At 45.3% G+C, this 60,948-nt stretch overlaps 2 protein-coding genes across 7 annotated transcripts in view; one reads left to right on the top strand and one right to left on the bottom strand.

Moving 5' to 3' along the window:
• The first annotated feature begins 612 nt into the window (after nucleotides 1-612).
• nde1 (nudE neurodevelopment protein 1) lies at nucleotides 613-43,878 on the top strand. Of its 4 annotated transcripts, XM_038820086.1 has the most exons (10): nucleotides 626-648; nucleotides 729-826; nucleotides 6,617-6,725; nucleotides 8,546-8,699; nucleotides 15,642-15,790; nucleotides 18,021-18,157; nucleotides 18,260-18,433; nucleotides 21,826-21,908; nucleotides 38,264-38,418; nucleotides 40,846-43,878. In XM_038820086.1, the coding sequence occupies exons 2-10, from the start codon at nucleotides 820-822 to the stop codon at nucleotides 40,937-40,939; spliced, it is 1,062 nt and encodes a 353-aa protein (XP_038676014.1). In that variant the 5' UTR covers nucleotides 626-648; nucleotides 729-819; the 3' UTR covers nucleotides 40,940-43,878. The 4 variants fall into 4 exon arrangements, with proteins under 4 accessions (XP_038676011.1, XP_038676012.1, XP_038676014.1 ...); XM_038820083.1 differs by having other exon boundaries at nucleotides 613-826; XM_038820084.1 differs by having other exon boundaries at nucleotides 613-826; nucleotides 40,677-43,878.
• Nucleotides 43,879-50,862: 6,984 nt separating this feature from the next.
• Nucleotides 50,863-60,948, bottom strand: part of myh11b (myosin, heavy chain 11b, smooth muscle) — a 165,522-nt gene continuing 155,436 nt past the window's right edge. For 2 of the 3 annotated variants that reach the window (XM_038819567.1, XM_038819568.1), the window contains 3 exons: nucleotides 58,629-58,737; nucleotides 56,342-56,514; nucleotides 50,863-51,668 (listed from right to left, as the gene is read on the bottom strand). In XM_038819567.1, coding sequence (XP_038675495.1) covers nucleotides 51,521-51,668; nucleotides 56,342-56,514; nucleotides 58,629-58,737 — 430 coding nt within the window. In that variant the 3' untranslated portion in view covers nucleotides 50,863-51,520. Of the gene's footprint in view, nucleotides 51,669-53,997; nucleotides 54,031-56,341; nucleotides 56,515-58,628; nucleotides 58,738-60,948 lie in introns of all 3 variants that reach the window. The other variant, XM_038819570.1, reaches the window with a different exon arrangement.

Here is a 60,948-nt window from a genome sequence, read left to right as displayed (position 1 = left end):
GAGGGTGAGAGGAGTGAGTGAGGGTTGTGGTGGTGATAGTGAGGGTGAGAGGAGTGAGTGAGGGTTGTGGGGGTGATAGTGAGGGTGAGAGGAGTGAGGAGGGGGATAGTGAGAAGAGGGTGAGGGTTGTGGGGGTGATAGTGAGGGTGAGAGGAGTGAGTGAGGGTTGTGGTGGTGATAGTGAGGGTGAGAGGAGTGAGTGAGGGTTGTGGTGGTGATAGTGAGGGTGAGAGGAGTGAGTGAGGGTTGTGGGGGTGATAGTGAGGGTGAGAGGAGTGAGTGAGGGTTGTGGGGGTGATAGTGAGGGTGAGAGGAGTGAGGAGGGGGATAGTGAGGAGAGGGTGAGGGTTGTGGGGGTGATAGTGAGGGTGAGAGGAGTGAGTGAGGGTTGTGGGGGTGATAGTGAGGGTGAGAGGAGTGAGGAGGGGGATAGTGAGAAGAGGGTGAGGGTTGAGTGCTGGGGAACCTGGTGACTGCGTGACGTAATCGGGGTGCTGTGATAGGCTGTTGCCGGGCCAATGGGAGCAGCTGTTTGTGAGGCGCCGACCAATGGGGGCGGAGAGTTTCGGGGCTGTGATGGTTTGGATTTAAAGAGCAGCCGGAGGCCGCGAGAGAGACAGAGGGAGGGAGGGAGAGTGTATACCCAGGGCCCGGACACTGCACCCGGAGCCACAGCCTGTACCCAGGGCCCGGACACTGCGTACCCACAGCCTGTACCCGGCACCGAGACCCGGACACTGCACCCGGAGCCACAGCCTGTACCCGGCACCGAGACCCGGAGCCACAGCCTGTATACCCGGCACCGAGACCCGACCCGCCATGACAGGTGAGCCTCCCCCTGACACACACCCGGACAGCGACCCGGACCCGGACACACCCAAAGGCCCAGCCGGCCAGCGCCCCCCCCCCCCCCCCCCGCCCGTCCCCGCGGCTGAGGTACCCCCCTACCCCGCCCACCTGCCGGCCAGCGGCACCTCCCCCCCCCCCCCCCCCGTCCGCCCCCGCGGCTGCAGCAACCCCCCCCCCCTCCCCGGGCCCCCGGTAGTTCCCGGATCCCCGCGCTGTCGTTGCCGGGTTTGCCGGCCTGAGGGTTTGCTCCCTGGATTCCGGCCCCGGAAGCTGCCACGTGTCACTCCCGGCCCCTCACTGCCGGCATCTGCAGGCCCTCCCTGCGTAGGGTACAGGCTGGGGCCGAGGGGCCGCCTCCTGGGGACTGCACCCTATCCCTAACCCACCTCCTGTGGGTGGGGGGGGGGGCTGCTCCCTATCCCTAACCCACCTCCTGTGGGGGGTGGGGGGGGGGGGGGGGTGGGTGGGGGGGGGGGGGGCTGCTCCCTATCCCTATCCCTAACCCCCCATCCCTAACCCCCCCATCCTGAGGGCGGCTGCCCCCTATCCCTAATCCCTCTCCCCCCCCCCCCCCCCATCCTGAGGGCGGCTGCCCCTATCCCTGACTCACCTCCTTGGGGGGGGGGGGGGCTGCTCCCTATCCCTAACCCCCCCCCCCCCCCACCCATCCTGAGGGCGGCTGCCCCTATCCCTGACTCACCTCCTTTGGGGGGGGGGGGGCTGCTCTCTATCCCTAACCCACCCCATCCAGAGGGCGGCTGCCCCCTATCCCTAACCCCCCCCCCCCCCCCATCCTGAGGGCGGCTGCCCCCTATCCCTAACCCACCTCCTTTGGGGGGGGGGGGGCTGCTCCCTATCCCTAACTCCCCCCCCCCCCCCCCCCCCCCCCCCCATCCTGAGGGCGGCTGCCCCCTATCCCTAACCACCACCCCCCCCCCATCCTGAGGGTGGCTGCCCCCTATCCCTAACCCACCTCCTGGGGGGGGGGGCTGCTCCCTATCCCTAACCCCCCCCCCCATCCTGAGGGCGGCTGCCCCTATCCCTACCCCCCCCCCCCCCATCCTGGGGGGGGCTGCCCCCTATCCCTAACCCACCCCCTTGGGGGGGGGGGGGGGCTGCTCTCTATCCCTATCCCTAACCCCCCCCCCCCCATCCTGAGGGCGGCTGCCCCTACCCCCCCCCCCCCAATCCTGAGGGTGGCTGCCCCTACCCCCCCCCCCCCCATCCTGAGGGCGGCTGCCCCTACCCCCCCCCCCCATCCTGAGGGTGGCTGCCCCTACCCCCCCCCCCCCCATCCTGAGGGTGGCTGCCCCTACCCCCCCCCCCCCATCCTGAGGGTGGCTGCCCCTACCCCCCCCCCCATCCTGAGGGTGGCTGCCCCTACCCCCCCCCCCCCATCCTGAGGGTGGCTGCCCCTACCCCCCCCCCCATCCTGAGGGTGGCTGCCCCTACCCCCCCCCCCCATCCTGAGGGTGGCTGCCCCTACCCCCCCCCCCCCATCCTGAGGGTGGCTGCCCCTACCCCCCCCCCCCATCCTGAGGGTGGCTGCCCCTACCCCCCCCCCCCCCCATCCTGAGGGTGGCTGCCCCTACCCCCCCCCCCCCATCCTGAGGGTGGCTGCCCCTAACCCCCCCCCCCATCCTGAGGGGGGCTGCCCCCTATCCCCCCCTCCTGAGGGGGGCTGCCCCCTATCCCTAACCCCCCTCCTGAGGGGGGCTGCCCCCTATCCCTAACCCCCCTCCTGGGGGAAACCACACCAAGGGATGAAATTTAATAATGAGCAAGTTTTCCATTTGGCCAGAGAGGAGGATTGTCTTTCCCTGTTGGGGATGGTTAGACTGAAATCCCTCCGTGAGGGAGTAGTGGAAGCTGCTTCATTGAATGTCTTCCAAGGCTGAGCCTTGACTGGGGTGGGTCATGGGAAGATGCAGGAACACTGTTGTAACGTGGCTGGTCAGTGGGATGGATTTGGAAAAACATGTAGTAATGGCTTGATGGGCTGAATGGCCCACTTACGATCAGTGTTTGGAGGTGTCCATTGCAGTGAAATTCATAAATATTATGTGCTCGTCTTGGAAATGCCTTTAGCTTGAAATTTTCGATTTGAAAGGCCACATCATTATGCTGGTTATTTGTTGTGCCCATGCAGTTTCATATGGATAATTTGAAGGGTTGTTTACCATCACCTTTAGCTTGAGGCACAAAGTTATTTTTGCATTAAGTAGCTTGTTTATTTGAATTAAGTGAAAGCACTTTTATTCCGCAAAATACATTCCAGCAGCGATGTGGTCAAATTGTTGAAGGTTTTGAGTTTTCTTTTTAAAATTTTGTGTACCCAATTATTTTTTTTAATTAAGGGGCAATTTAGAGTGGCCATTCTACCTAACCAGCACATCTTTTGGGTTGTGGGGGTGAAACCCACGCAGACACAGGGAGAATGTGCAAACTCCATATGAACAATGACCCAGAGCCGGGATTGAACCTGGGATCTCGGTGCCATGACAGTTAAGATTGTATTGACTGGAGTTCAGAATAATGAAGGGGAGAATCTCATAGAGACCTTTAAAATTCTAATAGGACTAGACAGGGTAGATGGAGGAAGGACGTTTTGATGGTGCTTAACCAAACCATGGAATCCTGGTTAGATTCGCCACTTAATGCACCGTTATCAAGATTTCTACCCCTAACATCATGGCTGCTTGAAACCATTATACATACTGAAGTTACATCTGGGGTAACTCCTTCCAAAATTCTCCTATCTTCACAAACCCCAATTTATTCAAAACCAATTTCTTGCATTTTCTGCTTGCTCATCACTGTTATTTTTACTTCCCTATTTTGACCTCATAGAATCACTACAGCGCAAAAGGAGGCAATTTGGCCCATCAGGTCTGCACCGACCCTCTGAAAGAGCACCCTACCTAGGCCAACGCCCCAACCCACCTATGTTTTTTTGAACAAAGGGGTAACTTAGCATGGCTAATTCACCTAACTGCACATCTTTGGACTATGGTATTCATTTAGACCATAAGATGTCAGAGCACACGTAGGCCATTCGGCCCATTGAGTCTACTCCATCATTCAATGAGATCATGACTGATTTGTTATGATGACCTGAACTCCACTTTCCCACCCTTAAACTGTTATCTTGGCCATGAACATACTTAATGACCCAGTCTCTGCAGCTCTCTGTGGTAAAGAATTCCACACGTTCACTACACTGCGAAGAAATTCTTCCTCTGCTCTGTCCTAAATGAGTGACCCCTTACTCTTGAGGTTATGCCCTCTGCTTCCCCTACAAGGGGAAACAACCTCTCAGCATCTACCCTGTCGAGACCCCTGAGAATCCTTTATGTCTCAATGAGGTTACCTCTCATTCTTCTAAATTCCAATTGAGTACAGACCCAACTGACTCAACCTCCCTCATAAGAAAATCCCTCCATACTCAGGATCAACTTGTGACCTTTTTCTGGATGGCCTCCAATACAGTATGACCTTTGAGAGTCGTCACGGCACAGAAGTCCATTCGGCCCATTAAGTCTATGACAGCTCTCTGCAGAACAATCCATTCGCTCACCCTTTTTTGTTGACTAACAGTCTTGTTTCCTCTTCAGCATTCTTTGTCCTCCTTGTGTGTTTTATTCCTAATCTCAGGTTTTGCCAAGAACTGTCAGCTGCTATTTTCAGTTTATGTTTAGTTCTATTTTTAATGAACTATTGAACCATGAATAGAGTGTTCCTTTATCCCCCTTTGTCTCTATTTAATTCTGTTTTTTTTTACTTTTTCCATCTTCCCCTCTTTATCTTCCCCTCTTTATCTCTTCTCTCCTTCTGACCCCCCCCCCCCCCACCTCACCATGAAAAAATAAGGGTACTTTTCCGGAGTTAAGGTGTTACAGAAAATCTTTGTTTTCACATCCTCAATGTTTTTAAAAAAAAAAAATAATAATAATTTGGATGTCTTCATTCTAACAGATGGTCCCATCAGCATCTCTGTACCTTTTAGAAAAATGGTGTTAGATTCGCCATCATTGCAGCCCCCCCCTTGAATATGATGTCATTCCCATGCTGACCTTGTGATGAGCAGCATTGAGTTTTGTCAGCTGTTGACTCACCAGCTCAGTCATCGGTCAAACAGCTTCCTCAATTCCGGGAACTTTCAACCAGAAATTTGAGATTTATTTTCAAGAACTAATTCATGACTTTTAAAGTGTACACCCTGAGAGTCTCGCAAAGCTTTTTAATGTGTACAAAGTGCAGAATTGAGCCTAAAGGACGCAATGCACCAGATGTGATTCCTTGTCTGTACTCTGTTGATCTTGGTGAGTGTGCTACATTGATGTAAGAGCTCCTTGTTGCTCATGATTGCGAATGAGTGATCTTGCTGGAGGGTGGCCGAGACCTGGCTTGGGCTTGACCCTGCCCGCTTGTTTGAATAGCTGGATGTCATTTACAGTTCAGTTTCGCATGATTCCGCACTTGGCTGCGGTATTTTAGGAACCCATACCCAAATAAGCATCTGAACAGAAGACAAAAAGTGACTTTGTATCGTAAATTATCGTCTACTTGGAGATGAGAAGAGCATGTTTCTAATTTAAGGAGAGCACTTAATGCACTGATACACTTGTGTTCCATTTACTTGATTGTCTATTTGTCGTTGTTGGTCAATACAATGTTTAAGGCAGTTGGTCTATTTTTGGCACACTGCTCACCTTTGCTCTGCCATTAGCATGTTCTGATCTCTTAATGTGCCACTATCAGTGTCCTCTCGTGCTCTCGCTCCAACCACCCCCACCCCTGCACAACAGTACAAATCTGACCTTGTTTTCAGTTCTCTCCAGCTTTGGTAAAGAGTAATCCAGACTCGAAATGTTAACTCCCTTCTACTTCCACAGATGCTTCCACAGATGCTATCAGACCTGCTGCCATAGTCCAGTATTTTCTGTTTTTATTTAAGATTCTAGTGTCCGCAGTCATTTAAAAAAAAAAAAAATATTGTGGTCTAGTTCTGAACGACAGAATAACAGTTGGAGGATAAATCCTGTCCCTAACTACCGATTCAGTTCTATCTTTATAAAAGTTGCGCACTTTATATTTAAAAAAAATCTAACTGTAAACTAACAATCCTGTCTGTTGTCCCAATTCCCCACACAAAAAGTTAATTATGTTTGAAGATTGATTGTCCTGCAATTTAACCAATTCAACCTGCCATTTGCCTTTGAACTAACAGCTTTGGGTACAGTGATGTGATGGTGCCCCTTAAATATTTCTCATTGTGCCACAGACTACTTTGGAAATGCACATTGTGCCTCAAAATGATAGTCTGGTGGATAGGTTTGAGATTTTCTACTTGTGCTTTCAAAGGATGCAAGGTGTTTTAAAAAAATATTCCAGTGCATGATTATAAAGATGACTTCAGGCATTACTTCAACTATGCTTATAGCTTAAGATATCACCTGATCGCTTCATGCATTGTGCCTTTTTAACACTCTATAGTAATGAGCATAAAGGAGAAAAATCTTGGGAGAACTTGTTAGAGATCAAATTACTGCAATTGTGCTCCGTCTTAGACCTTCCCAAGTATCGAACGTATGTGGAGCTGTTTTGTGTTTATTCCTTCCTTCTGTTTGGTCAAATGAATATAGGAATGAAGGGCTCCAAGCTAGGCTTGATGAGAACTGGAAAATATATTGGCTCCTTGCATGACTGCTTGTGTTTTACAGGCAAATACTTCTGTAATTATACACTCATTTCTCTTTGAACATAGATGCCAAATTTGGAATTGTTGCAATGGATGATTTGGAAACACTGACTTTCAATTCTATCGAAGAAGAAATTTCTTATTGGAAAGAACTTGCTGTAAAATACCAACATTGGTAGGTACTGAACAAGGATATACTTGTTAGAATAGGATGTTTTTGTGAATATTTGTAAATAGAAAACTATAATTATGCAAAGCTACAAGCTGGACCCCAAATGTATTGGGTGGACTTCTCATTTCAGAGACTAAATGCTGATGCCGGGACTGAATCATGAGAGTTAGAACATAGAACAGTACAGCATAGAACAGGCCCTTCGGCCCTCGATGTTGTGCCGAGCAATGATCACCCTACTCAAGTCAACGTATCCACCCTATACCAGTAACCCAACAACCCCCCCCCCCCCCCCCCCCCCCCCCCCCCCCCCCCCCCCCCCCCCCCCCCAATTAACCTTATTTTTTAGGACACTAAGGGCAATTTAGCATAGCCAATCCACCAAACCTGCACATCTTTGGACTGTGGGAGGAAACCGGAGCACCCGGAGGAAACCCACGCACACATGGGGAGGACGTGCAGACTCCACACAGACAGTGACCCAAGCCGGAATCGAACCTGGGACCCTGGAGCTGTGAAGCATTTATGCTAACCAGCATGCTACTGTGCTGCCGCATACATAAAAGTATTCCGCTCGCTTTCTCTCCCAAATGCGGTACCAGTCCTGGAGTGATTCAGGGCATCCTAATGGGCTAGCACCAGTGCCAAATAGAGCTGGTGCGATTCCAACGAATGTTCACTGTGATTTGCTGAGGTCTGGATTGGCACTCGAGAGCCTGTCAAGCTGAAGCCGCAATACTAGTAATAATACTAGTAGTAAAAGGGGCTGTTTAGCACAGGGCTAAATCGCTGGTTTTGAAAGCAGATCAAGGCAGGCCAGCAGCACGGTTCGATTCCTGTAACAGCCTCCCCGAACAGGTGCCGGAATGTGGCGACTAGGGGCTTTTCACAGTAACTTAATTTGAAGCCTACTCGTGACAAGTGATTTTCATTTCATTTTTTTGTCATAGTAGTAATACTAGTAGTAATAATGATGCCCGGAGGAAACCCCACGCAGAAACAGAGAATGTGCAGACTCCACACGGACAGTAACTCAAGCCGGGAATTGAACCCGGGACCCTGGCGCTGTGAAGCAACAATGCTAACCACTGTGCTACTGTGCTGCCGCATACATAAAAGTATTCCGCTCGCTCTCTCGTGCCCATTAATGATCTGCCAACAGCCTTTACTGTTCAGTTTGATGCCCATGCTGGTGTGTAACACATTGATGCCGCTGGTCAGGCACTGGAGCAAGGCGTTCCTTGGGTGCCTGGTGCCAGCCTGTACTTTCGGCTGATAACGCTATTCTCCGTTCAATTGCAATTCGCAATTCCGTGTCGCTGGACGAAGGATCCAGCCCATAAAACTTGAGGTCTGTGAATGTCCTGGGTCACATTAGCACAGAGGTAATGTCCTTCACCATTTATTTTCTGCAACCAAAAGACATTTTCAATTTATTGTATAAATGCAAATTAGTTATTTTTGCATGCGTTTTACAGTACCCAATTCTTTTTTTTCTCCAATTAAGGGCCAATTCCCCTCCCCTGCACATCTCTTTGGATTGTGGGGATGAGACACACACAGACATAGGGGGAATGTGCAAACTCCACATGGACAGTGACCTGGGAGAATGTGCAAACTCCACATGGACAGTGACCTGGGAGAATGTGCAAACTCCACATGGACAGTGACCTGGGGCTGGGATTGAACCTGGGCCTTCAGTGCTAACCACTGTGCCACCCCCTAATTTTAAAGCTATCTGTGTAATTTGTCTCCGTTTCTCCATGTGGCAGCCAATTCAGAATATTTTTCCAAATTTTTTTTTTTCAACTTCATTCATTTAGTGCACACAACACTCGGGAAGAGTTGATTGAGTTCCAGGAAGGAAGTCGAGAACTCGAAGCGGAACTGGAGACTCAGCTTGAGCATGCTGAAAATCGAAATAGAGACCTGCTGTCAGACAACAATCGTCTCCGGATGGAACTTGATTTGTTTAAGGTAAGTTACTGAGAAATGCTATGTAAATACTGCAGTGTCTTGTTGGAAGTTCCTGCTCTTTTTAAAAAAAAAAAAAATTAAAACCATGCAGTTAGGGTACTTATTGTAAAGTACTGGTAAACAGAACACCTTGGGCGGCTTACTGTCTGTAAGGTTTTTAAAGTTAAGGTATAACTTGGCCAGAAGTTGAGTAAAGTTTACTCCAATGTAAGCCATTGTCCCATAGGTCCTTCTACTACGCTTATGGTGGAGGCAGTGCATGGTGATTTGCCATGTCTGTACCAAGTTGCAACATAACTCCATCGTGGAAGGGGAATTGCATCATTGTAAACGAAAGCAGCATCTCACAGTTAATATTGTTATTTGCTTCCGATCGGAGTGAAACGGTTTATTGCTTTTGGAAGATGCCAATATTCCTGTTTGTTTTAATGTGGGGGATAATTACCTAGGCAATAGGCTCTTCTATGTTTGCACAATTCAAGATGTTAAATCAATAGAATTTTCCATACTGGTCGTCCTTGAGTTTAATCTTTTAAAATGTGCACAGTGATGGTATTGTGTGGACAGGGGAAAGAGATCACGGCATCAGACATGCCTGCTAGGATTATAGTCAGTTTATATGGGCAGGTTGCCCAATCAACGCTGGCACACAATCCACCTCTGGTGGGCTTATTTGATGGTGGTGCTAATTTGGCACGAGTTCAGACCGTTAATGGTGGCAAAAGGAGGACAGATTTGTGAATGAATCTGTCACTACAGATAGGTATTAGATTTCTTCAGTTAACTCTTTTGACTTGGGAGTTTTTTTTTTCAAATTAACTATGATTTCAAAATGTTAACTGCTTTTGTCTTGTCAATGGTAATAGTTATTGCTGAACATTCACTCAGAATTTCAAATATACATATTTGTCCAGTGTTTTTTTTTCTCTGAGGTGTTCTCCTCAAATTCTGTTTCTGCTGAAAGGCACTTTGCAGTAAACTTTAATTAATTAATCAGCTTAAAGGGTATCCTTTTCTAAAGCTAGGACATGGAGGCTTTCATTCTTTCCAGAGACTGAGTGTAAACAAGTGATTGAAGAAACAGGGAATCCATTGTTAGAATCTCCTGTGCAGTCAGCTGGGAGCACGTTTGTGCTCTTCACAGCGGGGGTGAGGTTCCTAAAGTGGGTGTAATTGGGAAGAATTTAATACTTGGAAGAGAATTTAATACTTTGTCTGCAAAAAGAGTTAATTTGCTTTAGACATCTTCAAAAAAAAAAAATCCAATGCTGTAACTGTTGTAACTAGGAACGTAGCAGTGTACTGAGGGGTGTACAATGTTTTCATGTGTTTGCTTGAACAATGGAAAGCACATTGTAATGTTATATGTAGGACGTCTCTTTGCCTTGTATCTGGGGAGGCTATTTTGAGCTACGTTAACTCATCAGTACCAATTTGTGAGATGCTAATGGGAACAGCGTGAATGATGAAACGGGAGAGGATTACTCGCAGCATTCCTAGCACAATACTTGGTGTTATGTTACATGTGCTTAGTGATGGTGCTCCCATTTGAATGATCAATAAATGAAGGAGAGTGGGGATGTCCAAATAACAATGAAGAGATTAATGCAGGCTATTGTGGAAGAAGGTACTGGAGCAGCATTTCTGATTAGAATGTACAGTACCTGATGTGAAGTTCAGTTTTTGAGTTTAACTGAAATGTTAAATTGGTGCACAGTGGTTAGCACGGTTGCCTCACAGCACCAGGGACCCGCTTTCAATTCCAGCCTTGGGTCACCGGTTTCCTCCCACGTCCAAAGTCACGTAGGTTAGATGGAGTTACAGGGATAGGGTGGGGGCGTAGGCCCAGGTAGGGTGCCCTTTCAGAGGATTCAGACTTGATGGGCCGAATGGCCTCCTTCTGCACTGTAAGGATTCTATGGATTAACTATGGTTGTGAATGTACTTTTAATCTGAATCATTAAAGCATTTTTTTTGTGTGGGTGTGCTTGGAATGGGTCGGTGCATCATCTGATATGACGAGGAAAGATGCAAATTTGAGTTCTCTCTTGTGCTGAGTTAGTTAGTTTTGGCCAAGGATGATATAATTGCTGTGGCAATTATTTATTTGGACTACAATAAACAAAGTGGGGAAGGAAAACTTAATTCCAGATCCCTTTTTTTGGCTTGGTGTATGTATGAAGAATAACAGTCAGAACAAGACTCAACATGCACTTGTTGACTTCTTTCCGAATGGTTGTTGGTACTGTGTTCTGAATGCTTGTTACTCAGGGACTGACTGTCTGACACCACCCATGGTGGTTACCCAGCTTGAGTTGCTGCCTTCAGGAAATGGAGATTTAAATTTTAAAAAAAGCAATAGACAAAGAGCTAACTTGGAGGCAAATGTTGGTCCTGCAAATATTTCTGCATAAGGCACATCTTGTAAACCGGCACCTGATCTAAGTCTGTCTGCCATTGTAGGGTGGTTTGGTGGGGGGGGGGGGTGATAGAAATTATCCAGCAGATATATAGAATCCTGACCTCTTTTTGACATTGATTATCAAGTTGTGTGTATGGGGTGTGTCTGTTATTAAATGAAATATAAACTGCAGGAGTTCACCAGTGTTCCAAACACACCTTAAAAAGTTAATTCCAGTATAATGGGTCACTTTTTTTAAACCAAGACTGCTGTGAAGTGGTCCTCTTATTGGCTGCTCCTGGTCCTAGTGTTGAAATTTGTAGTAAGATTGTAGAGTCGCTGTAATGACGACAAGACAATGGTGCCTGTGATTTGCAACAATTTACTTCTGTGCTACTACATTCCCCAATGGCTGGGAAAAATGCATATGGACCAGCTGTATTAAAATGAGTTTGTTGCTTGTGTAAAAGGCTGTCGGGAACATTTCGCTACTCAGCATGCCAACATTCGACTCTGACGTGCTATTTCGAGTTTACACTGCATTTGAGAGGTGAGCTTGATAAATCACCTGCCCTGATGCCTCCTTGTGTAACGCTGACATTTTGTTTGATCATTCTTGTGGAGCACCTTGAGAAGTTTGACTACATTAAAGATGCTGTGTAAATTCAAGACATGTACTGGTGTTTTTCCCCCCCCCCCCCCCAACCACCTCCCACTTTCGTAGCAGCATTCTATTAACATTTAGAGTCTTGCTGTTGGGAGCAGACTTCTGATACGTGGGACACGATACACAGGCTTGAATGTCTGTTAAACCCAACACAGATGCATTCTGACCTTGTGAACATGGATTTAATTCTTGTCCTGTGATTTGAAAATTAATTTCTGTACCATCTTGGAATGAAAATGTTGGTTTTAGGGGATTGACGTTGCACACAATGTTAATGAGGTGTCTGATATTGCACTGAAGATGTAGTGGAAGCAGGCAGGCACCAACTCAAGCTGTCACAATGGGAGTGGGGCTGGCCATGGTGGGGAAATCCTTCCAAGTGCTTCAGCCACTGGAATGTGAATGCTTTCTATAATCTGATACAATCGTGTGGGACAGAAGAATTTGGGGTAAGGTTTCATAGAACAGAATCTCTACAGTGCAGAAGGAGGCCATTCGGCCCATTGCGTCTCATTGACACTGTCCCAGTAACCACGTCTTACCTTTTTGGACACTAAGGGGCAATTTAGCATGACCAATCCATTTAACCTGCACAGGTTTGGACTGTAGGAGGAAACCGGAGCACCCGGAGGAAACCCACGCAGTCACGGGGAGAAAGTGCAAACTCCACACCCGAGTCGGGAATTGAACCTGGGTCCGCTGTGCTGTGAGGCAGCAGTGCTAACACTGTGCCACCGTGCCGTGATCATGTCTGGTAAATCCTCCCAGGATATACAGACCAGTGTCAATAACTGACAATAGGCCTTATTGGCAAGTAAAGAAAAGCTTTGTAAAGTAGAATTGTAGATTTGTGATACTTGTCTATGAATAATGTAGTAATTAATCATATCTCATGTTCTGTCACTTTAGTAAAGGACATAATGACATGTCTCCATTCCTGCCTCTGTCCATCCACTATTCAGAATACTGACCACCGATGTAGGTTTGAAAGTGGCAGTGAGTAACCTGTAGCGGGTCCAATACAATGTGACTGATCTGATGTATTTAGGATTATTGGGTACAAGCTGTTATATTTGAAAATGTGGGAAGCAGGTTCAGTGCATAGGAATCCTAACTTAATTGGACATGTTCGAATAGTAATTATTGTGGCATACAAAGAGTATAGAACTCTGTATCGCTGGAAAAGACACATCAAAGCTTTTTGTCTTGCATCAGAACATTCATTAGCATACCACATGTAAAGGGAACAACAATTTATACTGCATGAGATAAGGGAACTGATTAGGTGGCAGTTGGGACTCTGGATCCTGAAGGATCTTGAGAGGGTGGATGTTACTAAGGGGTCACCATTTAAAATTAGGACAGTTGAGATCTCCTGAGGGTTGTGAGTATTTGGAGCTCTCTTCCTCCAAAAAGGCAATAGAGGGGAGTCTTTGAATAAGTGGATAAGATTTTTGATAAGCAAGGGAGTAAAGGATTATCTGGGTGGGTGGGGGGGGGGGGGGGATATATAGAGTAGAGGTTACAATCCGATGAGCCATGATGTTTTTGAATGGCAGTGCATGCTTGAGGGGATGAATGGTCTACTCTTAGTTCATATGGTAGAGGTGTTGCCATGGTGAATGCATCAGTTAACTGATGACTGACAGTTAACTGCCAAGCTTTGTTTAAATTCAAACCCAGGCAGGTTGAAAAGCTTGGCAGTTAACTGTCAGTTATCAGTTAACTGATGCATTCACCATGGCAACACCTCCACCACTCGACACTTGCGAATGTCCAAATGTTTATTGGTTTTCTTGTGCAATGTTGCTCCAGTGCTGCCAGAACAAGTGCTTTTGTCTGATCAGTTGTCTAGAAAGGACCTGACGCAAGATCATATCACATCAGATTAGATGAACCTCTTTTCTCAATATCCATTTTCAGAGGGGTCTCTAATTTGTTGTTTGAAATATAAATGTGTTTAACATTGGTGATTGAAGACGTAACTTCTGTATTCTCCTGCCTCTGTGCTGCAGAGTTCCAGACTTTAGTTGAAGTGCTGGAAGGAAGCTGGGATGGGCAGCTACACAATTCCATTGATGTGGTGGCTTGTTGCCGTCTCCTGGGATTTTGTGCACTATGCAGGAGTCAGCTGCAGAAGAGAATTGTGAAGATCTGGTAATGGTGGGAATGCAGCTGGTGGTGGAATGGGATACAGCAGAGGAAACCTTTTTGAAAGAGAGGCCAAGTAACTTGTGTGTTATAATCTCTAACAATATGTTTGAAGGACACTTGAAATTTAAAGCAGTCTTTTTCTGAGCAGTCTTTTTCTGAGCAATTGATGTGCAGCATGGTAGCTTTGGTGGTTGGGGGGGGGGGGGGGAAAGAATCTCTTGTTGGAGAAGTTAATGAATTGAAGTTTAGTTTTCAGCAACAATATGCTTTTGTTATGCAAAATGAACTAGAGAACCATAGGCCAGGGTTTATCAACCCCTGGGTCGCACATGGGTGTCAGGAGGGTCACTGATCGATCGTGGCATTCCCAATTGCGGAGAAGTGCCGAATGGCCATGTCCGGCTTTTCGGGGTGGAGAATGCCAGCTGTCCCGGCCACGTGTGCCCCCTCTGGCAGATCTGGCAGTCCACAGGCCAGGAACCAGTGAGGCAGACTGCCTTCTCCTGGTGTTAGTGCACTGCCCCTGGACCAAATTTATTTTTCAACGGCATAGTCTTCCCACCAGAAGCGGCAGCAGAGGGTAGATCACTCGCCCGGTACATACACTGATGTCACGCGGTCCATGCTTTGGCCACGGAATCACGGAGAGATTCCTCCATTTTGTAGCTACCAGCAAGCAAAGCAACAGGACTGTGTGAAGAACTGAAGATGGATCATTTTGTAATAATGAAAAAAGGGGCAGAGACACGAGCAGACCAGGATCTCTAGTTGTTGGAGAGAGCTGGTCAGGAGAATCCATGGCAGGACAAAGCAGTGACGGTGTGAGCTCCAGGGACTCTGATGAACAATCCATTAAGAAGTTGAAATAAGGAACAAAGCTGCATTTAAAAAAAAAAAAAAAATCTAAGTTTAGAGTACCCAATTCAATTTTTTCCAATAAGGGGCAATTTAGCGTGGTCAATCCACCTAGCCTGCACATCTTTGGGCTGTGGGGGCGAAACACAGGGAGAATGTGCAAACTCCACACGGACAGTGACCCAGAGCCGGGATCGAACCTGGAACCTCGGCGCCGTGAGGCAGCAGTGCTAACCACTGCACCACCATGCTGTCCATCAAACCATATAAAGTTGATGTCCTGAGGAATATGGCTTTATTAATTGTGCCAATGCAAATATGGATGTAAAGCCCATTTGTGTAGGTGCCGGGAAGTTCTAGCAAATGACAGTTTAAAACTTGAAAGGCATTTGAAGAATGGAGAGTTCGAGGACAAACCTCTTGATTCTGTTTGCCCCCCTTTTTGAATGAATGAGAGAGAGAGATGGCGCGAGCGGTGATCTAACCTGAGGATTACCACACCTTGGGCAGGGGACCAGATTGATAATGCGGGGCCTTCCTGGTAAACGCAGCCTGTGCAGGAATTTAAGATGCTCTGTTGGCATTGGGGACCAGCCATCTAGCCAACTGAGCTGACCAACCTCCCATGCTACATTTCTACAGTAATAAACTTGAATTGGGATATGTGCCGATAGCGTTTGGATAATAGGTTTTTTGTTCTACATTCTGCGCTTGCAGGTTATGGATCGGTTTTTAAAGTTCACGGTTAATCTAGACGGACAAGACCATTTTGTTCAGGAACGACCTGTCTGTGCAAATAGATTTGAAATTATATTGTAAACACTGAAGCAGGAGCCCAGTCTGATTGTAACATTTTAATTTTCAGGATAAATTAGAAGAGCATCACTCTGAGAATTATAAACGGATTACTATGCTACAGGACGAGCTCGCTGAGACCACAGCAATTAAAGACCAGCTGCAGAAATACATCCGAGAACTAGAACAAGCCAATGATGACTTGGAACGGGCTAAAAGGTAAGCGTAGCTTTCCTTTTCAATGTACAGTCATACTTGATATTACAATCTCAATGGTACAATACAATCAGCAACAGCACCCAAAAGTATAAAAATGTGCCAGAGCACATATTACTAGAGTAGGGTGGCATAGTGGTTAGCACTGCTGCCTCTCAGTACCAGGGACCCGGATTCAATTCCAGCCTTGGCTGACTGCCTGTGGAGTTTGCACTTTCTCCCCGCGTCTGTGTGGATTTCCTCCGGGTGCTCTGATTTCTTCCCACAGTCCAAAGTTGTGCAGGTTGGGTGAATTGCCCTTTAGTGTTCAGAGATGTGCAGGTTGGGTTACGAGGGTAGGGTGCTGTTTCAGAAGGTCGGTACAGACTTGATAGGCCTCCTGCAATGTAGGGATTCTGTTCAGCCCATGGAGCCTGCTCTTCCAGTTGATAACTTTCCTACCTTGACTATGGTTTCCCATGGTGCATATAAAGTTTTTTTTTTATTTGTATAAAAAATTCCTTTATGTGAAATGTAATATAAAAAGAATGGACATTTAACCAAAAGAGTGCATGTGCAAATTGTCATGTCGAATAAATGAGTTAAAAGCACAAATTATACAAACATACGAATGAGGAGTAGGAGACTCAGCCCCTCGAGCCTGCTCCACCATTCAGTCGGATCATGGCTCATCTGATTGTAACCGTAACCCCACATTCCTGCCTACCCCTGATAACCTTTCACCCCCACCCACTTGTTAATCCAGAATCTCTCCACCTCTGCCTTAAAAATATTCAGAGTCTGCTTCCATTGCCTTTTTTTGACGAAAAAGTTCCAAAAACTCATGACCCTCTGAAATAATTTCTCCTCATCTCCATCTTAAATGAGCGAGCAACTCCTTATTTTTAAACAGTGACCCCTATTTCTAGGTTTTCCAATAAGAGGAAACATCCTCTCCCCATCTATCCTGTCAATACCCCTCAGGATCTTGCAGATTTTGATCAAGTCGCTTCTTACTCTTCTGAACATTAGTGGTTACAAACCTTTCCTCCCAAGACAACCCGCCCATTCCTGGTGTAAGTCTAGTAAATTTTCTCTGAACCGCTTCTAACACATTTAGATCTTTCCTTGAATAAGAAAATCAATACTGTACACACAACTCCAGGTCTGATCTCACCAATGCCCTGTACAACTGGAGCATAACTTCCCTACTTTTGTAATCCATTCTCCTCACAATAAACAGTAACTTTCCTAATTACTTGCTGCACCTGTATACTAGCCTTTTGTGATTCCTGAACTAGGACACCCAGATCCCTCTGCATCTCTGAGCTCTGCAATCACTCGCCAAATAGATTTTTTTTAATTTGGAGGACCCAATTCTTTTTGCAATTTAGCATAACCAATTCACTTACCCTGCACATCTTTGAGTTGTGGGGGTGAGACCCACGTAGACACTGGGAGAATGTACAAAGTCCACATGGACAGTGACCCAGGATCCAAACCAGGTCCTTTGGCACCCTGAGGCAACAGTGCTAACCACTGTGCCACCATGCTGCCCCTCACTCGCCATTTAGATAATAAGCTTTTTAAATTCTTTCTTGCAAAATAGACAATTTACCATTTAGCCCGCATTATATTCCCATTTGCAAGATTTGTGCCCACACTCAACCCATTTGTGTCCCATTGTAGTCTTGAGTCCTTTTCACAATTCCTACCTATTTTATATCATCGGCAAATTTAGCAACCATACCATACAGTTCCTTTAGCCAAGTTATTTATATAAATTGTAAGAAGTTGAGGCCCCAGCACTGATCCTCTAGCACATCACTTGTTACATCCTGCCAACCAGTCCAGTGGTCATGTTTTTAGGGTACTTTAAAAATGATGGTGCGTTGTAAAGCTTAGTGATTAAATATTGACAGTTGCTTACAAATGCATTTTAAATGGGTTTACATTTGATGCTGAAGGGTGTCTGAACAGTATTGCATTGTCGTTTTGTCATTTTTAGATGCTAATTTGATCCTTTATAAAAGAAACACTACAGTTTTAATATTTTTTTAGACCATTTTTTAAAAGTATAAGTAGTTCCAAGCATCTTGGTAAAGACCAGCGCAGGATCTGTTATCAGAATGCTGTGATATTGAATCCCATTATATATGGAGTCCCATTATACACTATGGTAAAAGTCTCTTATTCTTGCCGTGATGTGTGTCTTTTTTTAAAATTCCATTCCCTGTCTTTTTATTTTGCACAGAGCTACAATAATGTCCCTGGAGGATTTTGAACAGCGGCTGAACCAGGCAATTGAGAGGAATGCCTTCTTAGAGAGCGAGCTAGATGAGAAAGAAAATCTTCTGGTTTCTGTGCAAAGACTGAAAGATGAAGCGAGAGGTTAGCATTGCTTTCATTTGAATTGTATTTTGGATGTACAGTTAAATATTTAGTTTGACTTTTGCCTTTGATTTAAAAAAAAATGGAAAATTTTGCTTCCAGATCTGAGACAAGAATTGGCAGTCCAGCAGAAGCCAGAGTCCATCAGGAAACCCACAAATGCCATGTTGGATTCTGAGAATGTGATGCCTCCAGCCTCTACAACAATGCCTTTGACCCCACTGATATGTAAAAGACCCAACAGTGTGTTCCCCACACCTGCCACGTTTACAAAAGGTAGCACTCTATATTATTGAATAGTTGAATACTTTGGAATGATTCAAGGGTTTTTTTTTTGTTGACCATTGTTGATGTTGTCCGATTTTCGTCAATTCAAAATATGTCTGAAAGAAACCTGGCTGACTCTAGCAACGGGTGTGAATTCATTCTAAGGCAGCTGATTTGCTATCGCCGGAGGATTGTTGATTAAGAAAATGGCTATGGTGAAATGCCCACAATGGTTTTGGACTGCAGCGGTTCAAGAAGGCAGCTCACCACTGTCCTGAGAGCAATGAATGATGGCCCAGTCAGCAACGCCCACATCCTTTAGATTCATAAAGAACAGGCTGGATAGCAAAGTCATTGGACGCCTCCTTTGTGCTGAGTTCCAAGCCAGCCCATGTTGATCAGTCATTGCCAACTGGATCCGATGTGAAATGAGGATTTGGGCAGTCTATTCAGAGCTTGGTATGTTTGGGCTAACATTAGAAATTTCCACAAATATGGTAGCGATAGGTAATCATTCGGAGGGACACAGGATGGTTGTGAGGATAGGCCGAGCAATTGCAGACCTCTGTTTAACTTTGGTGGTGGGGAAGTTTCTAGAAACAATTATTTGGGATAGAATTAATAGTCGTGGGCAAAATGTGCATTGCTTGGGAAAAGCCAGCATGGTTTCTTAAGAGTAGGTGTTTAACTGGAGTTCTTTGAAGGGCTAACAGAAGGGTTGATGAATGGAATGCTGTTGATGTGGTGTACACAGACTTTCAAAAGGTATTTGATACAGTGCCACGCGAAAGACTTGAGAACTTCTACCTCGTGCTGGGGGGGGGGGGGGGGGGGGGGGGTGCTGCTGAGGGTCGGTGCAGTTTCGATAGGCCGAATTAACACTTTTTCTGCACTGGAGGGGTTCTGATGCTCATTGGAGAGCTGGTGCCGTCACAATGGGCCACATGGCCACCTACTGTATTGTAACAATTCTGTGATTCTGAGGATGAATATGGCGGGGAAGGGGGGGCTTGGAATTTCTTTGCAGATTGGGGCATGGGCATATTGGCAGAGTCAAAGCAGATGTACACTGAAACCATCCACTTGATGCTGCACCTTCCCTTTTTGAGCACAAAAGTTTGCCTTGATGAATAAGCAGAAGTGCAGAGGTGTTCAAGGATAGTAGAAATGGCATATCCACCCTGGACCACGGAAGGATGGCTCATGGAGGATTTGATATGTGCAAATTATTATTGTAATGATGAGTGACCTCGATCAACCCAATGGGGGTTGCCCGAACTGAGGCAACAGCATGAGTACTCGTGCCCATGGAGCAAGGTTACCTTTTTGGTTCTTGTTCAGTGTGCGGTGTTTAGATGGAATTCTCAAAGACCTAGTTACTTGACCCTCAATATATTATGATGGAATCTTAAAACACCAAAAGATTATAATGACATGGAATTAGGAACCGGACAGAAATGGACTTTAAATCTGAATTTCTGTGGCATGACAAATTAAGGGGATTTTGTTTATCAATTTAGGATAGCAATTAAAAATGTACTTGGACCCCCTAGGGGGGAAGGAGGGGAGGGTAGAGTCTCTGATATTTATAAGGTGCTCATGAAGGAGGAAGGGTCCCCGAGGTGTTGACGATACTTGGGGAGTTTGGGGATTTTTCGGGCTATAAGCTCAACGTGGGGAAGAGTGAGCTGTTTGTGCTGCACCTGGGGGACAAGGAGATAGGAGAGCTCCCGTTGAAGAGGGCAGAGAGGAGCTTTAGATATCTTGGGGTCCAGATAGCTAGGAGCTGGGGGGCCCTACATAGGCTAAACTTTTCGAGGCTGGTGGAACAGATGGAGGAGGAGTTTAGGAGGTGGGAGGCGCTGCCACTCTCTTTGGCGGGTAGGGCCCAGTCAGTTAAGATGACGGTGCTCCTGAGGTTTTTGTTTCTTTTCCAGTGCCTCCCCATATTGATTCCAAAGGCTTTTTTTAAGAAGGTTAATAAGAGTATTCTGGGGTTCGTGTGGGCGCGGAAGACCCCGAGAGTGAGGAGGGTTTTCCTGGAGTGAGGAAGGGAGGTAGGCGGCTTGGTATTGCCCAACTTGTGTGGGTATTACTGGGCTGCGAATGTGGCAATGATTCGTAGGTGGGTGATGGAGGGGGAGGGTGCTGCATGAAAGAGGCTAGAGGTGGCGTCCTGTGTGGGTACGAATTTGGAGGCATTGGTGACAGCCCCACTCCCCCCGGCAAGGTACTCTACGAGTCCGGTAGTGGTGGCCTCCCTCAAAATGTGGGGGCAGTGGAGGTGGCATAGGGGGGAAGTGAAGGCCTCAGTTTGGACCCCGATACGGGGCAATCACCGGTTTGCACCAGGGAGAATAGATGGTGGGTTTTTGAGTTGGCATAGGCAGGCATCAGGCGGATGGGGGACCTTTTCCTCGACGGGAAGTTTGCGACTTTAGAGGAGTTGGAGGGGAAGTGGGGCCTCCCCCCTGGGAATGCTTTCAGGTATATGCAGATTAGGGCATTTCTTAAGCGGCAGGTGGCGGAGTTCCCGCTGCTGCTGCCTAGGGGGGTACAGGATAGGGTGATCTCGGGGACGTGGGTCGATGAGGGAGGATCTCGGCAATTTATCAGGTAATGCAGGAGGAGGCCTCTGTGGAAGAGCTGAAAGCGAAGTGGGAGGAGGAGCTAGGGGAGGAGATCGATGATGGGACGTGGGTGGACGCCCTGGGGAGGGTGAACTCGTCCTCTTGTGCACGGCTCCGCTTAATTCAGCTGAAGGTGCTGCATAGTTCGCACATGATGGGGCCAGGATGAGCCGGTTCTTTGGGGCAGAGGACAGGTGTGGGAGGTGCTCGGGAGGCCCGGCGAACCACACCGACATGTTCTGGGTGTGTCCGGCGTTGGGAGGGGCTCTGGAAGGGGGTGGTGGGGACTTTGTCCAGGGTGGAGCCAGGCTGGAGGCTCGTGATCTTTGGGGTAGCATCGGAGCTGGGAGTGCAGGAGGTGAGAGAAGCCGGTACCCTGGCCTTTGCGTCTCTAGTAGCCCGGCGTAGGATTCTCTTACAGTGGAGGGACGCAAAGCCCCCGAGCCCGGAGGCCTGGATCAATGACATGGCCGGGTTCATCAGGCTGGAGAAGCCCAAGTTTGCCCTGAGGGGGTCGGTGCCAGGGTTCTTCCGGCGATATCAGCCTTTTCTCGATTGTCTGGCGGAGGGTTAGAGGGTGGTCAATCTCTCTAAATGGGAACATTTTGGGGGTCTATGAAATGTTGATCTACCCCATAAATACTTCCCCTGTGAACATTGGCCTGTTTCCTAGCCTCCCTCCAAGGCTTGCTCAAGCATATTATTTTACTTGGACATGAGTGTTAACCAATTTATGTGTGTTTTACTTTACTTATTTAAAATCTTTTTCAGATGGTTACACTGGCAGCCCTCTGACTCCATCAGCCAGGATTTCTGCACTAAATATAGTGGGAGACCTGCTTAGGAAAGTTGGGGTAAGGATTGCAACATTTTTAAGTGCAGTGTTTTGTGACTTTCTCAGTTCGCTGGGCCTCATTCCTGGCCTCAATAAGTTTTATAATTGAATTGTGCGGAGGTCAGATGTTGAGCAAAGCTGACCATTCTGTGCCAAATAAAATCAGACCCTCGGTATTTAATTGTTCCTGAAATGTGAAATGCTGATGTCTTTTTATCCCATTTTGTATTCTCATTGGAACTTGCCAGAGGACAGCCTTTCTGACCCACCTGGGCCTAAACATCTATGTTGCTGGTTTCACACCATAATCTTAATCACCTGAATTCTATGTTTTCTTGCGGTACCTTTTTTTTGCTGTAGGGTCCATTATTTATTTGTATTTCACTGATTTCTGTCTCTTATCGTGTGGTTAATGACCAAGCCAGTCTAACTTGACCAAACTGAATTAGCCGGAAACCTTTTCTGCTGTCGTCTTGTGAGAATTGGCTGACCCCATTCAGTAAACTTGGTAGTGACAAAACTTGATGCTTGATTTTTGTTCCTTTTTTATGTGTTCAACCTTCAGGAGGCATGTCATACTTTCTTGGCATGTAAAATTGTTTCTCTTTCGTGGATAATTTTATGTCAAACTGTTTGGCAGCCAGTTATGAATCCAGGTTATTGTAAAGTTTTGTTGGAGCTGTTCTTTTTTGGGAACCTTTAGTAGCTGTTTGTGCATACTCTGCTTTTTTTAAAAAAAAAAAATTGTTGTCTTATTTCACTCTGGTCCATACACTTTTGTGTAAAGTTTTCAGCCGTCTGTATGGGACAACAGTACTAATGGGATAGGGCTGAGCAAGAACACATATTGGGTCTTGTCTGTTAGAATTTTCTGTAGATTCCATTTGGGCTTTTAATGTTATTAGCAATTTTTCTTTTGAAGAATGTAATTCCCATTTGCTAGTGTAAATATCTTGTCCACAAAATTAGTTAGTGGTATTTCTATTGGCACATAAATGTGCCCCGATGACTATATATTGTCACAATGTCTTAACCCGTGAAAATTATTTTTTTCTCCTCCCTTTGCACGCCAATTTCAAGGGGGACAAATTGTGTTCTGATATTTAAATGGGAGGTCACCAGGGATGATTAGTTCAGACAGAGGGGGATCTTCCTTTTCTATAGGTGTAAATGATCAGGTTGGAAAGTTGCTGTTTAATTCAAACACCAGATGCTGATGGGAGTACTCGGCTGATGAGAAATGTCCCATGTGCTTTTGATATCATGTTGGACTTATTTTGATTGCAATATCTTTGTTTGGAAAAAAAAATCCTAAACAATCTTCAATATTTTATATTGACTGAAAGGGAGTTCATTTATACTTCAACCATTATTCATGATGCTGCAGCTCAAAAAAACAGTATCTTTGTTTCCCTATTAATTTTGTTTGTAGGTGGGACTTTTTTGCATTCTGCTTTGTGAACCTTTTTTTTTTAATGTTTTTGGCTATTATGTCAATTATGGAAGCTGTGTATGGAATATTTTTAAAATTAAATAAATTGTATTATACAACTCTTCTCCCAATCTTCTGTGACAATTTGCTATTGTTCTGTCATTCCACAAACATTGATGTTTTAAGCTCCTATTTCCGTGCTTCAAATGTCACTGGCTGGTATCTCATTACAGCTGACCTTAAAGGCACATAACTATATACTATCTATATACTATATACAGCTGACCTTAAAGGCACATAACTATATACTATCCGACAATGTGGATTCTGATTACAAGTGAATATACCAGAGAATGCAACATAAGTATTTGCTGGTCCACTATTTTGATCTTTTTTTTCCCCCAGTCAGTGCTTCCTTGTTCTTTTTGGCTTTGCTGACTTTATAATTGGCCCCCTGTTTGTTAGGTTCTTTGCCAATGATCTTAAATTTGCATCCTCTGGTTAATTGCCCTTCTATCACTGGAAACTATTTCTTTCAGGATAACAGCTGGACCCAATCCACAAATCCCTGACCGAACCCAAACCTACCTAAAACGTCCCATAAGTACTTCCATCCCACCCGGTCAAAAGCCTTCTCCGTGTCCATGGCTACTACCATCTCAGCATCGTGCCCCTCCGCTGGCATCATTATAACATTTTTAAGAAGCCGTCTAATATTGGATATCAGGTGCCTTCCCTTCACAAACCCTGTCTGATCTTACCAGATTACCTCTGGGGCACAATCCTCAGCGGCCAAGATCTTTGTCAGCAATTTACCATCAGTGTTCAACAAGGAAATTGGCCTGTACGATCCACAGTCCTCCGGGTCCTTATCTCGCTTCAGGATGAGAGAAATTGATGCCTGTGATAGCGTTGCGGGGAGTACTCGCAGCTCCCGAGACTCGTTAAAAGCCTTAACCGGAAGCGACCCCAGTAACCCAGAGATCTTTTTATAAAATTCCACTGGTAATCCGTCGGGTCCCGGGGCCTTACCCGATTGCATCACGCCTCGACCCATCTATCACCTCCCTGAGCCAAATTGGGCCCCCCAGGACTTCCACCAGCTTCTCATCTACCTTCAGGAACTCTAGCCTCTCTAGGAATTGATTCATACCCTCCTCCACGGCTAGCGGTTCCGACTCATATAATCGCCTATAAAATTCACAGACCATGACATTAACCGCTCCCCGGGTCTATCACTACCTTCCCTCCCATATCCTTTATTTTCCCTATTTCTCTCGCTGCCTCCTGCTTCCTCAGTTGATGTGCCAGTTTTCTCCTCATGTTCTTATATTGCCCCTTTTGCCGCCCTCAGCTGACCCTCCGCCTTACCTGTGGAAAGGAGCCCAAATTCCATTTGGAGTCTCTGACGCTCTCTCAGGTGCTCCTCGTTCGGAGACCCCGCATATCTCCTGTAAGATTTCTCCTACCCAATCTGTCCAGCTCCGTTTTCTCCCTATGGGCTCGAATCAAAATAAATTCCCCTCTGATAACTGCCTTCAACGCCTCCCAGTCTCGCCCGTATCATTGTTTTTATATACCCCCGGATGGTCTCCCTCACTCGCTCACTTATGTTATCGTCCGCTAGCAGCCTGGCACCTAATCTCCACTGTGTGGGCACTGGGACATTCCCGTGTCTGCCTGTAGGTCTACCCAATGTGGCGCATGGTCTGACACCACAATTGCTGAGTACTCCGTGTCCTCCACCCCCGCTAACAGTGTTTTATCCAGTACAAATAAATCTATCCTCGAGTATACCTTGTGCACATGGGAGTAAAATGAATATTCCCTGCTCCTTGGCCTCCCAAATCTCTGCGGATCCACCCCTCCCATGTGCTCCATGAATCCCGCAATTCCTTCGTCATTGCTGATACTTTCTCTGACCTAGAACTTGACCGGTCCAGTCTTGGATCCAGGACAGTGTTGAAGTTACCCCTCCCCGGGTCTGCCTCTATCCTCCCCACCTCAAATGCCACCCTCTTGTTAATCAGGATGGCCATCCCCTCCCTTGTTTTAAAGTCCAGCCCCGAATGAAACACATGCCCGACCCATCCCTTCTTCAGTCTGAATTGGTCTCCCAGCTTCAAGTGGTCTCCTGTAGCATGGCCACATCTGCTTTTAACAGCCTCGTGTGTGAACACATGGGCCCTTTTGACCACTAACATTCCACCTAACCAGTCTGGTGCCCCCAGCCATGATCTTTCCTAAGCCAGCCCTTGGCCCATACCCTGCACCTCCCTTGGTCCGCCCCTCGGCAGCTACTGCCCTCTGTCCTCCATCTCCAATCCCCTGAAAGTCCCTTACTTGTCAGCAGTTACCTCCCATCCTGCTGTCCCTTCACTTTGCTCCTGTTAACTAGCTATCCAGCTAGCCTAGCAGCTCTGGCCCCGGTGCCTAGCATTCTACCACATGCCGGATCTCCACCATTCCCCTTCTTAACGCAAGTTCTCAACACAATAACATCAAATGCAGAAAACAAACAATCACCCAAGACCCAGGTGCAGAGGATCAACCCCCTCCCTTAAACAAAATCTTATCTATCCCATCACCTTCAAACAGAACCAAAACAATACAGGAGAAATCAAACTGGGTAGGGAAAAATGATGCATGCAGAAACTCGACCACCTTTTTTCAAACAGAAGAGAAAAAACATCGCAGCTCAACCTTTTTCACTGCAATTCAGCACATACAACAACAAATCAAATCAAACAGAAAAAGCCCTTTTTCCGAAAGTCACAACTTAACTTGCAGAACTGAAAGGTTAAGATTTTTCCAGACCCCCCCCCTTATTAAAAAAAAAACTCAGTCCACCACAGTTTACGTTTTAAAGTCCTCGTGCATCCACCAGGTTCTTGTCCTTCATAAAGACCTCCACCTCTTCTGGCGAGCCAAAGCATAGCTCCCGGTTCTCATAGGTCACCCAAAGACGGGCTAGGTAGAGCTGTCCAAATTTTGTGTCTTTCACATACAGGGCGGCCTTGACTTTATTAAAACTCGCCCTCTCCCCAATCCTAATACACCCGGATCTCCTCTTCTCGGGTGCACCGTTACGTCTGGGGGGCTCACGACCCTGGGGTTTACGCATAGAGCCCTATGGGCCCGGACCACCTCCAACAACTTGGGAAATGAACCTTTCCCCACCAGCTTCTCCAGCATCTTCCTTGCATACGCCCCGGCATCTGATCCTTCCTTTCCCTCTGGCAAATCGACAATCCGGATATTCTGCCTGGGAGAACAATTCTCCAGGTCTTCCACCTTCTCCAACAGCCGCTCCTGTAGAATACCAATTTCCATTGCCAACGCTGTGGGACTCCTCCTCTTGTTTGGTCGCCTGATCCTGCAGCTTTTTTTGAATCTCCTGTCCCTGAATCTTCACTTTCTCCTCCACCCGTCGACCACCGCCTGATTCAGGTCCTCAGCACACTCCTTGCGATGCTGGGCGAACTTCCCATCCAAGTATTCAACCAACTGGTCAATCGTCCATTGGGAAGACGCGGCCGAACTTTGCCTCGTTGCCGTTGAACCCGCTGCTTTCAGAGTTTTTGTTTCCATCTGTCTTTTGATTTCTTCCTTTCCGACTATTCTTTGGGCGTGGTTCCATAAATTGGGGGTCACCTCCTTCTCCTCCTCGCTTTTTTATCAACTAGTGTTGAGAAATTCCTGTGACAACCAGCTTAAAATCTGTTAAAAGGCCACTAGAGGCAACACCTGTTGAAGGTGTCACCATTCACTCCATGGCTGTAGGGGCTGTTTAGCTCGCAGGGCTAATCGCTGGCTTTGAAAGCAGACCAAGGCAAGCCAGCAGCACGGTTCGATTCCCGTAACAGCCTCCCCGAACAGGCGCCGGAATGTGGCGACTAGGGGCTTTTCACAGTAACTTCATTTGAAGCCTACTCGTGACAGTAAGTGATTTTCATTTCATGGCTGCCACTGGAAGTCAGGAGGGGTTTTTACATTGAGGCAAAAAACTGTTCCTGATTTTCTTTTAGTGTCAAGATGGAGGAAAGGTCACAGTCTAAAGCTGAACTCAATGTTGAGGCCTCAAGGCTGTAACTTGCTTAATCCTAAAACGAGGTGCGGCGCTCCAGTTTGCGTTGGGCTTCACTGGAGCATTGCATCAGGCAAGGACATGTAGGCATGAGAGCTAGCTGGTGAGTTGAAATGGCATGGGCTAGGAAGATCAGAATAATGCTTTCAGACTGAGCGAAGGTGTTTCATAAAGCGGTCACCCAGTTTTGTGTTTAGTTTCCCAGTGTACAGGTGACTGCATTGGGAGCAGCAAATACAGTTGACCAAATTGAAGGCGATGCAAGTGAAATGTTGCTTCACCTTCGTGTTTGGGGTCTTGAATGATGAGAAGCAAGGAGATAAAGTATTGCAAAATTCCATGTTCTAAGTTGAACAGTCCCAGTTTCCCTCGTCTCCACAGGTTTGCACAGCATGAACCTTCTGGCTGTCCCAGGCCACCTGTAATGAACTTGTGTATCAAAACACACACATGCCCAGTTGACAAGTGGTAGCTACTTTACAACTTCTCTGGTCAGAAGGCATTGGGCTGTTAACAGTTGGGCAAGGAGTTCTCCAATGGAGCACTGTGTGGTCCTATCAATCCAGTGAACACTCAGAACAGAAAGGATTGCATCCAGAGGTATTATCTGGCCACATGTATCATTTATAAGAAGCTGTGATGCACTCATTGTGTTACTTCGAAGTTCTCATTTATACCCAATTCATTTTTTTCGAATTAAGGAACAATTTAATGTGGCCAATCCACCCACCCTGCACATCTTTGGGGAGAATGTTCAAACTCGACAGGGACAGTGACCCAGGGCTGGGAACGAACCTGGGTCCTCGGTGTCATGAGGCAGCAGTGCTAACCACTGCACTACCGTGCTGCCCCTCATTTATTTTTACTGTAGCGAACACGAGGGTCATTGGAGGAGCAGCCCTGGATGTAGAGGATAGTCTCTCTCTCTGGGAAATCCTTCAATTTGACCTGGGCAATTGATAATTTTTTGTTCTGTTGCTGCATCCACCTTGCCAAGAAAGTGTGTACCTTTTGTACCCAATGAGAGTTGTGCATTCTAAGTTGCATTTCCAATTTGTTCATGGCACCGAGCACCTGGGTTCAATCCCAGTCCCAGGTTACTGTCCGTGTAGAATTTGCACATTCTCCCCGTGTCTGCATGGGTTTCACCCCCTCAACCCAAAGATGTGCAGGGTAGGTGATTGGCCACGCTAAATTGCCCCTTAATTGGGGGGAAAAAAAGAATTGGGTAATCTAAATATAAACTTATTTCCAATTTGTTTGTACTAGACTTTAGAAAACTCCAAGAAAAAAACAAAATTGAGCTATTGATTTTCCTGAGGGGTTGCTAAAGACTATGGATCAAATACATTGTCACGTGGAAGCCCATTAACATTTGGGGTTTTAAAAATGAATGCTTAGTTTTTTTGTACATGATACTGATTCCGTTGTGTTCAGTTCTGGATGTTCAGTTATGCGCAGCCAGTCTTGCTGGGGACAGCCGTGCCCCACACTGAGATGCAAGCGTATATCCTGGAGGGACTGTGTAGTGCAACAAATGGGCGGTGCATGCAAAGGGAAATCGGAGAATGTTGTGAAATCACAAGGACGATTGCAAAACTACAAGTTGTGAATTCTTTCCACTTGAATAAAGGAAACTGAGAGCAGTTTCAGTAGATGTAGTTAAGAGTTTTTAGAAAAAAAAATTGTGTACCCAATTAACTCTTTCCAATTGAGGGGCAATTTAGCGCATCTTTTGGGTTGTGGGGGTGAGACCCACACAAACACGGGGAGAATGTGCAAACTCCACAGTGACCCAGAGCCGGGATCGAACCTGGGACCTCGGTGCCGTGAGGCAGCAATGCTAGCCACTGAGCCATTGTACTGCCCTATGTAGTTAGTTTTGATGGGATAAATGGAGGAACAGCTGTCTACTCTAGGGAACTGGTTAGACGGTCATCAATTCAAAAGGGGTCAGGAGCTATTTCTTCATGCAAGGTTCTTGGAACAGAAAATGTTTCGTATCAAGTAGTGGAGCAGGGGCCATTGCAATTTTAGGGGAATGAGTGAATAATGATTGAAATAAAGGAAGTTGAATGTTTATTGGAGAAGTGGGATTAGCTTTGGGTCGCTAAAAATGTAGCTCCTGCATTGATCCTATGGGCCAGCTGCATGGGGCATGATTGTTTTGCCCAGTTGACTATTTCCCTCATTGCTAGCTTTGGTAACAGAGCATGTGCAAAGCTTTTTGTTTTGCCCCGAGTAGCCTGCTTTCCTTTTTGATGCAAAGGACCTGCAACATTCTGTGTCACCAGTAGGCGTTTGTGTCACGGGGCTGGCAACATATTTCTGCACCTTTAGTCCATGCTGGTCAACTCTTGCTGCCCCCACAGTTTTAAAAAAGCTCTGGCTAGGGCAGCACGGTGGCGCAGTGGTTAGCCCTGTAGCCTCACGGCACCGAGGTCCCGGGCTCGATCTCGGCTGAGTTACTGTCCGTGTGGAGTTTGCACATTCCCCCCATGTTTGCGTGGGTTTCGCCCCCACAACCCAAAGATTTGAAGGCGATGTGGGTTGGCTGAGCTAAAATTGCCCCTTAATTGGAAAAAATTAATTGGGTACACTAAATTTATTTTTTAAAAAGCTGCAGCTTACCTGGGTTTTCCATTGTTCAGCCAAGCAAATTGCCGGTCAAGCTCCAATACGTTTTTAGATGCCTGTAGCCTGTTCAATTAAGTGGATTGCGAATCCTTTGAGAGGAGATTCCTTCTCTCTTGGGACATCTTTAATTAGCTTTCTAAATATCCACTTATCATTGTGGGATCCTTCTTCGTAAGTCATTTACTTTGGAAGATTTAAAAAACAATTGGATCAGCTTTAGGTCTCGGTGTTTGAGGAACTACCCTGAATGTTCCAGACTGTACCGAAATTAGAGGAATCCCTAATTTATGCCTGTGTGCCATCTAAATAGGGCTGGTTTAGCACAGTGGGCTAAACAGCTGGTCTGTAATACGGAACAGGGCCAGCAGCGCAGGTTCAATTCCCGTGCTGACCTCTCCGAACAAGCGACTAGGTGCTTTTCACAGTAACTTCATTTGAAGCCTACTTGGGACAATAAGTGGTTGTTGTCATCATCATCATCATGTCTCTCCTCTTTTCCCCCCCCCCCCTTGCCAAAAATCTAAATTGTTGAGGCAAGATAGCTTTATTATCCAAGGGGGGCAGGCACAATACATGAACATCGTGGATGTTTACAGCATCTCGCCCAGTTTCTATCCCTAAACTAGTCCCACTTGCCCACAATTGGCCCATATCCTGCCCATGTAACTAACTGCTGATGGAACAGATGCCCGTCTGCATTGGCTAATAACGTAGAAGGAGAAAGAGAAACAAAATGCCGAAATACTCAGCAGGTCGGCAGCATCTATGGGGAGGGAAGCAGTTACTATTTTGAGTTGAATGTCTCTTCAGAATATAGGAAGAAAAAAAATAGATGAGCACAAATTATAAATGCTTTTTAAATAAAGAAGGAATAAAATGCATAGAGGAAGGAAATCAAATTGACCACTTGAGAAGGAGCGATAAAAGAACAAGGTATTATCTTTTTGGCAAAAGGCTTCAGGGGAAGGGAGTGGTTCTGTAGGAAGGAAAGGTTGTGATGCTTGGTGTTGGAAATAAACTTGGGGGAATTAGATATAATGTTATGGAGATCTGGATTTTAATGGCAGGAACAAATGTGCTTGTGGGCCGGAGTGGAAAATAAATATTAGGTTATAGTATTTTTTAGGAGTACAGAAGTCCATTGGTAAGGGAGAGAAAGAATGTTTTGGAGAGAACAGGCTGACTCTTGTGTTTCACCATCAAAGGGAGATTCGCTTTCGTGAGTTGTACCACGGCCCCCCCCCCCCCCACCACAAATGGCGCGCGCGCACACAGCGGTTGTGCTATCAAATGTGCAGCGAGTAATTTGAGAGACAACTCGGTGAGAGAAGCATGCTAGGGCGAGCAGGTGACTTTGGACTGTGGCTTGTTAAAGCTTTGAACTGGGGTTTCCTTCCTGCCTGAGTCTGTTGATGCTTCAGCACAAAATTGGTGCAAATGTTCAGGTTTTGTGTCTACCAGGTTGGTAGAAGAATCACTAAATGAACTATGTTTGCCTTTTGTCTAACAGTTGGAGGAGATGGGGAAGGTGCGTTACATTTTGTTCCAATACCAGCTGACCTCTTTCCCCATTCAGAGTGTGTTGCACGTTCTGGTGAGTGTGCTTTACACTCAATTGGCTCTGTTTTATTCCTTAGCTCTCGAGTAGCCAGGTATCTTTATGATACCACCACGAGCTTCAAGTTCAGATCAATGACTCAATACACCAATTAGTAAGGTTCAAAATAAGACGCGTTTACTAATACACAGTTATTCGCTACTCATGCATATAATACTAAAATACTAAACTATTCCTACCACTAATAGGCCAATACTTATCTGGATAAGTGAACCCGCCGGATCAGGGAACAATGGCCTCTTGCTCTGTACTGTATCTGCAGGCTTCCAGCTGGTATGGACTAAGGGGTCAGGAGTGTCTATCTCGTAGCGTGCATTGTATGACACTTACTTGGTGGTACAGCAATTGGCCAGGCCTCTCCTCCTTGCGGTCAAGTTCGTTGAGAGCTGCTGAGGTGTTCTGCTGGGAGGGCCAGCTAAGAGAGCGAACTGGACTTGGGACCTGACTTTTATAGGTCCCAGGGCTTTGCGCCCTTTTGGGGCACATGTGGGGGGGGGTTTCCAAAAGTAACCGTGTCTGGAACCTGCTTTCGCCAGTGCGTCTGCTTCACGTTCCTGGATGGGGAAGAACGGTGGTGACTTCTAACTTTTATTATCCCAAAGGTCCTGTCCTTTGCCTTCGCCGTATGTCTGAGTAATGGGGCTGATGGGAGGGGCTTACCGTCTGCGGAAACAAAACCTCTTGTCTTCCACAGGGGTAGAAACTCCGTTAAACTGTTGCAGACATATAGTCTATCCGAATATATATCTGCCGGGCTGGGGAACGAATCTAGGTGGTCCACTAAATATGCGATTGCAGCTAGTTCTGCTGCCTGCGCGCCTAAATGACCTGGAAGTTGCAATGCTGTCTCCCAAGAGCGCGGCCCTGCGCACCCTCCACCTGTATACCGCGTCCAGTAATACGTTTGCCATCTAAAACGGTGGATGAACCATCCACATAAATCCTCAGAGGTGCGCACGTGTCTGTGTGTTGGGGGCACTGGGGTGAACTTCCTATCTTCCTGGGGGGGGGGCATTTTTGCGATAAAGGGTCCTGTATTGTGAAGTGGGGATATTATATCTCACTCATGGGGTGTTCCTGGGTACTGGAGGTTACCTGCCAAAAAAGCGTCTTTTTGTCCGTTTCACAGTGATGTCCCGTCCCTGCAAAAGAAGGGTCCATCTCGCTGCTCTGATTTGACTAACTGAACCGTCCTTCAGTCGTCTGTCTAATAGAAGGTGTGTGTTCGGTCAGAATCGTGATGGGGTTCAGTCCGGTAATGTAAGAGAAATACTGCACTGCCCAGAATACTGCGAGCAGGTGCCTTTCGCAGGCTGAAAATCCTTGCTCTACTGGACCTAAGATTCTGGAGGCATAAGCCACTGGTCTTAGCTGCTCGTGCCGTTCCTGAAGGAGCACGGCCGAGAGGGTCAGATCTGTGCTTTCTACCTCCATTGCATAGGGGGAAAGTGGGTCTGGAACTTGGAGTGCGGGGGCTGCGATAAGGGCTCTTTTTAAATCGTCCACAGCATCTGTATGCTGCGGAAGCCATTCCCAAGGGGCTCCTTTCTTGAGTAGGTCTGAAAGGGGGGCTGCCTTTGTCGTGAAATCGTCAATATGGTTCCGACAGTACTCAACCAGTCCTAAAAACGACCGGAGGGCTGAAACATTTTGGGGAAGGGGCAATTTGACGATAGTCAATTCTTTTGTACTCTATCTCGCGTTTGCCGTGCGTGATGATCGTACCCAAATACATCACTTTACTCTCCAATATTTGGGCCTTTTGGGGTTCACTTTACATCCAATTGTTTGTAGTAGTTCCAGGAGTTCAGACAGAAGCTTGATGTGCTCTGCCTTGGTGTCTGTCTGCAGTAATAGGTCGTCCACATACTGGACCAGACATTCGGGTCGGGAAAATTTTGATAATCCGTTTGCCAGCTGTTGGTGGAAAATGGAGGGGGGAGTTGTGGAAGGCATGTCCACGTGTACTGCTGTCCTTTAAAAGTGAATGCGAATTTTTACTGGCACGCCTTCGCCAATGGGATGGACCAGAAGCCGTTGCTAATGTCCAAAACCATAAAGAATCGTGAATTGAGTCCCTGCTTGAGCATGGTCTCGGGACTTGTTGCTACCGTGGGGGCTACTGCGGGGGTGACTTTATTGAGTTCCCAATAATCGATGGTCAGACGCCATGATCCATCGGGCTTCCTCACTGGCCAAATCGGGGCATTATTAGTTGAGGCTACTGATCGGAGTACGCCCTGCTCTAATAAGATGTCTATAACTTTCGTGATTTCTCCCTCTGCCTCTTGGGGAAATCCGTATTGCCGTTGGGGTCTAGGGTCAGGTCCTGTAATTTGAACAAATCCAGTCACTCTGCCGCAGTCGTGCCTGTGACTGGCAAATGCTGATCTGTTGGTTTTCAAAACTGCCCTAACCTGTTTGTCCGTGCTGAGCATGGTCGGATCAAAACCATACTCTCCGACTGCGCTAATCCTGTTTTCGTACTCTCCTACTGTGAGCGTTGCGGGGGCTCTTTCTGATCTTGCCATTCGCCAGACACACTGATTGACTGGGTCGAACGACAGGCTGTGTGCATTCATAAAATCAATGCCTAGTATGTGTTCTGCTGTATGGGGCAAATCTACTATAACAATGGGGTGTCAGTTGGTAATGGTCCCTAGCTGAATGGGTACAGGGGCTGTAATGTGTCCCTGCTGTGAGTGGCCTGTAAAGCCGCTGAGTGTTATTGTGGTTGTAGTGGGCCACGTGTCTGCCTGTGGTGTAGTGGAGGAATTTATGGTCGTGCGGGACCCTCCTGTGTCCCAGAGTAATTCTATCGGCTTTCCCCGTATTTTTGCTGTGACTACCGGTCGTCCGGACCTGTCCCAAAGGGTGTCACAGACCCAAGTGGGGGAGCCTGAAAACAGTCAGTCTGTTCCGTCCACATTTGTCTGTCCTGAATGAGTCCCTATACTGTGAATGGGCTTTGCTCTATTTCTGTTCAGAGTGCCTGTCTGTTGGCCTCTGAGATTTCTGCGGGGTGTAGCATTTTTTTGCAAAATGTCCTAAATGACCACAGTTAAAACATTCCTGTGGCTTCTGTGGGGGGTTGTTCTTTCCTTCATTCACCCAGGCGGGGTTTTGGTGCGCTCACTCCCTGAATATCTGCCTCTGTCTGCTGATCTTCGGGTTTCCTAACTGTGGGTTTACTCTGTACAATTTGCTCCCAAGAGCGGGACAACCTTTTTAGTACCCATTTCTCATGTGCGTCTTCCGATGGGTCATAATCCGTGCACTGGTTCTGTCCTCCCTCTGTGGCATGGGAGATAAGGGTGCGGGTCCATTTAGCCATGTTGTCTGGGGTTAGATGGGTGCGATCTAAGTGCCCAAATACTGCCGTGAAATGTATCCACAGCCTTCCTGCAAATGCTGTGGGGTGCTCGGTCTTTTGTCTACACTTGTTCAGGCCTTCTACGGGGTCACCTCTGTTATATCCTATCGCATCGAGGAACGATGTATGCATCTCTTCTAGGCTGCCTCCTCCAACGTTCTGTGGGTCTAAAAGGGCTGCTACCACTGAGGGGGTCTACACTTCAAACAGTGAGCTTTACATGCTTGCGCTCATCCAGGTCGTACATGGTCGCCTGTTGCTTTACTCTCGCGAAGAATTGGTGGGGGTCTGAGGTGGGGAGGAACGGTGTGATTTTGGCACATGCGTCCCGTAATTGGGTCACGGTTAAGGGGGTGGTATAAGTGAAATCTGGTGCGCCGTCTGCGGATGCTTTGCGTTGGGTGGTGACTGGATTCATGGGTGCTGGTACTATCTGTTCTGTGGGGGGTTGGGGTGCTTTCCTCTTCTGCTGCGTTTCTAGCGCACATGTTCCCTGAACATATCGCTGTGCTGTCTCATTCAATTCCTGCCAATCTGGGCCATTTTTTTCAACTAATTGTGTCCCAAATGTGATTTGGAACCCATTTTGAACAGAGAGCAGAGATTGTAGTTCCGCAATCTGCTTTCGGCATTTAGCGTGGTCCTCTGAGCTTTGCCTTTGCTCAGTGGTGGCAGCATGGAGTGCTCTTAAAGCTGCCTTCAGGTCGCTGCATTGCTTCTGCAATGCCTCTACCTGCGTCTTGGTTTCCTCTCTTATCAAGACTGCGCGCTGCATATCCTGATAGGCCTTTTCATATTGTGTTTGGGAGCTGTTTAAGTGCGCCAGACAAGACTGATGTGCCCTCTTGGCATCATCCACCTCTATGTCTTTTGCTGCAAGCCTCCGTCTCAACTCTCTATTCTCTCTCTACACCACTGACGTCCACTTTACTCATCCTATTTCTCTCTTCTAAATCTGCGCGGAGCGTCCTGACGACCTCCTCTGCCTCGCAATTGTGCCAAACAGGACGCAATTGCCATTGGCTTACGTGCTTTACTCTAACTCTTTTTATGTATCTCGCACAGGTTCTCCCACCAATTATGTCCTATACTGCCGGGACCTGTTTCCTCATTCGAACAGAATTCGCTCCAAAGGGGCCATCCTTTCCCTTTGAGGTATTTTCTGATCTCCAGTTCCCAAACGGGACACTGTCCTACTCTGCTGCTGGTCGCTGAGAGCTGCTGAGGTGTTCTGCTGGGAGGGCCAGCTAAGAGAACGAACTGGAGTTGGGACCTGACTTTTATAGGTCCCAGGGGCTTTGCGCCCTTTTTGGGCGAACCCCGAGCTTACTGTTAATCGATTGGATCTCATACCAATCGATTGGTATGAATCCCCCCCCCCCAATACTGAGGCTGTCCCTCGATCGCAGGGAGTTCTTCCTGGCTTGTTTGTCTCCTTTGTTTCAGACTCCCGTTGGCGCCGGGAAGTCTGACCTGCTATAGAATGTCCCAAATGTAGCTAATCGTTGTATCCATTGTTCCTGGGGCTCGCTTCATTAATATGCAAACTGCTGGTTTCGGTGCTGTCTGCTTTCTTTGCAGACAGAATACACAGGAAGATTCTGCAACCTGCTTGTCTTTCTTAAAGTGTCCAGTTTTCCCTGCGTGCTTTGTAAATCGCCATTTTGAGTCGGGAAGTGGCCAACTTCGGCGGCTACAAGTGATCTCGGTGAATAATTTCCCTCTATATACATCTGTATATACTTCATACTTTGATGGTCCTAATATTTGGATAGAGTAGTTTTATTTTTATTCTTGGCACCTGGTTGATACAAGGAAGTTTGAATTGCTTTATTGCATATCTGTAGTTGCTTTGAAAGTGGTGGTGGATTGCAACTACAGCTTTCAGCCCAAATTTAATCTCTCTAGTAATTTTGCTGCTGTTCCCCATTAAAGCAATCGCTTAATTTGGGCATAAAAATCCATGTGGTTCACTAATGTCCTTTTAGGGAAGGAAATCTATTGCCCCTATCTGGCATGGCCTACATGTGACTCCAGACCCACAACCCCCTCAAGAGCAATTGGGAATGGGCAATAAATACTGGCACAACTGGCTAAGCCCACATCCCATGAATGAATAAAAAGTAAAAAATCTCCCTGACAACGTACTCTGTCCGTAAAGCAACAATTTGTGTAGAAGATGATCCAAAGTTCTGACGTGTTCCATTGATAAAACTAAGGATCTGAATAATTTTGATGGGGGGGAAAAAAAAATCACAAGATAATTTCAAATTTGGGTAATCCCTCTTTCCGACGGTATTGGACAACCTGTGATGTTTTTGACCAGGTAACACATGATGGGGTAATGTGGGAATTAACAGCACAAACCGATTCTATGGCCCAGGCGTTGCAGCGAGCAGCAAAGGATGAGGGCTGCCTGTTGTCGCAATGCTGGCAATTGTCTTTTCAGCAATAACGTTTGTGTCTGATGCAGCACAGCATTCTCTTCCTCTCCTCCTCTCCTCCTCGCTCCTCTCCTCTACTCTCTCTCTCCTCAGGGATGTGGGGTATATGTGAGTAGTGCCACCAACAGCATGGTGCTTCAACCAATCAGATCAAAAAATCTTCCAAGCGTATAATTCGGATTTAAATCGAATAAAACAGAGGAAAAAGAAAAACACGATTGAGACACGGGAATTTTCTTAATCAGCACATTAACCTCTGAAAGAACGAGATGCCACACTTAAAGTGCATTTTCTGTTCCAGAACCTGTTTGACAGTAATTATGACTTTGTTAAGGATTGACTTATTCCTGAATGCAATGACCCTATCTTCTGCCTTTAGTGGATGAGTATGGACTTTATTCTGTTAGATGAATTTCAATGCTGTGTTTATTGGCAAGGCACTCGTTTCAGAGTCTGTCTAGTGCCAGTTTACTCCAATGTGACACAGGGTTGGTCAAATCATATATTTTGAGACTTGTCTATTTTGAGATGCAGTTGCCATCCGTGCACAGCGTGTGGAGGAGCAAGTTAGCTCAGACCACAAACTTCTGATTTCAGTGCATGTGCAGCTAAACGTACCCAAATTGGTAGGGGAATGTAGTTGACTTCATTTATCCTCAATGCATTTGTAAGATATGTATAGGGAAAGGGAGTACTTTGCTAATTGTTGCTTAAATGACCATTTGTCGTGCTGAAGTATTAAGGGATAAACATTTGCAAATACATTTTATTTTATTTTTCCAGGCGCTGGAGTCCAAGCTTGCATCCTGTAGGAATTTTGTCTGGGTTCAATCTCCAAACCGAGCGACTTTGCCATCCACTCCGAATGGAAACTGCACAATAAAAGACAGCAATGATAACCGGGTGACCAATACCAATTTACCCCAATATGACAAAGGGTTGGTAAAATCATGTTTTTATCAGACTTGTATTTTGAGATGCAGTTGTTACAAGTGCACAACACTGTACAGCAGATGTGAATGACTAAATAGTTGAATATATGGTACCTTGGAAGCTGTGTTAGATCAGTGCCCATTCCTGAATTTAAAAAAAACATTTATACAAGCTCATATTCGCAATCCATCAATAGAGGGGGAAATAACTCTCATTGACTGATAGTGTCTTGAATGTAATAAGTGTTCTAAGTTGCTTTAGCGGTAGAGCGAAAAGATGGACATGAAAGAGGAGGAAACCCAAAGTTTGGTCAGAAATGGGTTTTAAGCAAGTGTTTTGAGAGAAGTCCAGGGTATGTTCATGGTTCTGAAAGTTGGATATGAACAATATAGGACAGGTTAGCAATAGGGAGTAGCTAATATTTGGAGAGACCAGGATACATTTAAGGACCTGAATGCATGTAAATTGGTGAGGGCAGGTGATGGGTGAGCAAGGCTTAGTGCAGTGTAGGATTCAGCAGTAGAGTTCGGAATAAGTTGAAGTTTATTCACTGAAGCATGGGAGGCTGACCAGCAGAACACCAGTAACTGATGCAAAGGTGAGTTTTAATGGCTGATGAATTGAGATGGAGGCAGGGGGAACTAGGTGACCTTTGTGATGGGAGGCAAGATGGTTCTGGAAGCGTGACACTGGGTAGAGTGAGACTTTTCTAGTACTGTATATGTGTCTGCATCAAATACGATCTGGACAACATTAAATTATAGACAACAAAACTATCCCAAGTTTCAGGCAATGACTATCTCCCCATAACCACTCAATGACTCTTGCATCCTTGAGACACCCACCAACATCCTTTGGGTTACCATTGTCTGTGGGTTACTATTGTCTGTAAGATGAACTGGACTGGCCATCTGAATACTGGATCTACAAGGGCACATCTGAGGCTTTGAATTCTGTGGTGAATAACTCTCTTGCTGACTCCCCAAAAGCTACTGAAGTGCAGGGTGACAGTGGGAGGATGTGAAGTTGCTGGCAGAGCCTGAGTGTGGCATAGATATTCTTGAACTGAACTTGAAGTTTACCTAAGACTGGATGTCTTCACCGCTTTGAAGCAATAAAGGGTTTGTGGGAGGTTGTTGAGGTGGAACTTTGTCAGCAGCAAATATGTAGAAACTGTCTTGGAGTGTTGCTAACATGTTGCTGAATGCGAATAGTTGGCCAAGGGTGGGTGTGTGTGGTGGAAAGAGAAGCTGTTGAGAGATACATTCTGACTATCGATAGTCAAGTGCAATCGAACAAGGGCAGTGCCAACAGATTGCAACTTACAGGAAGCTGGGGAGGATGAGGTGAAACATCGCATTGCAATCTGGGAATGTGACCATTTCAATACTGTGGTCGAGGCAGGAATGAGATTGTAGAGAAAGGAGGAGACAGCACGTTTAGAATTTGGAAGGTGCTGAAACTCTGCTATTGGATAGTTACATTTGCTGTATTATCGTATGTTACATAGCTTGTTAAGTTGCACATGTTACATAGCTGATTAAGTTGCACTTCAATCCCGAAAAGCTCATGAGGTGAACACTTGTATTTAATTGCATATTCTGCTGCCCATTAGGCAGCATCTACTTAAATGTTTCATTCATGATCATGTTAATAAACAGTAAAACCTCTTGATAGATTTCTTAGTTCCAATCTTCTCCAGAAAAATACTCCACTTTGATTTAGTGCATAACTTTATTTGCCTTGACTGAATGGGAAAGGTCACCACACGCAGGAGGTGGGTGGCCAGAATTTAGAGTCATTAACGGCACAGGGGGCCATTCAGCCCATTGAGACCTTGCTGGCCCCCATGAGCAATGCAGTCAGTACCACTCCTTGCCTGGTCTCAGTAACTCTGCAAACTTCCGTTTGTTCATCCCATTCTCCTTTTGAAATCATAGATTCTTTCCACGTCCTCCACCCTCTTGGGTAGGGAGTTCCAGGTCATTTCCACTCGGGGCCTGGCCTGCTGTCACTGGGCCATGTGTTTTTAGTCTGAATGTGACATGGTGTGAAATGGTTGACAATGGACCAGTAATACTGGTAGAGAATGCTGTTTAATCTGGGATGTGTATAAAAAGTGTTCAAATTGCCAATGGAACACTGGAATTGCTAGACAGAAACAGACCAAGGTCCATCTAATTCAACTTCTTCTATCCTGGTAGTCGCATGATACAACAATAGTGGAGTTGTTGACTAATTATGGTAATCAATCTATCAACAGATACCAACATAAGGCAAGAAAATCTCCTATGGTGGAAAGCTTTGGGAACTGTAGATCCAAAGTCGTCTGTTCCCCTCAAGCGTAAAACCCGTGCAACCGATGTAATGTCCTGTCTCAAATGACTCATTCTGTATTGCGAATATTGTTTTGATATGTGTTGTATTCCTAGGTTAGCCAAAAGGCTGGAGTTTGGAACACTTGCCTCGAAGGTCTGCGCACAAGCAACTGCGTCACCACAGGGTGTAGTCAAAATCTTGCTCTGAGCATGGTAATTTTTTCTAAAAATGTTTTATAAATGGATATTTTTATAACCGAGCCCTGTAGCTTTCAGTGGGAAAGTAAGTAAAAGGAACATTTTTTTTTTTTTTGCTGAAGCAAGTCAAAGTTTAGTTTCTTTTTTGATGAAAGCTAAAAATAGGTTTTTCTTTCATATTGAAGGTGTTTGGCCCATATTTTAGACTATATTTAGAAGCTCTGTTCCACTGGAGATGTGGGATGGAGAGCTCATTAAAGAGGGTGGATGTGTAATCAGAGAATTGGAAATTGGCAATTAACAGTGGAGTCTTTTGGCTTCCATTTTGTGCATTTAGACAGTTTGAGCGATGTTACAGTGCCTACCTTCTAGCAGACTAACAGGGAAACTGGCTAATTGGGTGGGGGGGAAATAACTATCTTGAGGAATCGATGGCCTGCAAATTGAGCATTCCTGTGTTATAGCATTATAGCTCATTGATTTGGCTCCTTGGTAACTGAGAGCGTAGCATTTTAGTACTTTTGAAACTATTGGATTGAAATTGAGTCCATTAATTTGCATTTAATCCAACATCATAACCACTGGGACTTGTATAATGATGGTGGATTAAAGTAAAGTAACTCCTGAAGGTTCTGTTACATTTAGTTATTTTACTTCCCTGAGCCTTGCATGGTGACCTCAGTTTACTTATCCCAAATACCTTAAGACTGGAATTACTGTGCATCAGGAGAATTGTATAATGCACCAGTTCTGTACATTCTTTGCACCCTCGTGGCTGAAGGTTAAAGTTGTTTATAATATGTAAGACACATTTCACAAACATGTAACTTTTACTTCTGTATACCAATTTATGTTGTATAGTCGAAAATGCCTTTCTATATCGACTTCAGTTTTATTTATGCAATGCCTGTGTTAGCATAGCAGTCAACACTTCTGATTTCACCTTTGTAAATATTTATTCTGTCACCTGTTCATCTATCTTGGAAACTCCCGTGGATGTCCAAGTTTGTCCTATTGCTTTAAATGCATATGTTTCCAAAATTATTCCTGTGCTTTATGCAAAAACTCTGTACTCAAGTGTGTGGAACTTTTTTTTTAAAAAAAGCACATCCATTTACTATATATGCTGAACTGGGGTACTTTGTTTCAAAAACCCTTGGGATAGAAGGGCTATTGAACTGGTTGCTGAATTACTAGTTTTAGTTTGCGTGTGAATACTCATCGATGAGCGTTATTAGGACATTTTCGTGAGTGAAATATATCTGTGATATGATGCTACTGGTACAGCGTTCTGTTACTATACCCCCCGTTACTGCTTATAACTAGAGACATATGTTCGACAATTGACTCAAAGCTGAATTTACTGAAGAATCACATGTAGCTCCAAAGTTCTCGTCTTGTGTTCTGTCAAATTGAGTGCATAGGAAATGTACCAGGTCAATTGGTGTCATGGTTTGGAGGAGGTGAGATTTAGTGCTGGTGTCGGAGAAGTTTGCAGATTAATATTGATTTTAATCTGTCCAGAGGGATGACTTTCTTCGTATTGTTACATTTTGAGCTGAGAATGACTTTGTAGAAGTGTTAAGTAAATAAAGGACAAATTGTAGACTGAATAGTGCCTTAATGATCATAGTGCCTTTTGGTTATGGCTGAATAGGTTGGGATCCTGTATCGTTCTCCGTTTGGCTGACTAGTTGATTATGTACCATACAAAAAGTGGTTAATTTAAGGATTTAACCCTAATGAACAATAATCCAACTAACTTCTGATGGACATTAATTCATGATTTATGCTGCAGTTAGGGAGAAAGTCACTTCATGGTTTTAATCCTAGCACTAGTAAACTATTAGCTGACGGCACATTTTCTCAAAGCTCAACCCTTGGGAGGACTGTCTCGTTCATGACTGGATAAAACCACAGGCTGTCAGAATGAGGGGGTTGTTTTCTGGTCAGAAAAGTTGATTAACCAAAGCAATGGGTGCATTTAAGATCACCATGAAGTTTGCTATAATCCTGAGTGGGAGGAACTGCAGCAAGCCCATCTCTTTCCCCAGGGAAGAAGGAAGCTGTTGAGGGGAAAACATTTGTATCCTGAACCAAAACTCTGCTATTTATAGATTTGACCAGTGCAAGCTGGTTCACAGAGAGCCACCCAGTCTTTGAAAGGCTACAGATGCTGTCTCTTGTAGGGACTATTCAGGTTGGACTATGATTCTGTTGAACACATGACCAGATTGATGCCATCTCTGAATTTTGTTTTCGCTCCATGCAGCATGCACTAATATCTTGTCTGTGCAGTTACATTTGAGACTTGGATTATGTAATTGTTTGGTTGCCACTCATTAATAGGTCTCCATGTTGGAGAATGGAATGTTTCCAGATTTATTTGCACCTGGTGCCTGTGTTTGGATCTCTCTCTCTACTGCTGTCTGGTGCTTTAGTTCCAGCATCCTTCACTTGCTGTGACGTTTCCATTTTCCAGGCTGGGTCTCTGTGGGAGCAAATTCAATGTTGAGTTACGGTGATTGGTGCCTCTTCTGTATCTCACCCATAATCTTAAGTGATTGGCTGTGGTAGCAAAGGAAACTTTCCTACAATAAACAGAGGGATGTAGTCATGACCCACAGTTACTATTTGGATGTCCTGCAGCAGGAGGAGTGGTGAATATGTTTTCTTGCAGATAAAGAACGGTAATGATGTTTTCAAGCTTGAAATCCCAGCCTGTGATTTGTGTCGTCTACACCCTTGGGGGGGGGGGGGGGGCACACAGCACCATTATTTAATAAATTGTGAAATCACTGGTAGGGATTGTGAAGGTAACGAGGGAAATGAACTCTTGCAGATTTGGACCTCTGTTTTTACAAAACATTGCCATATCCAAGTTTATAATCCTATGTCTGTAATCTCTGACTGCACTTCTCAACTGAAATAAAATCATCATTCCCCATTTGTTTGCCATTTTTGCATTATTCCAGTTTTTAAATGTGTTTGGGTTTCTCTTTTGCAACAATTTGCAATTCTGATTTAATTGTTCCACTGTCAAATAATCCGACTACCCCTGTTTTCTGGCCTCCAACCCAAAGAATGGCCAAGTTGGATCTACGTTCAACACTAATTGATGTCTTCCAGAATGCAGGTGGGAGAAAATTGTCAAGAAAATGGTTCCATCCAGATGAACTCTACCACCTACATGCAGACAAAAAACATTTTCTCACACAGACCATCAATAATAGATAACCCAATTACATCCTTAAGATTGTCTGTGCTTTGTTTTAAATCTAGTATTGTGGCGTTGAACTGGGTTTATAATGAGCTACCGAGTCCGCAGCCTCTACACCAGCATCCTAACCGGCAATAGGTGGTTAGTTCCACGCCGTTGGGAACTTGGCTGGTCGGGAGCTGAGGATAGCTGGGCAGGCCTCTGGCAATGGCCCCCCAGCAGCGCGGTGTACTCCACACTCATGCTGATTTTCGGGGCCTGGAGATTCACCGGACTGGCACCGGGCACGATTACAGCGTGAAAGTGGATTCCCCGTGCCGGCCCTGATTTTGGCGCAGGGCTGCAGAGAGTCCAGCCCTTGGATTATCTCCATTCAGTATGATTATTAAATATCTCCACTTGGTGAATCCATTCTGCAATTTTTTTGTTCTCTTTTCCCTTGTATTGGCAACGCACCTTTTCTGTTTCCTTTTGAGCTAAGAATTAGTTCTGCCGCTATTTTGGTATCACCTGCGAATTTGGCACCAGTCCCTCCAGGTCTGTACATCTGTCTGCTCCTGCCTGTCCACGGTCCTTTTGTCCAACCAGTCCATCCTGTGTCAATGGTCTACTTCAACCGTCTCCCAACTTTCTCATCTAAATTTACTGTTGTTACCCAACTCTTCACCCTCATAAGTGTGCCTGGTTACCCCTTGAATGTTGTTCATTTCAACCACTCTGGTAGCAAATTACACATTCTCACCACAGTCCAGAACGTTCTTCTGAGTTTCCTATTGGATTTTTTAATGAGTATCATTTTGATGACCACTAAGTTATATTCTCCCCCACAATAACATAGTCATAATTTTAAAGACCTCTGAGATCATCCCTTGGCTGCCTTTTATTTTTCTGACAGGAGATCCAGTTTGTTGATCCTATCAACACAGGCAGCATGGTAGCATTGTGGATAGCACAATTGTTTCACAGCTCCAGTGTCCCAGGTTCGATTCCAGCTTGGGTCGCTGTCTGTGCAGAGTCTGCACATCCTCCCCCTGTGTGCGTGGGTTTCCTCTGGGTGCTCCGGTTTCCTCCCACACGCCAAAGATGTGCAGGTTAGGTGGATTGGCCATGATAAATTGCCCTTTGTGTTGGGTGGGGTTACTGGGTTATGGGGACAGGGTGGAGGTGTTGACCTTGGGTAGGGTGCTCTTTCCAAGAGCCGGTGCAGACTCGATGGGCCGAATGGCCTCCTTCTGCACTGTAAATTCTATGATCTATCCTATTTATACACTCCCATTTCTGCTAACATCCTTGTAAATCTTCTCTCTACCCTCTGAGTGTCTCCAACTCCATTTTATAATATGGTGACTAGAACTGTACACACTACTCAGTGCTAACTAATCTGAGGTTTAACACGGTTTTAGCATAACGTCACTACTTTTCAATTCTATCCCTCCGGAAATAAAATCAAATGCTTGTTTGCTTTGTTTCAGATACATTGCTAATCGGTGGCATGACTTTTAATAATTGTCGTATTTGTACTTTATTAATTTATTCCTCTACCTCAATTTTCAAGTATTAAATAATCTCTCCAAAAATGTGCATTTATCTGAGTTAACCTTTATTTGCATGTTCAACAAGTCTATTAATGCCCTCCTGTGATTTGCAGTCCTCCTTGGTATCAACCAACCTCTTAACTTGGTGTCATCTGAAAATTTAGAAATTGTTTTGGATTTCAACATCCTGTATCCACATCATGAGCTTCCATTTGGATTGAGGTAACTCTGGAGCATATCCATTAATTACTCTCTTAGCAAAGCTTTTCAGAAAGTACCACCAAGGTCCATGGACACTAAATCACACTGTTTTCCCCCCATTTGCGAGGTCTGTTTAACATCGAATGGATGCATGATTTCCCCTTTTTGAAATCTCTGCTGGCTGTTTCTAACTTTATTAAATTTAGAATCCGTAGTAGTTTTCATCCTTACAACTCCTCCTTTTCCTCCCAGAGATGCTTATCCTGTGATTAGCTCTGTCCCTTTTTTAAAAAAAAATAAAACTGGGTACCAAAGTGTCCACTCTGCAGTCATCTCGTGCACATACACTTTGGAGTTTCAAGCCCCTATTAAGAGTATATTATGAAGTCCACCTGACCTATTACTTTTCTATTCAATTTGGCTAGTATGGGCATAAGAGCCTTCACTTCAGGTGTGATTTATCAGACTTCCTAGGTGTTTTTATCAAAACAAAGTTCATGCGAAGAATGTAGTTAACAAGTATATCAAACACAGCAAGAATTCCCCCTTGGCTGTTCCAATTCAATAAACCAAAACCCCTTGCAAGGGTGTGGCCCAGCACACTAATCTCACTCCAATGGGACGGGTCCTTTCCCTGAGATTCTGATCCAGTTCCAACCAGCAGATTCAAAACTCCTCCCGGAAAGCAACTCTTATCTTTAAGGTTACCAAGGCAGTTTGCTACACCCAATGTGTTTTCAGTTCACTGGAATAGCGTTAAAATGAAAACGGGGAAACGCTGCTTCTCTTCTGCAGTCCAAAGCAACAAACCAAAACTGAAACCCAAACACTCTGCCCCCTTCTCACCTGATGGCCACAATCCAGCTCCGGCCACAATCCAGCTCCACCCACAAATTGCATCACTCAAGCTGTGCTGCAAGTCATGTGGTAAGACCAAACCTTTCTTAAAGGGCCCTAACCCTAACCCTTTTTTTTTGACAAAATATAATTTCAAAGGCCTCTGCAATTCCCTCTGCTCTTCAGGATCTTGGGATGTTTCGTCTTCGGCTTTGGTGTCACCTAGTAGTTCTCGCCTGCCTTCATCTCCCTCTTGCACCAGTGGAAGCACCTTGCCAGTTTATTCACTGTAAAGCCCCCCCCCCCCCCCCCCCCCCCCGGGCCTGGTTTTACTTGTTTGCTGAAAACTCTTCAGTCCCATTCAACATGTTGCTTCTGCTCCCAGTGACAGAGAAAATACTTCTCTCCAATTATCTTGACATCCCCCATCTCCTCTTCTCTCCTTGAACCTCCCAGCCTTCCTTAACTCTTCCTGTGCCGGAATTGAGGTTTTGAGGCAGCAGTGATGACCACTGTGCTGCCCATGGAGGGAGAGCATGTCTTCTAAAATTGGCATTGGCCAGGGAACCAAACCGCACCATGAGATGTTGACATATCCATTGCTACCCAATTTTTTTTTTTTTTTGCAATTAAGGGGCAATTTAGCGTGGCCAATCCACCTACCCCGCACATCTTTGGGCTGTGGGAGTGAAACCCACGCAGACACGGAGAGAATGTGCAAACTCCACACGGACAGTGACCCAGGGCTGGGATTCGAACCCAGGTCCTCGATGCCGTAGGCCGCAATGCTAGCCACCGTGCTGCTCCCATATATCCATTACTGCCAGTTACGTAGAACCATCAGTGAATTATTTGTTACTGATGCAACTGCTTTCCTTCGTGTCTGTTCTCAGCTAGGACTTAGGTTCCAGTCAGGACTTTTTTACCAATGGCTTGTCTTTCACACCTGCACCCCCCCCCCCCCCCCCCCCCCAATCACTCCCGCCTGTATCTCGGGTAGCAACGGGTCCTAATTCTCTGATGGCAGGCATTTAAGCAGCAAATATCTTAATAACAACCTGCTGGTTATTGCTGAGTAAGTGCTGCTTGATAGCACTGTTGATGACTCCTTCCATCACTTTGCTGATGATGGAGAGTAGACTGATAGGGTGGTAATGGGCTCTGTTGGATTTGCCTTGACTAACGCACTCATTATTATCCATTTAACGCATGTCTGAGCAATCGGGTTGCCAACTGTGATTAAATGTTTTCTTGGAGGTTTCGTCACACGACTGGCTCCCCAGAGAAGATTCGGCCAACGCAGCCACCCTTCCGACGCCTGGCCTTCCCACGCCAATTGGAACGCGACTATTGGCCTTTTTCTCCATTTTCAATAAAGTTTATATCTGGGAAGAGAAGCAGTCAAAGAAAATTGCAAAAAGTATATATTTTTTAATGCCCAGATGATTTTTCTCCAGGTTGCTGGAGCTTGATTCTTTGAGAATTTTGCATGTGTTTTAATGAGTTTCACTTTAATCATTAAATACTCATTTACATGAGTGTGGTCACATCTTAAATGCATGGAAAAACACACCACTTCATTTACATATTTTAATATTTAACTGAATTTATTTTTGCAGAAGAAATTTAGGTCATCTTAATTGCAAGGTCGCTCATTGCCATCAGAGGAGCAAGACCTGATGTGCCTCGAATTAGGTGGGAGATTCTGCAATTCTTCTTTTCCCCTGGAATAGTAGTTGTGTTGCTGACTTGCATCGTGAATGCTGCTTCACTCCCTACCTTCAAGGGAGAATGGGACCTGTTACTGGCTGGAGTGGAGATAAAGTTGTCGTGAGGTGGGTGGTAATGCTGTATTTCAGTTCACTCCGAGCATCCCAGTTGCTGTGGCAATGCACGTTAGGGATGGTGATGGTCGAGACTCCGATGTTACCACACAGCTGACCAGGAGTCTCTCCCACTCTTACCGCCAACCATTGCTGTGTTTGGAAGGATTTGCAAGTCGATACGCAACCTGTTTGGCTGCAGTATGAACGCACCTTCCTTTGCATCAAAGGGTGGGACTCGAACCGGGAGCGTCTGGCCCAGGCAGGGACATTACTCACTGCCCCATAAGACATCTGTAATGAATCAGAGTCAGTCTGGTCTGCAGGAAGATCAACGGAGCCAGAGAGGAATTTTCCAAATTTCTTTTATCCCTAACTGGCTTGTGTTTTAAATCAACTTGTTCACATCTTCCAGGATATGACTTGAACCCTGATTAAGTGGATGAATCAGTCTTTTCCTGTCTGGTCATTTCCTCTGTTCGTATTTCCATGGCTGAACCAGTTGACCCGCTTTCAGCCGGCACCATAGGGACGGCAGGTTAGGTGGATTGGCTATGCTAACTTCATGTGGAAATTGGGGAGGGGGGGTTTGGGTGGGCCTAGGTAGGGTGCTCTTTCAGAGGGTCGGTGCAGACTTGATGGGCTGAATGGCCTCCTTCTGCACTGTAGGAATTCTATTCTATGGTCTGCCCCCAGCACCTTCCAATCTAACCTGCACCTTCCAATCTAACCTGCACCAACTTGCACACATACTCATTAAACCTGACAGATATTGGTGCTGTCTGGGAGGAACACCAAGAATTAAAAAAAGTACCATCCCCTCTGCTCTGAGATACAGATTCAGTATCATTGGGTTTACAGTGGGAACTTTTTGATAAGTGACCACATTTATGAAGGTGGAGGATGCTTTGTTGATAACATCCTAGTATCATTTGTTATTTTTTAAGTGCTATATTTTCTGGACAGCCATTTGAATTTCCCTTCTTATCCCTGTTTCTGCTGATTGTGAAAACATTGCCACTTCCTACAGACGGGACAATCAGATAAAGGGCTGCATTCTCCGTTCATGAGACTAAGTGTTGACGCTGGCGCAGGATTCGTGGACTTCCATGACAGGAAAACTGGTGCCGCACCCGGACTGATTCAGCTGCAGAGCCCCACATGGAAGACAATTGATTCCAATGAGAAACGGTGCTGGATTTGCAGATTCACGATTGATACTGTTGGGGGACATTTTCTGTTACTGGACTATGATATAAATTATACGTGGCTCTGTGACTACATTTGTGCTCCTATATTACTTTTGAATCGTTCTGATGAGACAAACAGTACTCATTGGCTTAGATGCCTGTTTAGAAGAGGCGAGTTGTAGAAATAGATAGCGTATACACAATGCTTGTTAATATCAGAAAGGACACAAATGGCTGTTAGCTATTAAAGCAATACTAAAGACACAAAATAGCCACATTTCTGAACCAAGTGTGGGTACTTATAGGGAGTATCTCAACAGCTGCTGATAACAGCTTCACAGAACAAGGAATGCAGTGTATCCATAATAGATCAGGGTCCCCAGCTGTAGACGGGACATGTTCTTGTGTTAGTTTTGAATGACTTCTGTCTGAAGTTCGGGGCGGGTAAGACAACACCCACTTTAACCATATATGTGATGACTGGGATGCTCAGAAAATTGATTGACTGCATGTAATGAATTGTAACGCGAATATAGTTGATTGATTGTATGTAAATGAGAATACAACTATTTGTGTTTGTATATTAACCCATGTGAGCCTTAGCTCAAGTGAGAAAGGGTGCGGTCAATAGAAGTGGAGGCCTTTCTCCCAGAATTCTGATATCATTTTTTCCAATTAAGGGGCAATTTAGCGTGGCCAATCCACCTAACCAGCACATCTTTGTGTTGTGGGGTCGAAACCCACGCAGACACGGGGAGAATGTGCAAACTCCACACAGAGTGACCCAGAGCCGGGATCGAACCTGGGACCTCAGTGCTGTGAGGCAGCTGTGCTAACCACTAGGCCACCGCGCTGCCCCCAATTCTGATATAATAAACTGCTTCTTTACTCATCCTTAGGCCTTCGTGTGAATATTTTCACCTCTTAACAATACTCAGGAGGCTGCAGCCACAGATACACACTGCAGTCCCCACACACACACCTCTCTCTCCGCTGTTGCGAGAGAACTGTTTGAGTTAGGATATCAAGTTGCCGTAATGCTTCCATTTTGACCATTTTTCTGGGGAAACAGCTACTTACAGAAAGAGGGTGCACATTTAAGAAAATAAATTGCCAAACGCTTTCCATTGTGATACAAAGTCCTTTATTTGGTGATGGTGATTGAGAAACACTTTGCGGACTATGTTTAGCATGAACCGAATATATTACTGCAAACAATAGTTTATTTTTAAATCCAGTAGTTCAAGTGGCTAAACAAAGCAAGTCTATAGAATTCTGTAACCAGCGTTGCTGTGGTCGGCAAGTATTGCAAACAGTGCTTGGCTCTTTCTATTAAAAGTGCACCATCCATCTCCGATATCATAGTGCTACTGAAAAGGACCAAATCATTTCAGTAAGGGCAATGTGATTTTTTAGAATTATGATGCTATTTTCATTTCTGGTTTAGCAACAAAGTACAACCATTTTAAAATCACAACCCACCAGGCAGTGCACATTAGGGTTAACTTTATTTCTTAAAAAAAAAAATTTTATTTTTATTTTTTACAATGAATTTTAAATGCTAGAATGTTATTTGAAACTTTGGTACCTGTAAAATATTCAGCAAACTAGTTTTGGCTACATGCACGTGAAAGTATTTATTTTTTAATTGTGAAGGAGTAGTTTTATAAATGGAAAAACTGTGCCCTGCTAATACCATAAGTGTGTGACCGTTTTCAAGCTTCTCTGATTGTTTGTGTATAATTTTCCCATTTTGATACCATACCACAGTGTGCCACACTGTCATTATTCATTAGATTTTGTGCCGTTGAAGTCCGGATCTCGTCCCCCAAGATCTTCATCAGAGTTTTCCAGCGAAGTGTTATCAACCACTCCGCGCCTGCCTCCAGATCTCCGTGCTCCTGCTCCACTCAGCATCGGCTCATTTCCTCGCCTACATCAAGAAAGGCCACATGTCAGAAAGCAGCAAGAAACAACCCAATGTTTAGACAACTCCCCAAACAATCCTCCATCAACACACACAATACAGAAATGCTAAAATACTCTCCAGACGGACATAGGCCTCCAACCACTTGAGGCCGACCATCAACCGTGATAAAAGATGTCTGCTGATCAATGCATTCAAATTATATTAACAATGAGTGACTTGAGTGTAATTCTTTACCCTTCTAAAACTGAACGGTGATTGTGTTTAAAACTTGGGTATGGAGGTCATTGTGTCCACAATTGAACTCTTTAAAAAAAAAAAAGAATGCAGTAGTTTTTGAAACTTGTAATGATGGACTGTAATTCTAAACGTCAGGCCTTGATCTCACATGTATCAGTGTTCTCTCGATGAAACTTGCTTTCTGTTGCATGCCCAACTTGGAGACTCTGTGTAGGATGGAGATTTGTTTCGATTTTCAAATCTCTAGTCTTTGTGGTAGGTGCGGCTGAATCATGTCACATTTGCTTTGTTTGGCCCTTGTTCTGCACTGTAACCACCTATTTATTTGTCGATGTACTTTGCTGATTATTCTTTGGTCTACTGTGTACGTTTCCTTGGCTAGCAGAAAAATATCTTTCACTGTACCTCGGTACAGGCGACAAATATCAATCAATCATGGCCCATCCTATTGTCAGCCAAACAAGGGAAGATTGATTATACCTGCTCGGTGAAAAATTACTGTCATAGCTTTGTAACATGCAAATTGGTGTGCTTTGAGACTACACATGCACGGGATACTAAGGACTAGGTAGGGCTTGTACGATAGATTTAAAAATCCAACCAATACATCATTTAGAGTTGCGTTCAAGCAATTTAATTCTACATAAAAGTGGAGTTAGACAAACAGCAGTGAGTCTCCCTTGTTTGTTGTGTTTGTGTGAAAATAAACTAGGCAATAATTGTTCGTGCATTTACTTTGTGACTCCAATGTTCTCACGTGAATGGTAGAAATCTTAAAATATGCCTGGAATATACCGATAATCTCAAAATCCTCTTTCAGCTTAATCAAACTTCATAACTTTGCATCTACTGTTCACCTTTAAATATTAAATATCTTTTAGTGAATAAGCCTTAGCCATGCTTCCTATTCAGCAGATTTGGTTTGTTAACCCTTTGAGGACTAAGAGATGACATTAAGTTAGAAGATCTCCATCGACATTAGATTTTTAGGTGCGGTCTCATTTATTATTGAACAGTTCAGAATAAAAACTATGTTTTTTTTTGTTTAATAGTATGATGGAAATCTGGTTCACAGATTGTTTATCCAATCCTCAAAGGGCTTGGGAAAATAAAACAGCTCCAAAAGTTGGAATTAATAAAGCAGACAAGGGAAAACCCTTAACTGCCACAAAGTTCTGCTTTAAGAAATGCCCGAATGCTTATGTGGAAAAATATCATCCATTGCACTTGGGAACAGATTGCGTTTCCCAGAACGATTTGTGGCTTGGGGCATGATAGAGTGGTGGCAGCTGGTCACCAACATGGTCAGTTTTCTTTTTCCTACATTTCATGTGGGCAGGTGGGAGGGGGGGGGGGGGGGGGGGATGGACAGCGCTCATCCCAGCCTGCCATCTGTACTTCTCAAAAAATCCCACCCCGCTTTGTTTTGACGCCCTGCTCCCAGCTGAACTGACCTCCAACGAGGTGTGCTGAGATTTGGAATGGAGGGGGGGGGGGAGGGGTGGGAAGAGAAAAAAAAACAAGGCTAAAGTAACTTTCACAAATCTTTGAGAGAGCTCGGCAGTGTAAGGGTCTTTTCAAATGAAGCTGAAATAGTTAGTGGCAGCCTTGAATATGAATGGAAATTGCACATTCCACTGCATGTGCACAGCAGTGTTAAGCGTTAAGCTCTTTTCTGTACCTATCTATTAGAACTTTTATTCCATTTACTTGTACCACATGTAATGTCTTTTCCATGAAATATATTTCATGGAGGTGGAGAAAGTATAGTTAAGAGTGAATATCACCAGGAACAATTTGAAATTCAGCATAGCATGTACATGAACTGTTACAATCTTATTCCTATTGTATCCAACATGTGGTGTAAACAGAATTCATGATGAAGAGCCGTGGGATAAGATTTATATTTTGCTCAGCGTCCTCACGATATATAAATCACATCCCCTGGCTTTTCTTTCTTGAGGTCACTTTATTTATTTGCCAATATTTATCTTCAGCCTTCAGAGTTATCAGAAACCGTCAGTATTTAAAAGGAGAAAAAGAGCTGGAGATTTGAGCAATACGAAAAGTTGCGTAGCTGAGGTTTGGGAGGTACCTGGGAGTTCACTGGGCAGATTCATGTGCACCCCTGGAATAAAGACAAGATTTCCCTCACAGTTACACATCATTCCTATTAGAAACGATTCTTAAAACAGCAATAATCATATCCAGCATGCATTGTTCAGAAGCCGACAACGGAACACTTTAACTTTTTACCAAGTTGAATATTGCAGATAACAATTAGTTAAAAAAACATTGGAAAATCCACTCGATGTTAGAGATCAGTTCCTTTGTTATGGTTATTATACACAGTGATATTTAATAAACTTTGCACAGTTACTCCCAGAGTTAATGGCGATGATGTAGAGTAAATGTGTATGTCTGCATTACTCTCGCTTTTAAGATCTCCATCAGTGTTTTGTTCTACAGCTGGACTAGTAACACAAAGAGTTCAAATCCCCAAGGGCACATTATGAAATTAAATTCAGCAAGTCTGTTAAAAGTTTGTGATGGTACCAGACAAAGCGATTGTAAAAGCTATGGGATTGTTGTCATAAAGACCCAGTTAGATAGCCAATGCCCTCAGGAATAGGATCTTACTATCTTACTGGGTCTGCATGCTATATGGTTAATGTTCCTTGATGTGGCCTAGCAAGCCACTCAGTTGTATAAATCGCAAGACTCACCATCACCCTGTTCAGGGCAACGAGCATTTGGAAAACCTTGCCAGTGTCACCCACATCCCATGGAAGATACCCTTTCCCCTGCTAAAATGTCTACAGCCTAAACCCATCAGTCCATCGAATCCCTAAAGTGCCGGAGGAGGTCATTTGGCCCATCGAGTCTGCACCGGCCCTCTGAAAGAGTACCCTACCCAGAACCGCTCTCCCACCCCATCCCCATCCCCCGTAACCCCACCTAATCTGCCCATCTTTGAACATGACCAGGCAATTTACCATAGCCAATCCACCTAACCTGCACATCTTTGGGCTGTGGGAGGAAACCCACGCACACACGGGGAGAACGTGCAGACTCCGCACAGACAGTGACCCAAGCCGGGAACCAAACCTGGGACCCTGGAGCTGTGAGGCAGCAGTGCTAACCCACTGTGCTGCTCCAGAAGAGGATAATAACGACTGGGGCACCTCGTCATCTTTTCTGCCCCCACCAAATACCAACTGGAGAGAAACGTTTTCAGATATTTTCTCCCATCTCCCATTTGTTGAATCTCAATTCTTCATCCCATCAGGTTCTGAAAACAGACATTCATCTCCAAGCCTTTTCCCATGGTATTTGGGAGTAAGCTGATGAAGGATTCACATGAATGGAGTGGGGGAGATCCGCTCTGTTTCTCATTCCTTGGGTGACTATTTCAAATAAGTATTTAAAACATAATTTTGCATTACTTTGTCAAAAGAAAATCTTGAAAACCTGCCCGATTAAAGAAATTTCTTGCAGATTAAAGAGGCAGGTATTTTCTTATGGAGCAAGCGTAGGGTTTGGCCAAACACTGACTGCTCCTATTCCTGGCGGCTGGACCTCGTGCCAATTAGAGAACCTGGATAGACTCCACAGGTCTGGAGAGAGGAACGCAATTAACCTTCCGAGTCCGCTGGACTCTTCCACAGAGTTCTGACTGAAAACGTTAACTCAATGAACACAAAGTTCTTCCCAATCTGCCTAGAGCAGAACAAATGGCAACTTTGGGAGGAGACTGGCGCGGTTGGCAACCCAGACAGACACAAGGCAGTAAAAGACCCAAATGTTTTGGATGAACCAAATCCACAGCGAAGGATAAATAAATCCTATTGAGGTTGTAGTGAAAATAATTCGCAGGCCCCACCTGTGGGGAAAATTCAAAGTCTCACTGTCCTCCATTGTATAGGACTCAGCAACAGAGACATATTCTTGTTTTGATCTGCTGGATGTATATTAGTCAAACATTTCTTAACACCCAAAGTGATACTTTCCTTCAGCTCCCAAAAGGAAAATGCTGGAAAATCTCAACAGGTCTGGCAGCATTTGTAGGGAGAGAAAAGAGCTAATGTTTCAAGTCCAGGTGACCCTTTGTCAAAGCTGAGCTGCCAGACCTGCTGAGAGTTTCCAGCATTTTCTCTTTGGTTTCAGATTCCAGCGTCTGCAGTAATTCTCTTCTTTCCTTCAGCTCATTCTACGAGAAAATCTGACCACAAGTTGGGTATTTCCGAGGAGTTATTTACCATAAAATCTTTGGGAGCTACGGCAGATAAGAGATTAACGCACGAGGAAGAGCTCATCGCCTGCACACCCGGTGAAGTTACGGAAAGGGAGCAGGATCAGCTGCCAGGAAGTTCCCAGCAAATGGTCTGTGCTGCGGGAAGGGGTTGGTAAATGGAGGCAGGCTGGAGTGTGGGGCTTACCGGAGTTTGTTCTTGAGCATGTTACATTCGCGGTTCACGGTTTCATTCAGCTCCGTGGCTTCTTCCAGTTCTCGCTGCAGTTTGCGTCGAGCCGCATTGATCCGCTGAGATTCCTCCTCGGCTTCCTCCAGCTGCCGCTTGAGCTGTTTCACGCGCGAATTGCTTTTGTCTGCCTTCAGGACCAAAACAATATTAATGTTTCCATAGTCACATCATGAGAGCATACCTTTGTCGCGCACAAATTCGTGGTAAATTAAAATGTAATGAGGGTAAAGACAATTTACTTGGCTCCCTCTCTATAGGAGGCAGATTTTACACTGTGGGTGAATGAACACTGCCAGCCATTCATTTCCCCAGAGATACTCCATGTGATTGATTTACAGGAAGTTTCAGTGCAACAGAGAGTTGGCCACTTCTGGTGAACTGGGACCAGAGCAAGCAAGCATGTAACTCTTGAACGTATTAATGGGCAGCAGAGGATCTGAATCAGGAAGTATCAGTTAGAATATTGAATTCAGAAAGTGAAATAAAGAGAGGGATAGAAAGATGGGATTGAGAGAGATAAAAGAGACAGAAGGAACAAGTTTTTAAAAACGTATTATTTGAGTTTTTGGTTACATCTCCAATGATAATTAAAATCTGAAGGAATGAAACTCCACATTTGTAAATATGAATTTTCCATTCTAGACAGGTCGCTTGGCAGTATTTAAGACTTATCACACCGTTAAATCTTTACTTACACCGGAACGGACAAGTCCTAACTTCAGTCCAGTATGAATGCGTTCCTTGTATTCCATCACTGTCTCATGGTGAGATACTGATAGAGCAAAGCTGCTGGGTGGGTAGGGCAAGTCAGACAGCAACTTTCTGTTTTCTGCATTTAATCGCTCATGTACATTCACACTTGTAATAATGATGAGGACGATTAGCCTCAATGCTATTTCTACAACAAAATCTGCCCCCATGGTTTCAAAGGATTGACATTCACATAACAGATTTGCAACATGGCCTAAACTTTGTTACACACTCCTTAACTTATGATAATCAAGGTGACCCTGGAGTGTAGAGCAGAACTTTAGATTGTTGTAAAAAGAATGGTTGGGGACAGAACCAGGTGCTGGAAACCTGGTTACCTGAAGTTTTTGAAGTACAGTGGAGGAGAGAACCATTCAACATTGAAGAGCATCATCACAGCAGTGTTAATGAAGATGACATCCGAACTTGTAACAAATCCTGTTTGGTTGTCAGTTTTGTGTTCAGTGATCTTCTTTGGTCTCTGATTCAGCAACTCCCTGACTTTAAAATTATTACCCTTGTTGTCAAATCTTTCCATGTCCTCACCCCTCCCCATCACTGTAACTTCAAGTTTGCTGACTTAATGTTTCTTCAGAGAGATTGAACAAGTATTTATTCAAAAAGGCAGTTGAGAGCATAAGGGGGAGGCTATTTCTATTAGTCTGGGTCCTGCTGGAAAGTGTGAATCATGCCCTGTACAGTAACTGCTTATTGTGATGACTAAACCCGAGAAGATACTGCCAACCAGCAGACCTAAAATTCTGACTGAAACAAAAGCAACAAACATGGGAGTCAGTTTTAAGGGGGGAAAAAAGCCAAATCATCCTGCGGTGTCCAATTGAGATGGATCGGGTAGTCCAGCTGTACACGAGGACCTCTTCACTGCGATATCTTTAAGAACCTTTGCACATGTTCTGTGCATTGGCTCAGAGTTCACTGCATGTAGAGCAGGCTCAGGACTCAGTATGAAAATGAAATGAAATGAAAATTGCTTATTGTCACAAGTAGGTTTCAAATGAAGTTACTGTGAAAGTCCCTAGTCGCCACATTCCGGCGCCTGTTCGGGGAGGCTGGTAAGGGAATTGAACCGTGCTGCTGGCCTGCCTTGGTCTGCTTTCAAAGCCAGCTATTTAGCCCTGTGCTAAACCAGCCCCATTACATAGTTTACACAGATAGAATGTTTATCAGAATGTTCTGAACACCAGCTCAATATGTTGGTTGTACATAAAATTCTTAATTATCCTTTGTGCAAAAGGACAGGAAATGCAGTTAAAAAATGACTCACTCTTAAGAGTGATTTCAGTCTTTAGGAAAGTTCTGAAATTTAATACAAATAAAAGCTTAACTGATCATTTGCAATTTAGCAATCTACACTTCTGACACCAGTCTTTAGTCTCTATATTAGAACAAATGCTGTGGTTTCCATGTAGCTCTCTGGGTGATATACCATGCTAGTGAAAGTTGCTGTTTTACTGAGAGATCAGTGGTCTACCTGTTCTTTATACTGTTCCCCATGTCTTCGCTCATCCTCCACCTGCATTATAATCTCTTTCAGTTTCTTCTCTGTGCGACGAGCTCCCTTGGTTGTTGCTTGTTTCTCCCTGGAGGGTAAAGATGGAACATATGAAACGGAGCAAGAAACATCATCTTGGTAACAAGGAGCAACTGGTTTGGTCTGGTTTTTAAACAGACTTGTATCTATATTCAATTACATCAGGATCTCTCCAACGTAACAAACAGCAATTTACTGTTTCAAATTAAAAGCAACCGGATTGCTTTATTATAAAAAATAACAACCAGTCTATTGTACACTCTGCAGGGATGTAATGACTGTAGAAAAGTAATCCATTGTCCACAGCAGGAGGCAAAACGCTTCATCCTTATAATTATTTAAATAAAGGGCAGCACAGTGGCCTAGTGGTTAGCACAACCGCCTCACGGCGCTGAGGTCCCAGGTTCGTTCCCGGCTCTGGGTCACTGTCCGTGTGGAGTTTGCACATTCTCCCCGTGTCTGCGTGGGTTTCGCCCCCACAACCCAAAAATGTGCAGAGTAGGTGGATTGGCCTCGCTAAATTGCCCCTTAATTGGAAAAAATAATTGGGTAATCTAAATTTATTAAAAAAAACATAATTGTTTAAATACACAAACCACTGGATCTCAGCTAAAATGGGTTGTGACATCCATGCAATTGCCAAAATGGAGATATAATTCATATTTATAGTGTATTTATAGTGTTCAATTTGTAACCTTTTGCAGGCAAGAGAAAGGTATTTTTCTCCTTAGACATTCCTTGGAGTGGAGGTGACTTGCTTCCAAATTAAAACGAGTTCTCAGGTGATTGAGGAGCTCAATGTGCGGCCTCCAGTCTCTGTCACAGGCGAGGCAGACGGTGGTTGAAGGAGCAGGTGGGTGGGGTGCCCGGGTGGGTGGGGTGCCCAGGTGGGTGGGATGCCCGGGTGGGTGGGATGCCCGGGTGGGTAGGGTGCCCGGGTGGGTAGGGTGCCCGGGTGGGTAGGGTGCCCGGGTGGGTGGGATGCCCGGGTGGGTAGGGTGTCCAGGTGGGTGGGATGCCCAGGTGGGTAGAGTGCTCGGGTTGCCACACGTTCCCTTCACTGTCGATGCCTGGCTTCAGCTTTCACTAGTGATGAAACAAAAGATGTTCAGCCTTCCCGGGTGCTTTCCCTGTACTTCAGGTGGTCTTGGGCCCGGGAATCACTGCTGCTGCTGGTGGGATGTTGCATGTTTTCAAGGAGGTCGGTGCAGCTCTCCTGCCAATGGATTGGCAGGGTCTGGCGGAGGCAGAGCTGGCGGTACTTCTCCAGGTTCCCCCTGCACAAAGTCCACGACTCTGAGCCATATAGGAGGGCGGGGATATCACGATTGCTCGGAGTTTGATGCCAGTCTGAGATCCTGGTCTTCAAACACCCTCTTCATCAGGCGACTACTTAAGGCTTTGCTGCCACATTGACAGCGGCATTGAACCTCGTCGTCGTTGTCGGTACTTTTTGAAGTTAGGCTCCCAATATATGGAAAGTGGAACGAAAAGGAAATTGCTGGAAAATCTCAGCAAGTCTGGCAGCATCTGTAGGGAGAGAAAGGAGCTAACGTTTTGAGTCCGATGACTCTTTGTCAAAGCTCAAAGTGGTCCATGTTGTCCAATGTCACATTGTAGATTTTGATAAGTGTGGAGCAGTGGTTGTGCCGGGGGTAGGATGAGAGGACTTTTGTCTTACGGATGTTTAATATTCAATGCTCTCATGGAGAACCTATGTGCGCCTGGGAAAGGGGCAGACAATGGCTTAGAGCCTGGCTGTAGGTGGTCTTCACTGCACTAAAGGAGCCTTGTACATCACAGTTGCCGGCTAACTGTTGGATTTCTTGTGCCTCCTCCATCCACCATCTGTTCTTTAGGTCCTGGGTTTTTTTTTGCTGGACTCCTCCCTCATCTGTGGAATGGATTCTCGCTCTTGGTTTGGGATGCTGTTCCATCTTCGGAAAAGCCTTCCTCTTGCAGCTTATCAGCTGCTGGTTCTCCTGCTCAAACCAGTCTTACTGTTTCCTGGTTCTGGGGTGCTGAGATGGAGGCCTTGAAGACAGACCAGGCACCGTGAACACTCTGCGTCTCTGGGTCACCGGGAGTCTTCAGGTTGTCAGTGAGGCGCTGGCTGAATTGGACTCTCCTATCAAGGTCATTGAGTGCCTCAGTGTTGATGATGCTGTGGCATTGTTCCTGTTTCCATCGCTGTTTTGGGGCTACATTGATCACAGAGCGGATTAGACAGTGAGCCATCCAGCGGTTGTAAATTCCTGTT

The sequence above is a fragment of the Scyliorhinus canicula genome, chromosome 15 (assembly GCF_902713615.1).
Source record: "Scyliorhinus canicula chromosome 15, sScyCan1.1, whole genome shotgun sequence".
Classification (NCBI taxonomy): Eukaryota; Metazoa; Chordata; class Chondrichthyes; order Carcharhiniformes; family Scyliorhinidae; genus Scyliorhinus; species Scyliorhinus canicula.
This window is presented reverse-complemented; position numbering and strand designations above follow the sequence as displayed.

Coding starts and splice junctions, on each gene's coding strand:
- nde1 (XM_038820083.1), top strand. Junction 6,726..8,545: donor GCTGTAAAATACCAACATTG/GTAGGTACTGAA, acceptor TCATTCATTTAG/TGCACACAACACTCGGGAAG. Junction 38,419..40,845: donor TTACCCCAATATGACAAAGG/GTTGGTAAAATC, acceptor TTGTATTCCTAG/GTTAGCCAAAAGGCTGGAGT.